Source organism: Onychostruthus taczanowskii, unplaced genomic scaffold, assembly GCF_017590055.1.
Source record: "Onychostruthus taczanowskii isolate IOZ18803 unplaced genomic scaffold, ASM1759005v1 scaffold174, whole genome shotgun sequence".
Lineage (NCBI taxonomy): Eukaryota > Metazoa > Chordata > Aves > Passeriformes > Passeridae > Onychostruthus > Onychostruthus taczanowskii.
In genome coordinates this window covers 136,842-208,930 of record NW_024498951.1, presented here as the reverse complement: position 1 = coordinate 208,930, position 72,089 = coordinate 136,842, and the positions used below count along the sequence as shown (strand labels likewise).

Here is a 72,089-nt window from a genome sequence, read left to right as displayed (position 1 = left end):
TGTTGTTTTCCAGTGCTTTAGGGTGGGAAAGACCAGGAATTCAATACACAGGGACATCATAGAGCTTCACAATGTTTTTACTGTTTCCCAATGATTCTTAAAACCCTTATGATCACTGAGCATTGAGTTTGTGTATTCGTGTAGCCATCCATAATATATTTTTAAAATCTTGTTCATGCATAGTGGAACTCTAAATTTAATTGGCCTTTGAGTCAGACTAAGTCACATGACACTGAGATGATAAAATCATGGATGGTGTTGAGATTTATGCTGGCTGCATTTACATAAACTGCCTTCCAGAATAAAAATGCAGATACTGTTGCATTTTTGTGGGTGTTTTTTTTTTTAAGATTATTGACTCTGTTGATAACTGTAGATTCCATTGCGGTGACAGAATATTTCTTGACAGAATATAATAGTTTATCTTGTAGTACTGTAAATACTGGATGCAGAGATATTTGAGATATTCTCAGCTTTGTTGAGAACCTTACTTGGGAACAAAAAGTTCCATAGTGGTTTTCTGTTAGATGATGACTTTGAAAAGGGAGAACAGCTAAAATGAGGAGCTGAACAGTTGCACTGAACAGCATGTGTGCTGAAAGGGACTCACGACGTTAGCTTTTCAGAACATGAGCAGTTGCTTAGCGTGTATTTTGTTGAATTAGTTGAGCATCTACTGGTCTACCAAAAAAAATGTTTTGGAGCTTACAGTAAGGTTGTTCTGCTCTCAGCAGAACACAAAGCATCTTGGGCAGTAAGTAGTAGGCTCTTGGGCTGCAGGTGCTCCAACACTGTGTTGGTCAGGGGCTGCTTCTGCACTGCAATCCAGTCTTTTGTAAGAAAAATAAGCTGGCAAACGATTGAAGAATAAACACTTAGACAGACCCCCCACTAGAGGCTCAGTTAAGTGTTTCTTCACCCTTATCAGAAACTTCTCTTTGTCTTACCAGGTGTATAAACGAGAACAAGAGGAGGAGTTAAAGAAGAAGATGGCCATGGATCCCCGATGGAAGAGATATCGGCGGTGGATGAAAAATGAAGGACCTGGAAGACTGACTTTCATTGATGATTGAAGGTTGCTGAACAAAATGTGTGCTGTTGCTGAAAGTGATTTGCAAAACTTCTCATTACATCATTCAGAGTTTTGTCTGCTGTGGCTTAGCAGTGATCTAAAACTCAGGAACTGTTACATCAGGCAGAAGCATAATACAGGTTTACCATTTTTATAAATCAGACCTATTAAAACAGGCTCAGCCTAATGTATATATGCCATTTACTTGGGGATATCAGTGTGGAATTCATTATTCCAAATAATGTATTTTGGCTAGACACTTAATATTCATCATCAATGAAACCATAACTCTAGTCTTTCTGAAAATGTTTTTAGTTCAAACCTTGACAAGTCCCACTTTTCCTCTTTAAGCTGAAGGGTTTCTGCAAGTGGAAACTGAAAATGCTTATAAAGGATTCTGAAGCAAAGGCCATTTTCTGTTTTCCTCTCTTTCCCCCTACTTTTCAATCTAATTTCTAAGATGCCAAATTGATTGTTTTTCATGTAAACAATATGGGGATTATACAAGACTACTGCTATTCCTGCTTCATTTGGAAATGGATTTTATTCTTTGTGGGAATAAATGATGCATGATTGATCATCATTGTGATGCAAACAAGCCTTAATAATTTGTTCTAAAGAGTAATTAATGAAACAGTATGCTTGGATATTTTTCATCTTGTACATTGGATTATACCTGCTTGTTCAGAACAAGTACACCAGTTTAATAGTGATGATTAGTTTATTAAATATGACATTTCTTTCATCAAAGTATTGATTAAAGGGAAAAATGACCCTTTTGTTAAAAAGGGCAGTTTTGATGCCTTATGTAAATAAAAGTTTATATATGCAGACTTAATTAGTTTTAAATTCTAAATCTTAAGTATTCATTACATTTATCTCTTCTGATCAGACCTCTGAGTACTTAGAATAAATAATGCATAACAGCAGTCTGTGCTTTGCTCTGTAACAACCCAGGGCAGAGTTTCTGTGATTTGCTGGTAAAAGGATTTCTGCTACCTTATTCCTCTTCAGTAATTTTACTGGGGAAGGAAAGATGGGAGCATGGTCTCTCTCCTGTCATCACGCTTGTAAAAGTGAGTTCCTTAGAAGGAAACTGCTGAAAACAGTGCCTTGTTAGCTGCCTTCTGTGGAGATTGGTTCTGGGAGCACAGGTTTTGAACTTGCTACTCCTGACCTTTTGCACATTTTTGAAGTGTTTTTTCAGTTTTCTATTTAAAATAACATATTCAAAAACTCGTGAAATAACATATTCAAAAACATGTATTGTAGTTTTATGCCCAGCTGGAGATGAAATACCTCGTAGCCGCTTGTTCAACTCCCCTCTCTTTTCCCCCCACACTGGTAGAAGGGGGACGAGAGTCAAAGTAAAACTTGTATGTTGAGATAAGAACAGTTTAATAACTGAAAATGCAGTAAAATACAATAATAATGGGAAATAATAAAACAAACAAGTGATGCATGATGCAATTGCTCACCAGCCAGACAGATGCCACACTCCCCTTCCTGTACCCAGATCCGCAGGCCTTCTAGGTAACCCCACAATTTAATACCGGCATGATGTTCTCTGCTGTGGAATATCCGTTTGGTTAGTTTAGGTTATTTGTCCCAGCTATGCTCCCTCCCAGTTTGTTCTGAGTTTTTTTTTTTTTTTGTATCTTCTCACTGGCAGACGAGGAGGGAAAAAGTCCTTGAGTTTGGATAAACACAACTTAGCAAAAACCAAAATATCGCTGTGTTATCAACACCATCCTCATTCTGAATCCAAAACATAGCACTGTAACAGCTACTGAGAAGAAATTACCCTAGCTGTAATCAGAACAATACCCACTGCTTATTCCATATCATCTGTGTTATGTCAAATTGCATACTCTCTAATATCCCATCGCCTTCCCTATTTATCTGTTTGATAGATAGACAAACATCATTCTCTTAGACAATAGAACAGTCTGTTAAATGTTCATAAAACATCCACACAATTAAAAAAGTTTGTTGAATTTATTTAATCCATTACTTTGGCCTTTATCCTTGGTAAGTCTTTCAAGCAGAAAAGATGGTATGAGGTCTTGCATGCTGCACATTTGAGTCAGTTCTGATCCCGGTACTGCTGCACTTGGTTTTATCAAAGTTCATTTTTGTGATTGCAATGATCAGAGGGATGTCAGGCTCAGATCCCCAGAACAGTTGTGATTAGGATTGATGCCGTGAGGTGACACACATGCAGCTATTATTACCACTTCTACACACAGAAGTGGTAATAGAGTGTTGCATAGTGATGAACATACAATTTAACTCATTGGCTATTTTCACCTAAAATCATATCGCCTTGAGGCACACACAGGACTTCCCCATCCTCCAACATTACCCACTAAGTGCACCTGGGTCCTTGAGCAAAAGCAATCCCACAGATGGGTTTGCCTTTGCCTGGGGCAGGAATAACCCAGATCGTTTTCCCCAGCATCTTTTTAGTATGCACTACAGGAAATTTATCCCCTTCTACACCACAACAATCTTTGGTCAGGGCCAGCCTGACTGGCAAGTCCTCTGGTATCTAACCAGGTGGCCTTTGCTAAATGTTTATCCCAACATTTGAATGTCCCACTACCCATTGCTCTCAGTGTAGTCTTTAACAGTCCATTACATAATTCATTCTTTCCAGAGTCTGGTGCATGGAAGGGAATGATACATCCACTCAATGCCCTGTTCTTTGGCCCAAATGTTTATGAGAATGTTTAGAAAGGAAGTTCCACTCTCTGATTCAGATCTTTCTGGGATGCCATTTTGCCACAGGACTTGCATTTCCAGGCATAGGATGGTGTTCCAGGCAGCGGCATGAGGCACAGGGCACATGCAGTGCCTGCTTCCACCACTGTAAGCACATGACACTTAGCCATCATTTAGGTATGACACTTAGATTTATCATTTAGGTATGATATTGTCAATCTGCCAGGCCTCCCTATACTTACACTTCAGGCATCATCTTCCATACCAAAGAGGCTTTACCCGCCTGGCCTGCCTTACGGCAGCTCATGTTTCACATTCATGGATAACCTGTGCCCTTGGTCAAGTCCACCTCTCAATCCCAAACCCATCTCTATGTTGCATCTCTTCCTTGGTGTCCCAAGGTGTCATGGGCCCACCAAGCTAGAAATAATTTACCCTTGAGTTGCCAGTCCAGGTCCACCTGAGTACACACCTTACAACCAGGATCTCCATCCCGGCAGCAATATCTTGCCACAATGCAGCAGCTCAGATGGGTTTACCCCTACACAGCCAATTATTTTGCTTCCATTACTGCAACTGCCCCACAGAGCAATTGCCACTACCTGTGAATCAGTATAAAGCATCGGCCATTTCTCTCATTCAGCAATGTCTAAGGCCAGCTGGATGGCTTTCAACTCTGCAAACTGACTTGATTCACCTTCTCCTTCAGCAGTTTCTGCAACTTGTGGGGGACTCCATACAGCCACTTTCCAGTGCTTTCCCAAAAGGACAGCAAGGACTGAAATAAAATAGGCACATTGCTCTTTCCTTTTTGGTAATGTATTACATAGTGGAGACTCTCCAGCACATATTACCTTTCCTTCTGGTGACATTCCCAAATCTTTGCCTTCTGGTCAGTCCGTGATCACTTCTAAGATTCCTGGATGATGAGGTTTCCTATCCAAGCTCATTGTGCAACTATTGCAATCCACTTACTTCATATAGCACTGGTTGCATGATGTGTAGAGGAGATCCCCCCTTTGAATATCCAGCCCATTGTATAACCAGAGTACCAGGAGGAGCTGTGCTTCAGTACCAATCACTTCCAAAGTGGCTTGGGCACCATAAGCTGCCCGGTATCTCCTTTTTAGTTGGAGTCTAATAGGCCTCAGATCCTCTGTATGCCCAATTACAAAAACCTAGGATTCAACCTTGAGCCTCACCTGGTGCTTTCTGTCAGAGGCTCCAGGAAGAAACATTCTCTTCAGCTTCAGTATAAGGCACATTTTTTACATCTTGCCCTATTCAGTCTGGCCTGAGGGATATAGCATGAATTATCTCCTGACTGATTTATTCAAAGGCTTGTTGCTGCCCAGGGCCCCATTCAAAATCATTCTTCTTCTGTGTCCCATGCTAGAGAGAGCTTACAATCAGATTAATTTGAAATGTTCATTCTCCAAAATCCCACAGTGCCTAAGAGCTGGTGTTTATTTCCACGTAGTTGGTGGGCACATCACTGTTATCCTATTAATAATGTCCATTGGGATCTGGTGACGTCCATCTTGCCATTTCATTCCTAAAATTTACATGTCCTATGCAGGTCCCTTTAGCTTACCCTGTTTTATGGAAAAAATGGACTTTAGAAGGATTTGGATTTTCTTTCTCAAAAACCTCTCCTGCAGTATTCCTCCAAACAAAGATATCATCAATGTATTCCAGGTGTGCTGCTTCACCCTGCTCCAGTGAAGTCTAGATCAGTCCACGGCAGATGGTGGGGCTGTGTTTCCATCCCTGGCACAGTCAGGTCCAGGTCTGCTGGCCATCCCTCCAAGTCAAAACAAACTGTGGCCTGCTCTCTGCTGCCAGAGGGACTGAGAAAAACACGTCAGCAATGTCAGTGGTGGCACCACTTGGCTGCCTTTGACTCATGTTCATGTTGAAGCTCCAGAATGTTGGGTGTGTCAGCACTCTGAGGTGGCATTCACTCCGGCCATGAAAATCTGCTCTTAGTCTCCATCCCCATTACACTTTCACACTTGCCATATGGGCTGTTAAGGGGTGAGAGGCCCTGCTGATCACTCCTTATCTCTCCAGCCAGCAATCCACCTCATGGGTAGGAGTTACAGAGTCTCTGTTGGAGCGTCATTACCTCCCATGCACCACTGTGGTGGTGGCTGGCACCTGCTGTTCTTCAGCCTTCATCAGCCCCACAACAGGGGAGTCCTCTGAGAGACCAGGCAAGGTAGAGAGAAGCCTAATTTCCTCTGCCTCTGGAGAAGTTACACCAATACCCTCTTGGATCTCTGAAATATCATCTACTGGTGCAGTCTATGCCAAGGATGCGTGGAGTCTCTGCTCTGGGCACACTAGGGTGCTTTTGCCTCTAATTCCCAGTTGGACTAATCTTAGCCTCCAGCAGAGTTAGCTATCACTCCAGAAATACAAATGGATTCTGTCCCTGTATAGCTTGATGGCATTAGGATAAAATGTGCACCAGTGTCTACCAAAGCCTTTAATCCTGTGTGGCTGCTGTGCCAGGCCATTGAATCCACACAGTCCAGTGAACCCAGTCATCCCTCTCCTCCACCTGGCTAGAGGCAGGGCCTCTCTAATACTGATGTGAAGTTTCCCCACTAACATCTTGTAGAAATGGACTAGAACTTCTCTCCACAGGGTGAGTAGTATGACCAGACATTCATTCTGCCTGGAAAAGTGTCTGCCGGAGACTAGAGCAGAAACCTCCCTGGGAAAAAAATGCACTGTGCTTGTTTTTCCCTTCAATTCCTGCACGTCTGCATCTAGGATCAAGGTGGATTGTTCATCCCACTTCCTCATATCCTCTGCATGGTCAGCTGGTAAAACCACAGGGTACCCTGTGATGTGTATCTTTTACATCCTCTATCTTGAGCAAGAGGACACCTGCTGTCAGTTGTAGAAATAGGAGTCCCTATAGGTGAGAAGCAGGACATATTCCCTCTGAAATCCTGAAAATCCTCATTCAGTTTATCTACCCGTTTATCTGATAGCTTTTCCACAGCTGCAGTGATGGGGGAAGGAATACTGTCTTTGTATTCCTGGATGTGAAAAATCACCCCAACTGTTGGTTGTACATCATCTTTCCAAACTATTGTTGACAGGGGATTGGTGTGTGCTGTTGGTGCACTCTGTAGAAATTTCCACCATGAATTGTGGATATAAGACATCATCATTTGTCCCGGTCAAAATACATCACTTCTCATATGGCTAATTTCCTCAGGTACTTAATACCTTTCTCTCTTGCAGCCCACTTGCTTAAGTTACATGGAATATCTTTATAGGAATACCTTGCCCTCACACTTGATAAGAGTCTGTCCACAGACAAAGGACTTGTGTCTTTTTTCCCACTGCTTTGTCAATGCCCGGTTTCATGGCAAGTGGTCCCAGCTCCCTGCTTTTCTTACTCTCTTAAAGCTGCACTGTTGGCTCTGTTGTCCCAGCACTGGAGCAGCCAGGTGATTATACAGTCACCTGGACAATGACTGAATATTCCCATATCTCCCGCAGCTCACTCAGGGAAAGGGATCAAATTGTGGCTGTCTCTTCTGTCTCCTCTTCCATTTCCTGTGACAGCCTTGATGATGGCTCTGTAATTCACCCTTGTGACAGTGCTGCTTCTTTGTCCTCTTTATTCTTCCTGTCCTCCTTGACTGTTTTTGCTAAAGGCTTTTTACAGGCTGACTTTCATGTACAATTTTTCTGCTTCTGTACAGCAGCAACTGACATTGGCACCTGTAGGTTCTGTTTCAGTAGTTTCAGTGGCAGTTCCTGTTGCTGGGGTTGGAGCAGCTGCAGTGTCTCACCGTGGCTGGACCAGCTGCATGGTCTGTTTTCATTTCATTATCAGATTCAGAGATCTTCTTTTCCCCCTGAGACTACTGAGCAGTGTTGACCATGGCTCAATAAGCCTGGGCCAAGGCACAACATGTTGCAGTGATTTGGGTCCTCTTTGGGCTGCCAGGGTGACAGCACACTTTTAAAAAGTAGTTTACTAGTTTCTGGATTCTGTACTTGCTGAATGGTAAGATGCAAACATCTTGAAGGTGCCCACTGCCCTACATACTTGCTCATAAAACCCCACACACCCTGCCACTCCAAACTATTCAGCTGTTCAGGTAACAGCTAGGGCAGAGTCAATTTCTTCTCAGTAGCTGTTATGGTGCTGTGTTTTGGATTGAGAATGAGAATGGTGTTGATAACACAGCAATGTTTTGCTTTTTGCTAAACAGTGCTTATCCAAAGCCAAGGACTTTTTTCCTTCTTGTTCTTGTTCTTGTTCTTGTTCTTGTTCTTGTTCTTGTTCTTCTTCTTCTTCTTCTTCTTCTTCTTCTTCTTCTCCTTCTTCCTCTTCCTCTTCCTCTTCCTCTTTCTCTTCCTCTTCCTCCTCCTCTTCTTCTTCTTCTTCTTGTATTTTACTGTATTTTCAATTATTAAACTGTTGTTATCACAATGTATTAATTTTACTCTGATACTTCTCTCCATTGCACTGGGTTGGAGGTGGAGAGAAGAGGTGGAGTTGAGCAAGCAGTTGCTTTGCGCTTAATTTCCATCTGGCCTTAAATCACAACAGTTCATTTGGCACCTGATCATGGACCCAAAAGGCTGATATAAGGGCAGGTCTGAAAAGTGTGTTAAAAGAAAATTGTTATAAACATTCATTGTAGTAGTTTAACAGTTGCTAGCTACAATATGAACTCATTCGGTCTCATATTTGTGACATTTTGTCTGTATTGTACCAGTGATACTTCAGTACTTGTTCTCTGTGGTGTATTTTGTAGGGTGGGACTATGATACAACTGTGCTGCTGGCCAGTACACCAATAAGGTGTATGTATTCAGCATTGCAGGCGCCTCTGTGCTTTGGGAGTTCTTTACTGTGAACAATTAATAATCTTTGTATTTTTCTCCTCAGAGGAACAACCTATGGGAGGAACACCTTCCTATTTTTTCCTCCCTCATTTTTTCCTTCCTTGCCCTCCAGGCTGATTACAGTAGTCAAGAATTTTTAAGATTTTGAATATCCTTTGTCTACCTTTGAAACCCAACTGGTCTTTTTACTGGGAGTCAGTGTGTTGTTGCAAATGGTTCAAGTCTTCTTTAAAGTCAGATAAGTAATTGAGAACCTTATCCAGAGATCTGCCCAAAAGCTGGACAGTTTGGAGAGGCGGGAAGGAGAGCTGAATTAAAATTTTTATGTTGAAATAAGAACAATCTGATAATTGAAAATAAAGTAAAATAATATAACAATTATAACAAAAAGGGCAAAAAGCAAGTGATGCACAATGCAATTGCTCACCACCTGCTAGCTGATGCCAGACTCCCCTTCTCAAACCCAGGTTGATGACTCCTCCCCAGTTTAGGTACAGGGCATAACATTCTATGGTGTGGAATATCTCTTTGGTCATTTACGGTTACCTGTCCCTGCTATGCTCTCTCCCAGTCTGGGAGAGCATGAGGAAAGGAGGGAATAAAAAGTTTTTGACTTTGGAAAAACAGGACTTAGCAAAAACCAAAACATCAGTATGTTATCAACACCATTCTCATGCAAAACACAACAACCTAACAGCTACTGAGAAGAAATTAACTCTATCCCACCTGAAGCCAGAACAGCATGATAGAAATATTATGCTGAATCTCTGTACACAGTAGTAAAATTGAAGAGGAACTGCTAGATTGTTCCTTAATCTCTGTTGAATGTAGAGTAGCAATGAACTTAATTAATTTTGCATCTAATTATCAATTAAAATCTAAAAATTGTTAAAGAAAGTATGCAGAAAAAGCTGAGCTTGCTTTCATGAAGTAATCTTAGGGACAATGCAAAGATGTGTATGAAGTGAGAGACCACAGCTTTGGTGTATTGCTGCTTCATCCTCCAAAACACAATCAGTCTCCTGCAAGAGTAGAAGAGGGAAGAATAAGTTGCTGTGATAGAAACAGAGAATGAAGCTAAGCACAAATATAGTGGCGCTGATTATTAGAAAAGATAGTTACATCTGGAAATGTATAAGGCAATTGTATTCAAGAGAATCTAAACGTGGTGTGCAGTTTCACAGGTTAATAGCTCTGCTGCTCTTGACCTTCTGCCTCATTTTGCTTTGTCCTTTTCCAAGCAAAATATTTGGGTTATGCAAATATGAAGAGAAAACATGGATCTGTTTTCCCCTGACCAAGGGAAAACAGATCAAGATCAACTTGAATCAAGATTAATTTCTTGACCTGATAGTAGAGTGGAAATCAGTGCAATGGAGGTACAGTCCTGGCAGAGGTGTGTCTTTCAGTGGCAATGGTGTTTTGTCTCTGTAACACTTCTGGTGTAATGTCGAGTGCCTGGAGAAGTCAGATATATCATACAAACTGCTGGAAATGAGCTATTTTACTGAGTTTATTTCGGAGTTCCCTCTTCTCTAGATATGTCACCCCTTTGAAAATAATCAGATGCAGACATAAATTCACAGAATGCAGCAAAAATGTACTGGGCAGAAACACTGCAATCACATTCCTGTGACAAAGGATAGAAAAAACTCAGGTGTCTTTAGAAAGCTGTCAGCACTGTAGTGACACCTCATTAGCACAGGCCACTAGGCATTTCTAGACTATCATGGTATTCTAAATCATGTCTGTCTTCTGGGCATAAATTTTCAGAGACTGCTGGGAGTTACAATAGTAGGCCTAGCATAGCCAGTGTAGGTTGAATTGACTTGAGAGAGAAATGTCTGCATGAACAGGTATTGCTGGTACTGGGTAGTGGTGAGATCATTATGGGGAAACAGGTTGCAAAGTATTAGGATCTTGGAGAAGATTCAGTGTGTCTCTTCCATGACCATGCTGTGGCTCTGACTGAGGCACAAGCCTGTACATACCTGGTTGTCTCTACAGAATTATATAATCATTAACATTGGAAAAGACCATTAAGACCATTGTTCTGCTGGATCTGAGATGAACTTTGCTGGAAACTTTGTAGAGGACACCTCCCTAAATGACCAAGAATGACCCCTAGAGACCCCAGAAGAGGCTCATGCAGGCATGGTGACATGTCATAAGGCTGTGCAAACTAAATGACTATGCATGAGGTAGGTGGTAACTAGGTATTAGAAGGCGGGTTTATGTAAAATTTTGTGTATAAATTCTCTTGGTTTTTACTCCTTCGTGTGCTTGATTTGTAGGAAAACTTCCACCTGGCACCCTCTGTAGAATAAGCAATATTTCCTTTCTGGACCTAAATGTTTCTGTGTTCCTAAAATGTCAGAGTTCCAAAAATTTGGCAATACCAGCACCTCAGTGTTTTTCTTGTTGTGAGGGGCCCAGAACTGGGCACATGACATGAGGCATGGCCTCACCATTGCCAAGTACAGAGGGACAATCACTGCCCTGGTCCTGTTGGCCACACTATTGCTGATATGGACCAGGATGTCATTGTCCTTCTTGGCCACCTGGGCACATGCTGGGCCATGTTCAGCTGTTCTTGATCAGCACCCCCACATCCTTTTCTGCCAGGGAGCTTTCCAGCCACTCTGTTCCAGCCTGTAGCACTGCCTGGGGTGTTGTGACTCAAAGACATCACTCAGCACTTGGTCTTGTGGAACCTCAGGCAATTGGCCTCAGTCCATCAATCCATCAATCCAGGCTGTCATGATCCCTCTGAAGAGCCTTACTGCCCTGCAGGTCAACACGCCCATCCAGCTTGGTGTCATCTGTGAACTTGCTGGGTGTGGACTTCATCCTCTCACCCAGGTAGGTGATGAAGACATTAGACAGGGCTGGCCCAAATAGTGACCCCCGGGGAACACCACTAGTGACCAGCTGCCCGCTGGATTTAACTCCATTCACCACAACTTTCTGGCCCCAGCTATCCAGCCAGTTCTTACCCAGCAAAGAGTTCACTCATAAACACCATCAGCTGACAGTTTCTCCAGGAGAATGCTGTGGGAGATGGTGTCAAAGGCTTTGCTGAAGTCTAGGTAGGCAACATCCACAGCCCTTCCCTCGTTCTCTAGTGGTGTCTCCTTGCTATAGAAGGACATTTGGTCGGTCAGGCAGGACCTGTTTTCCACAACCCCATTCTGGCTGGGCCTGACCTCCTGGCTGTCCTGTCTTATGTTCAGAGCAACCATTTTAGGCTATAAGCTTAATTCCAACCACTTTCAAACAAGCCAGCAAACTAACAGCTGTCAAATCCCTGCCAAAAAGTGAGAGGACTTAGCTATGTAAGAGGTCACTGCAGAAATGGAGATGCAGCAACACTGGCAGCAGCTGCCAGGCGCTGGAACCTAACAGCTGCCTGTGGGCAGAAGACATGTTTAGAACTTCATCTTTGTCAGTGTTCAAGACCAAGTGTGATAGGGCTCTGAGCAACCTGATGTACTGGATGGCATCTTTGCCCAAAGTAGTGGGGTTAGAACTAGACCATATTTAAAGTCCCTTCCGATCTAAACTATTCTATGACCGTGAATTCCCTTTCTCCTCTGCTTCTTCCTGTTTCTTCCCTCACTTCTTTTCTGCCTTTCCCCTCTTTTTTCCTTTTTCTCTCCTTTTCCCCATTTTTCCTCTTTTTCCTCTTTACTTTTTTCCTCTTACTCCTCCTCCCTGGTCTTCCTCCCATTTCCCCCTCTTTTTTTTTTTTTTCTTTTCCCCTCCTTCCCCCCCTTCCCACTTTACTTTCTGTTTCCTTTTCTTCCCTTTTATTTTCTTCGGCCTTGCTGTAACCAGCAGGTTTCCGGTCCCCAAAGCACTCCAGCCGGCACCCACCGCCGCCGCAAGGCGCTGCAGGCGCCAGCGAGCAGCGGGCTCCGGCCGAGAGCCGGGGCGTTCCGCGGGGGCTGCGGGCGGAGCGGCCCCGGCCCCTCCCCGGGGCGGAGGGAGCCGAGCCGAGCCGAGCCGAGCCCGCCGGGATCGCGCTGCCTGCCCGCTGCATCCCCTCCGTCTTCCCCGCGGCTTCGCTATGTCGTCGGGCGGCAGCCTGAGCACCATGCAGCGGCTGGTGGAGCAGCTGAAGCTGGAGGCGGCCGTGGAGAGGATCAAGGTGAGCCGGGGCGCGGGGTGCCGCGACCCCCGCGGCGGGGCGGGAGAGAGGAGCCGCTCCTGCCTTTCCCTCCGCGCTGGTGCCGGCGCCGCCCGCCCTGGGAAGGAAGGGGGCGAGGGGTGCGTGTGCCCGGCGGGCTTCGAGCCCCGGCAGCACGGGAGCGATGGAGCGAGTGCCTGGTGGAAGGAGCCGTGATGAATAATACAGCAGCTCCTCGTTAGTTCTGCACCAGCAAACAGATAACCGGGAGTAGTTCCTCGCAGCGGAGCCAGCCCGACTCCCCCCTGCTTCGGAGCGCTGGCAGGATCTGCAGGGGGAGGCGGTGCGGGGTGGTACCCGCTGGCACACTTGGGCAAGGCAGGCGATTTGCTACGCATGCATGAATCTTCTCCTGCATACACATTTCCAGACAAAGGCAGCACGATGAGGCGGTCCTGTCGTCTGCCAGCTCCTCAGGTTTGGTGACCTGACCGAGACAGCTCTTGGTTTCCAGCAGGTATGGGGGGTTCACCACCACGCACAAAATCCAGCATAGTCTGTGAAGTGATGGAGGTCAAATTAATTTATATCCTGCACTTTTCTCGTCTGTCTGTTTGCATTCGCCATTTTTCTCTGGCTAGTCACAAAAGACTAGCTTCCTCAGTCTGACGACAGTGCCAACACGTTGAGCCGCAGGAACGTAGCTAATTGATTTAAAAATAATTCAAAATACTTGTTCCCACTACTCTTGACCTGGGCTGGTAAAAATTTGAAGTGCTTGTTGCGAGGTGAAACCACTCTGGCTTTTGGATGTCATTCTCATAAATTTGGTTTTGTTACTACATTTTAGTAGCAAAACAAATCAGCAGATGCTTTTTTCACTAAAAATTACTGTGCTTATCACCAGAGTAAGGTGTGGGAATATGTGAAAAACGTGTTTCAGAGTAGAAATGCAGACTCTTGTGGCAAGAGGAGTATTGTCAAACACTGAAACAGTTTCCTACCAGTTATTGTTGGTGCCTGGATCTCTGTTCCTGCTCATTTTGAGTCATAAACTCAAAATACTCATGTACTCCTCCCCACTATTTTTTTTGGGGGGTGGGGAGTGTCTATAAAGTACATAGTTTGTAGTTTGCAGGTGTTACTTTGTGGCAGTAACATATTCCGGAGCTGGACTTCTCAAGGCTGCATATTTTTTATGAGTTTGCTCTTGTAACCCAGGGAGGCATGTCCTTGATGGACCTCAGACTCATCTTTCTTGCAGCACTGTGCACAGCAGTCTCTTTCCAGGTCTGCTGTTCTAGGAGCCTATTCATGGCTTTGAAATGACACATGATTAAAAACGTGTCATGTAAATTGTATCATCTGGGTTTCTATATATACAGTACAAAAATAATGTGAAATATTTTCAGCTGATAAAAACCACTTGGTTCCGTTTTAGCAAGCACTGAAATGGGAGAAAACATTGTTTCAGCTACTTTGAATAGACAATGTGTTTCCAGACGGAAGCTGGTTATGAAAGGATTTTTAAAAATACATTCCACACTGCCAAGTTCCAATGGTGATTTTGTTTACCCTACTGGCCAAAAAAGCAGACAGGAACAATATTTTCAGAAAGAGGAAACTGAGTAGGAAGAAGCACCCATGCACATCTTGCATGTGGAGGCTGCTGAAGGGAGTGTGTTTATCATGTGATGAAATACTGCCGAAATTTTCTTTGTGAGCAGGAGAAGAGAAGAATGTTATGGGGCATAGGACTAAGAGTAGGCAGTTCTGGTTTTTATCTTTTGAGGATATACCAGGATATATGTAGCTCAGTCTGTGTTGAAGGGTTTGGCAGCAAAGTGCAAGGAGATGCTGTAGGCACTGCTAACTCTCAAAGGAAGAAGCTCCGCATGGCCTTGGCCTGACCAGTGTTGGCTAGTGGGATCTCTCCTGATAGCCTGTGGTGCACAGTCAGGCACCACAAGGGGCAGGTGCTGTGGCTGAGGCAAGGGTGCTGATGCTGCAGGAGGTCCAAGGGACTGGGCAGGGCAGAAGACCTCTGCAGCCTCCAGAAAGGGCTTCTCCTCAGGTTAGGAAAAAGTGACAAAGCCTGCTGACTTAGCAGGAATCCTTGCTGCAGACGCTTCTCCCTGTACTCTGCTCAAGAGAACCAGGGAGGCTGAAGAAAAAAAACTTCTCATAAAAACTCCCTGAAGTGCCATCAACTGCTGGCTAAATTCAGGCAGTTACTAGGATGAGCGTCCTTGAGGAGAGACTGGAGAAGAATTGTAATACAGTGAACAGGAGAGCAGCAAAATAGCAAAAAAGGTATGTGCTAGGCCAGACTTCCCGTGTGTTTCCAGATGCTGTTGGATGGGATGACCAAGAACCAAAATTCCACTGGTGCTCTGGGATGGTTCCTTTAGACAAGAGGCTGGGAAGTGTGGATGGTCCTTCTGGTTATTGTTTTGGCAACCCTGCAGAGTTGTGTAGGAAGAAAAGTCAGTATTTCAGGAGTCCTGTAACAAAGGTGGAGGCGAGGTCAGAGGGGAACTTACAGTTCCATCAATATATTTAGTATTTCCTTTTATAAAATATTTACCAGACAGCATGGGTTTTGACAGTTCCCTGCAGCTGTTCCTAATGTGTGTCTGGGAAACTGGAAATTCCTCTACATTTTCCTTCAAAAATATAGCACATGACTGACTTGCCAAACACAAGGAGAGCAGGGCAGTTCAGTGCTGAGCACATTTTGCCTTTGGGATCTTGGGCTTGTTCTGCAGCTCTGGACTCTCCTTCAATGTGGCCGGAGTGTGGATTTGAAGTTCTGACTTCACTGCTGGGGGAAGACAACGATTTGGACTTCAAAAGCTTTTCATCCTCATCTTTTTGCTTTCACTCCTTGTTATATACTCTGTGTTGTTCAGAACTTTGGAATGAAAATACTTTTAATAAATTATCAGAGGATATAAGAGTTCAAATATAAATCTCCAAACACCACAGAAGATTGTAAAATCGTCATGGCTCTGAGCATTTTAATGGGAAGAAATTGCATCACACTGGCACCTCAGTCCTCTACACTCTTCTGGCTTATCACTGGCATAGTATTTCATGTGTGCTTACTGAGAGCTTTGTAAATTGTGCTTCTGTGCTGATTTACCTGATGTTCTAGAATCTGAGAGGTGACTTGGCTGCACTCCAGCTGTTTGACAATAGCTCTTCAAGAGGGAATGCTTAATAGATGCTTGTGAATGAATTAGTTTCCTCTCTGGATTTTTTTTCCTTTTCAGGTCTCTCAGGCAGCTGCAGAACTCCAGCAGTACTGTATGCAAAATGCCTGCAAAGATGCCTTGCTTGTTGGGGTTCCTGCAGGGAGCAATCCCTTCCGTGAACCCCGATCCTGTGCTCTGCTCTGAAATCAGGTAATAAAGTCACAGATGCCATGACAACCACTCTAAGCTGAAAATGAAGCCCTTGGAGAGACAAAGACACATGGTGATACTTGCTTAAGTGTTGAGTTCTTGCTTGAGTGTTCATAGTTTCTCTAATGGCTCTGCAAATGGTTTTCTGCATTTTTTAGGTGGTGCAGTAGAAGCATGTCTCTTTTCTACAGCTCTTTCTAGAGGTGTTTTCTTTATGAGTTGTTTTTTTGTTGGGATAGTTGTGTTTCCTGTATTTGTGCAGCAATAAGGTAATTAACAGCATCCAAAGTAATTAAAATTGTTAAGACACACAGTTGTGTTTGACATAGCCGGACAGTAGACAGTCACATACCCAGCTTGGAGAAGTAAGACAAAACTGTGGCAATTTTGTATGTTCTGATGACTAGCTCACAGCTTAAGTAAGAATCATGTTAAAATACTTTTAGGTCTTTAGTGTTATATTGCAGTTCATTTCACTGTGTCTGTCCTTAGGCTTTTCCTGTTCTTACTGTTGGTACAGTAAGAACAGGAAAACCAGTGGAAGCAGAGAGGAGCTGGGGCAATCTGTAGTCATGTCCTTCGTAACCTTTTTCAGTACAGATCTAAAGGATGAACTACTCCCTGAACTCTGCATTGCCTGTTCCCCTGTCCCCCACCTACCTGCAGAGTAGGTGGGTGGGTGGCTGTCCAACCTTTGCAAACCTTTGGGATCCAGTTCCATGATTCCCAGTCTGGCCTCTCCCATTTGTCACAAAGGTTATCAGTAATTGCAGCAGGAGAAAGAAAGGCCATGCATGCTAGTAGTCTTGGGCAGAACCACACCATAACTTGGAAAATATACTTCTTTTGCTTAACACACAAATGTGGAAGTAGGATATTCAGAAGGGGTTACTCCTCCTTAAAATAAAAAATAAAAACATTTCCTGCTAAGAAGCTGAAAAATCTACAGAGAGAGGAAGAAACACTGAAGTCTGTTCTTTTGATGAGAGTGCTATTAACGAAAAAATGGATGTTTTCTCAAAGGGCAGAACTTAAGCTAGAACATAAAGTACTCATAAAATCTTCCCCTTGCTGCTGCTAACTGTCCTGGGCTTGCACCTGAGTTTTTGCCTCATCGATAGCATGGCTTTCATTGTTGCTACATAGGTTTAACAAAACAGGATTGAACCTAAAGAAAGGGAACAACTGAATGTGAGATGCTCTTCTGGAAAAATTCAGAGAGGGTGAAGCAAAAGCAGATTTTCTTAATTTGGGTGCTACCTCTAATTCTTCATGCAAATAAGATAAAATTCTTAATACCATTTCATATGTTCTTCTGTTATTTAAGCAGCCTTTCTACTTTTTGATTTTCTGGGGGTTCTGTGTATGTTCTGAGATGATCACATCATACAGATACATTACAAAGTATTTTCTCAGAAGAACTTGATGATTAATTTACCATACTTTTAAAAATGCATAACTCAGCCCAAGATGTCATTTGGTACTTTTTGCTGGCAGATCAAAATTTAGTTTATTATTCTTGTGTTACCTTAGGATCATAAGAAATTCAGAGCAAAGTAAAAAAGCCAGTTAAAAATTTTATGATATTGTGAGGATATCAACATTCAGCAAAGGAAAGTCATTATTTGGTTTTTCTCCGTGCAAAGGAGCTTTTCTGTTGTAATTTATAAGAGAAATTGCATCTATCAGCATAAGAAAATGGCATTTAATAAGCCTTTCTTTTTCTTCTTTTAGGGAAGGTCATTGGAGGATTGTCTGCAAGCATGACATGAATAACAACTACCTTTCCTTCACAAGAAAAGTCTCTGTCTTTTATGTGGCTAAAACAGAATCCTGGATATCTGTTTGTGTGTTCTTGTGAATCTGTATTCCACTATATTTTAGTAATGTTCTTGAAGTTTTTTAATGTAACTGTTTTTTCATAATCTTCACCACTTTTACTACACTATGCTAACTATACAAATATTACTTGAGAAGTTTACATTTTAGAAATGAAAAACATGTGAATTTTTAATCAAATTACTTACTCTGTTCTTGATAAACTGTAACATCGGAATAATAGCAAAAACTACTCATGGGGATTTTTTTTCCAAAATAAAACAACCTAAAAGTGAATAATTAATGTATAAAGGTAAATGCTGTTAGAGCTGAAGTAATGTCCACAGGGGACATTTTGCTTCCATCAGCAAGACCTGAAACCAACTTTAGTTTTTTTTCAAGGACATCTCAGTGCATAAATGACACATTTTAGTAACTGCTGAACACAATATGTAACAGAGGCCTGATTCCTAAAGCATGTTTCTTGCAATACTTTTTATCTGTAAGCCTTCTTCTACTTTGTATTTGTAACAGTACTGCTGCTGGTGGAATTTTCTTGACGTATTTGAAATGTTACCAAACAGACACTAAGAATCTGTGAACACCCAAAGATAATTGCATGCACTGTTGTCACGGTTTGCAATACACGGAATTTACTAAAATGTGGTTGGTCATTTACCCTCACTTTTTTGATAGAGCACTTTTACAAGAACAACTTTTTTAATAGGTTTTTAATTTTGTGTACTTCCTATTGTTTGTATTAATCTTTTAGAAGTTTGGAAATAAAATTCCTATCCCTCTTGGCTTTGAACTCATTGTGTAATTCTAACAAAGAACAGCTACTGTAAAGAAGATGATACGTGGATTTTGCAGTGGGAGTGAATGCCTCAAGCTCTTTGCTCTTTTGGGAAGAGATGGGTGGTGTTAGATTTTTAGCAACTGTATATTATTAGTAGAAAAATCCCATTCATATCTGTTGACCATAGTTGTAAATACTAACAATGTTATGAGGCTCGCTTATACATTTTGAAGCTGTAAGGAAGAACTCCATAATCTGAGTACTTAATGTTCATGAATGTTAACTGAAATGGAGCAACAGTGTCCTCCAGTCAGTTCGGTCTTTGTCAAATATTTTCGTATTGCTGTCCTGCAGAAAGACACCAATGTGAAAGCTGCAATAGTGCCAGTATGTGTTGTGTCTTTAAATACAGAAGAGAACATCCTTCCTTCAGAGCTTCTCTTCACTCTGACTTCCTTTCGCTGTAGGCTATTTAAGTATGGCAGTTTTTCTGTTCCGGACACAGGTACAAAAGTCTAGAGAAAACCAAGTTACTGTTGCACAGAGGCCAGCAGAGGCTTGGTTTGAAGCCAAATTGTCAAAGATACTGATGAGTCAAAAGCCTTTGGACAGCCAACACTTGGCTGCTGCCTACTTCCTTCTAGGCAAGCCCTTCATATTTCTTTTCCCTCTTGTGATAAAACCTCCCCTCATCTCCACATCTCCACATCTGTTTCCCTCCCCAGAGCCCCTGTTTTTTTAAGTAATTATGCTTTCAGGCTCAGCAGTGTTACTTTGAGCTTGGGTTTTGAAGTGTCTGCTGAGCTGGCACAAGGAGTGGCCAAATCACAGTGTGCAGCAGAAAGCCACCACTGCTAGACAGCCAGTCAACCACTGCTGTCTCTTGGCTGCCCTGCCCAACTCCATCTGGTCTCTTGCAGCTGGAGCAACTTCAGGTGGGCAGCTGTGTGCAGTCTCTCAGCTTCCTTTACCAAAGACCATCCAAGAGGGCTATCTGCTGTGCAGATACCATCTGATGGCAGCAGGTACTACAGGACACCCCGGGTAAAGAAGATTGAGTGAGTGTGCACATTCATATGCTCAGCCTCTCGCATGAGACACAAACCCCCTTTTCTCACTGTCCTCTCTCCTGGCTGATCAGCATGGCTCTTGTCCATCAACAGCTGCCTCCTGCCTGGTCTCTAAATGTTTACAAACTTGTTCCAGGAATGCAGTGTCCCTACCTGCTTATGTAAGACTGGAGATTAGATTTTTGTACTGTGCCTTTTTGTCTAAGAATTAGTTGTCTCCTAATTCACAGGTAATAATGAATTAGGTAATTTGGCAGGGTGGGTGTTGGGTAGAAGGAGGGGGAGTGCGGAAGGGCATCATTGTAGTTCACCAGTAATTTTATTCCACGTTAAACAGACAAAAGAAGGGGGAAGAATGCCATATTTTGTCAAATATGTCAATTTTGTCAAATGTAAAATTTGTCAATGTGTCCGTATTTTTGAGAGACTGAGATTTGTCATAAACAAAAACAGTAAAAACCAATAGTCATTGCAAGCCCTTTCCCTAATTTCCCACTACATTATCAGTAATTTAACTGTATACTGACATTTTTCCTACCTAATGGAAACTCAACACAGACAGCACTTGAATTTTTTCATTTAATGTACACAACATATCTTTTTTTTCGAAGTTATCTACAGATTATCTATGCTATGCTTTCACAACTCTTCACATGGAAGTTCTGGTGTCAGCCTTTGCCTGTGGAAGCGGAGAACATAAATACATAGCTTGGCACCGGCAGCTATAATTTTGTCAAACTGTGGTCATCTGTGACTGAGGCTTCGTAGAGCTCTTTGTAGAGCTTTTTTCTTTTTTTCAAAAAAACCCCCAGATTCCTGTTTTTTTGGGAGGTACTTCTGAACAACATAACCCATGATGCAAAAGAAGTAAAATGGTTAGGTCAGGTGACCACAAAAATGGGCCATGGATAGTAAGCAAATTGCAACTTTCATTTCAGTCTTTCTCTTATTCTAGGGAACAGTGGCTTGTTGTAATTTTACTAGAAATCTTTTTATATTGCCACTTGTGAAAGGTATTTTCTTAAAACCTGCAAACAATCAGTGTACAAATAATTCAGGAATATTACTGTGAACTAAAATTGCCATTAGTGCAGTTACAGCTTTTTAGAATTCAGTCAAAAAATTGCACTCTTGTTTTCTCTGAGAGACCAAATCTTTCTTCCCTAAGTGCTGGTTTCATTTACTCAGATAGTGAATACGTGCTTAATGAAGGCTTTATGTCAAGTAAGTATTTAAGTGCAAGCATAAACCTTAAACTTGGTGGGGTTTTTTTTACTACTTCCCCCCCACCCCCTATATTTCTGTTACTACATCAAACTTAAGACAATTAGAGAGTTTGAAACCTGAATAACCTCAGCTGAAGGCCACTGAACAGAGAGACATTCTGGAGCTGGCTGGCATGCCAGTGCAAACCATTTATGCGTTCCTGTGGCAAAATGGAGTTACTGTCTACCATTGCTTCCACACATACTTGCAGTTTTGTTGCCAAATCTTTTGACAGAAAGTGAAGGTTTGGGTACTATTCTACACCATTTTTTAATTACAACTGAGATAGATTTTTTTTTTAAATTCAATCTTTCACCCCTTTCTAGTTGTACCCTATATGTGGATCTGCCTCCCAGATAACTTTCATTCCCCTACTTGCCAATGCCCTGCAGAAGGCTGAAAAACACAGATGCCAACAAATGGCCTCCAGCAGGTTATGCAAAGGGTGAGGGTCACTGCTTAGTCCCCTGAATCAAATCCATGAGAATGCTAAATTTCAACACAGTCTTAACATGTTGTCCATAAAACAAAGAGCTTTTTCATAGACTGATTATGATTAAAAGGAGCTCAGGAACTTACTCTTCCTGAAGAAGCTGTCAGAAGAAGAGAAGTGGAACAGAGCCCAAGGGACAGCTACAAAAAGTCACAGCTGTAACTGCAAGAAATCTCTAAGACTGAGAAGCCTTGAGATGCCTTGATATTCTGGCAGATCTAGCCCATCTTTACATTGGAAAAGCAGCAGACTCAGGGAACAAACACAGCTGCCTCGAAAATCCAGAGTGAGCCTCAGCATCTGTTTCTTTTTCCTTTTTTTTTTTTAACATAAAGAGTGATAAAGTAGCTGTATATCACCCATGATAACAGAGAAGCCCTAATTATCCAGCTTCAAGAAACTAGTTTGTTTAGCAACATTTTAACAACATACAGAAGAACCCTGAGCTAGTAAGAATTTCCAAATCCTAATTACTTTCTAAAAACTAACAACAAGAATTAATTTATTTCTCTTTAAAGAGTTCAAGAATGAAAAAAGAAAAAAGTATGTAATATGCAAATCCTCATTCTGTTCAAAAGAATTTAAGACGTGTTTGTCCATCTCTTCTTCCAGGGACTCTTTCATATGTCAATCTCCTTTTTTTGAATGCCTGTACTTCTGAAAATCCTGAATCTGAAAAAGAAGTGGAAAAAAGAAAAACCATGATAAATACAGCATGTATGCAGACTTAACTGTGTGCTTCTCAGAAGCAGTAGCAGACTTTGGCTTTAACTGGTGTGCTCCCTAAAAAAAGTATCAGCTGTCATAAAATAAAATGTGTATAGATTAGTATTTGCTACTTCTTATTGCTACTGGCCTGTTTTATGCATATTGTCTGCAATAGGAATATGGGACCTCATACAAAAATAAATAAATCAACCTATACTTAACCACAATATTTCAAAAACATTTATTTCTATTTCATTAATACTACACTTAGAATTATTCTATAGTTGTTGAAATTTAGTTCTTTTTAACCAGGCATAGTCATGTTTCTAAGTTGTTTTAAAAAGCTACTTACATTCTTAAGATTCAAATGCTTTTACAATAATGTTATTTGAGAAGCTGCTTATTCAAAACAAGTTATTGTAAGGAAATTATATTTAACCTTTACAAAAAGTATGAATGCACTTTCAGGGCAAGCAAAGTTTTGAAGTACACATCATACCATCTCTTTGAAAATATAAGCTTTGGAATTATTTCAAGTGGAGAGTTTACTCCTGGAGATACTAGCTAAAAAATATTCCAAGAATAAGTAAGTTTATGAAACAAACTTAAAAGATTTTCAGAGTGCCATTTTTACTCTATTAGTGCCAAGAGCAAAATACAGCCATTAGTAGAATCTGAATTTCACTCAAGATTTGCTGAATCTAATTTTTGTCCTATGGAGAACATACAATCTTTTGTCTAAATCTATGTTTACAAAATAATATTCCCCATAACTTTTAAATTAATTCTGGCATGTTCATTATCTATATTTTAGGCACTGTCAGAAAGAAAAGAAGCTGATTCTTATACAATTGAAGAACTACGCTTTTCAATATTTACCAGGAAAAAATAATGGCAGTAACACAATTCTAGTTCATTTGGTTTGGCTTTTTTTTTTTTTAATACACCAAGACATCCTTATGCTCAAAACAAAACCTGTAAGGAATCTTTTATCACAGAAGAGATACATATGCAAGTAAGTTTTAGCAAAGGGAGCATGCAATTGTTGGGCTGAATTTAACAACTATTTTAAAAAAAGATAAAATACAGTTTTACTCCTTACAACTTTGCAGTTGAGTAACAAAAAGAATTTCAGCAAAATCTTCAGCTTACTTTGGACCTACCTGTTTTAATTTTTTCTTTTGTCCATAAGAATGAAGGTCTTTGTTTTCTCTTTCCTTTAGATGTTTCACCTATTTGGCTAAAATTCAGATTTGGAAGCTCATCCATATCATTAAAGAAATCAGAGAGAAAACCATCTTGAACAAATGAGTTACGTGGGCCAGTGGATGAAGGCCCCTCATTCCACAGGGGCTGGTCAGTCTGAATTTTTAGGCTTTTAAATGTTGTGTCTCTAAATTCATCTAGAAAACTCCTAGAGCTCTCCTGAGGTGCGCAGTCACTGAAAGCTGCGAAGAAATCCTCTTTTTCAGAGTCTTTGGAAGCATGATCAGAGCTATCATGCATTCTGAAAGGCTGTCTTTTAATATGGAGAGAATTTTTAACTTCTAGATGAGCAAAATCTTCACAGTCCTTTGATACAGCAGAGAAATCCAGCTTTCTCCTTGTAATTACGTCTGAGGAGCATGCGTTCTTTTGCATACAACTTGGAAGATCAGACTTTAAAAAACTCTTATGAAGATTCAGTGGAGGAATTAGGGCTTCAGAATTCATAAGAGATGTTCCTGGTAGAGAAAAATTTGAACCATTTTGTATGGAGAATGAAAGATTAGCTTATTTTTTACATTTTACAGAGAAACCAAGATGTCATTGAGCATTGTGATTAAAGTCTGTCTCATCAGAATAACTGACTTTACCATGACTAGAAGATAAAGATTGTAATACATTCAGATTTTTTATCTGTTTCAAAGGAGACATATTTTCCCAGTAATTCAAGGTATTACCTCTACTGTTTTGTGCCTTATCAAGCAGCTCTAAAATCTGACAATTTTGTTTTTTATCAAGATACGATGTGTTGAAGTTATTCTGGTTTTCTGTGTGTGATGCACCTGTCACTGTTTTTTCTAGAGGAGCAGCAGTATTTAGGCTGTATGAAGATACTATGTCACTGAAATGCTGAAATGATAAAGAAAGTATTTGTCAGGAATGTTGATGGTACATCGCTACTTGGTCTACATTGCTAAGTACATGAAGTTAAATCAGTTCTTAAGATTCTGAGATATATAAATTTTTGTTTACTGGAACAAAAAAAAAAAAACCAAAAAACAAAACAAAAAAAAAAAAAAAAAAGAAAAAAAAAAGAAAGAAAAAAAAAACCACCTTACCAAAGCGGGAGAGGCATGTACAGTACACAATGTACCTGTCTTACATCTATAAACAGATTAAGAAATAGTATCTGTCTTGAAACACAGGAGAAGCAATATCTTAATAATGCAATTTATTCTCCTTTATTACTCCAAGACTGTAGGAAGCAGTATCTGCAATGGATTGGCAGCTATCATGCATCACAGAGGAATTTAACTGAGTTTTTTCTGTCAATAAAGATGGCTTTAAACATTTACAGTTAAAACAATAGTATGCACAATTTCACATCCAGTGTCCAAATACCTGTTCACTTGCTCCTTCACCTTAATGGAATGCTTCACCTTAAATGAATGGCATCCTCAGCCATTTTCTTGAATGATTAAATACGTGTATTTTTCATTGAATTAGATGACTATATTCAGTCTATAATTTTCCCAAACTTGACCCAAAAGTAGGAACAGTACGAGCACACAATTCTTCATCTCTAGGGCTCTGTCAAACACTTAGTGCTATGAATGCTAAGTGGTGGGTGCATTACAGGGAGGGAGGGAAGCAGGCAGGAAGGAAGGAAGGAAGGAAGGAAAACATCTTTTACATTAGAAATACACAAAACCATACAATACTCAATATTGTGAAGCTCGAGGAGGAAGCTGATCTAATGAGTATTTTTCCAATTACGGAAAGGCTCTCATTATCTTCCCACAAACAAAATGGTGACTTGACAAAATCTGCTGAGAATCAGCAGACTTAACATTTGGGATATGAGTGATATGCTAAAACCTATAATTAATTTTTAAATGACACCAGCAAATGCACATGTAGCATCAGATTAAAAAAAAAATCAAAACAACCACATATTATAACAGAGCAAAAAAATTTATACAGTACATAAAACAATTTTCATCAACCTTTAAAATTTTTTTTGGAGCCTGTGGCAGAAGTTCCTGGAGTTGATCAAAGCTTGCAAGAAATAACCTGTTCAGTGAAGATCCCTTCTTTAGCATAAACTGAGCAACCAAAGGATTGATACATGGAAAAGTAAGCAGGCATTTCTCTGGCTGGAAATGGAAATTATTTTGTTAGACTGAGATCTGACAAATTTTTTATCCTTTTTTTCCTGTTCTACAAAGTCACATCTTATTGAATAAGTCCTAGAGTATATAATAGAAAGACAGCTTTCAAACAGTGCACTTTTATAGTCCAATAAGAACTAATTTTTTAAAGTATCATTTCTGAAAAAGAGTAAGTTCTGTGTAACCATTTAACAAAAAGCAAGACTAAAGATGTTTATTTTCTAAAGGTTAAAAACCAGTGAATAACTTAAACTTGATTTTAAAATGCATGACTAGATTTACTATTAATTCTCCATTTTAAAATTAATTACCTAGATGAACATAAACAGACAAAACTGCTTCTGTTTTACAAAAGCAGCATTTGCTAATGGCAATGAAACAGGTGGCAAAAGCAGGAGTTGTCAGGAGGAGGCTGAATGTCACAAACAGGGCAGTGAGTTGAGAGTGGCTTGTTATCAGTGTCAGCTTCCTGTTCCTTTCATAAAACACTGCCAAGATCAAATACCTTTAACAGACACAATACAACGATTCCTCTACATTTTTTACCAGTATCCTTAATCTCTAAACTGGAAAACCTATAATCCAATACCCCTCTCTTGAAAGGCCATGCCTATACCTGCTTTGTGATACCTCTGAATTTTGCAAAAGCCAAAAGCAATCTCAGCTTTACAAGAGTTCAAAGCTGTCACATAAAATGAACAAATCCATACATTTCATTTGAGAACCTTACTACACAAGTTAAAGGATATAATACATTTGATGGAGATTGATGGGCCTGTTCCAGCATTTACTGGAATATGGGTTAAACAAGTAACTGCATGAATTAAACAAGTTTTTACCATCTGTTACTGAAGCAAGTCAGCAAGCAATGCCATTGACCTAAGTAATGGATCAGCACTGCTGAATTTGGCTTCCTGCCCAAGTGAGCCACTCTATGTTTTTCTTTTACAATTTGGGTAGTTTTTTAAACCTAGTGTCTAGAACTGCAGAACTGCACAAATTGGGATGTAGATGTGGTGGATAAACCTCCCTACAGATTAATTGTGAAAGCATCTAATTGTGCTGACAAAGATGAAGGAAATACTATATATATATGTATGTGTGTATATATATATGTATGTATGTATATATATATGTATATACACACACACATATGTATATATATACACATATGTTTCTATGTATATACATGTATTTGCATATACACTAGAAATATGCTTGTATATATATCTGCATATATATATATATACATACAGATATATAATAATGCTTATTTTAGTAATATATTTTAAGAGAACTACAACAAAAAAGCCTACATCTTTATGAATCTTAGAAAGAGGAAGAAACTTTCAATTTATGGGAATAGAAGCAAACCTCAGATGGCAAGACAGAAAGCCAGGATTTGTCCAGCCACTCATGAGGACTGACATTAGATGCTATCAAGCCGTTATCAGCAATCTGACGGATTACCAGCGCTGCCTCTTCAATCCCTGGCGTAAGAACTACCTAAAAGTGATACATAATATTCTTGGTTAAAACTTACTCTAATGAATGTCTTAATTTGCTCCAAACACTGACATGTAAACTAAAGGTCACCCTGAACACAAGAGTCAGTACTGCTGAGTAATTAAACCTGATCCATCTGCTTTTCATGCAGAAAAACTCCAACCTTTGACCGGGCTGCAAATCACACTCCTTATTTATGCAGATACTATGTAGCTGAAATTAATTGATTTATCTATAGGTCTTTTATATGTGATCAAGTTTCTGGGCATAACATGAGTTCCTAATAAAACAGGCAAGCGTGAGATGCCTACTACAGTTTAAGAACATGTGTAACACTTTGAAGCTATAATTTCCATACAAGCTACACTGGTAAGTACATGAAATGAAAAAGGCCTTGTCCTCTCTTCATCCTCTTTTAACTTTCATTTAATCAGGTAAATTTTATACAAATTTTAATATGCAAATAATAATGACTTAATAAAGATCTGCACTAAACATTGGCTGCAAATAAGTGAGAAAAAGAGCCTAAAAAAGATACCACTTTGTTCAAAAATACAAGTTACCAACAATTTGGTAAGCTGAATGAAACCTCTGCCCCATTTTTTAATGCTGGTTATTCTGGACACTAAAACAGATTTTCTAGATTATAGATTTCCTGATTTTTAAAGAAAGAGGTTAACTTATCCTGTCATATTAAAAAGGCACACTATTTTTTTTTTCTGTCATATCAGCAACTAAATATTGATCTGAAACTTCAAATTAAGACATGAGCAAGAGTAATATATATTCTAATAATTTATTTAAGGTACAATCCCATTTTTTGACTCCTAGTTATGAAAAGACTTTAACTGCTATTTTATTCTGATTCAACTTGTATTGCAGTCAACATAGTCTTTTCACTGACTTTTGCAGCACTGAATTAAGATCTTCTCCTATTTTAGTAATTTTGACCTATTTTATGTTTTTGATGTAGAAGGCACACTTGATTGAGCTTTTTAGAAATATCATATAATGAAGATTAATGCAGAAAAAAGTTACCTTTACTTCAAAGTCTTCTGACTTCTGTGTAAGTTCAATTAGAGTGGCATAAATTAAGACAAGGTTAAGCAGAGTATTACCCTTGAGACTGTACCTGTAAAACAGTTTCATTGGATCATTAATATTTAATATACACATGTAATAATCTCAAACCATTTGTTCCATATCTTCATAAATATCTGTTTCATTTCCTTGAATTCAGAATACTGGTACAGTTTGAACATTAATATCTGTGGAAAAAAAAACTAGAATACATTAAGGGACTGACTGCTAAAGGATCAACTGTAAGGAAAGAAAACAGAGTCACTCTACAGAAAAAGCAAGTCTGATCTGAAGCAAAAGGTCTGGATCACTGGAGACACTGGAGGAAAAACAGAGAGGAAATTACCACTTGCTTATAAAAAAAATCTCAAAAGATGTAATAAATTAATGTTTATGAACTATGTCAACAGAAGGTGTTTTTCCATAGCAAAAGGAGAACCACTGATGCACTGGAAGAACAATTAAGAATGTTTCCCTGTTGCAAATAATATACAATGGTATTAACACAGTAATTCATAACCATGCATTTGTAGGGGTTAATTTACTTGAAACAGATTTAAGAATAATTCCAGTATTTCCTATCTTTGGAGTTGTGAAATTTCTGGACCTGTTGATTTGAAATATAGCTCATGTTCATATTGGCTGCCTCAAACTCTGTTATTTTATAACAACCATTTATTTATCATTTGTGTAAGACTGAAAATAGCCTTACAAATAAAAACCAACTTTTCAAAGCTTTTGCTGGTCTCCAGTGATCACTGTTACAATTTCACTGAGTTTTTCAGTAGGAGCCTGACAACATTGTAACTAACTGAAAAACCCAAAGCACACTAGAAATATGAGCTTACAATATTTGTATTGTTCTAAGAGAAATGTATTCTTACAGAGAAGTTCAAAGATAAATGAGTGTCAACTTGTTTTAATAAGTGTCTTTCTTTAGTGACAAGTTCATTTTAAAAATACCAGGATAGCAAAAGAATTTAGTAACTTACTCTAAACTCAGTCTTTCTCTGGAATAGAAAATAATCCAACAGCACATATATTGGAGTGATAATGCCACCAGCCTTGATATTACAGTGTCACAGGAGTCCTCATAATTTAGTTCTTCGACACTCTGCCATGGAATTTAAATAAAGAGTAAAAACTAAATAAATACATTACCATGGCTGCCCCAAGCTTTTAATGAGTATCAATACAATATGCAGAAACTGGCTCAAACATCAATACAGCCAAATAATGTAAGCATGAAGGACACATGTGTGAGTTGGGAAAACTACTTTGTAATCCCAACTTTTATTTTCTTTGACCTTCAAAAGACTGATTCAAAGCTTTATGCCTCTTCTTCCTTCCTCTAAAAAGAAACAGTGTCAATACCTTTTTAGGCTGTTCTCAAGATTTTTTGTGAACTTTAATAATGCAAAATATTGTTATAAACTTCTGAAGTACGTACTTGGCCTATACAAATCGCATACCTACACTAACTATATAAAGTACAATATCACTAATTGCAGAGCTTGTAAGAATGTCTATGCTGTACTTGTAACACTAATTGATTATTTTATTATGTACCTATCTTTTCGAAGCAGTTCTTCTACCTGTAATCTGCCTTGTTGCATACCAGAATATAAGTAGTATGCTATTGCTTAAACTATTATTTTTTTATTAAAAGTAGAACAAACTATTTTATAGATTAATTCAGATAACCATTTGAAATGGAAGGAATTAATATGCACACTAGTAAGAGAATAGAGCAACAAATACGTTTAATTGGTTGCTACAAAATTTCTTCATACAGCCCTCTTTTGAAGTATGCATCTTTTAACTACATTTCATATAATCAAATCACAGGTCAAATATGACTTCAGTGAAGAAACTGAGTACATTTTAAACTAGTCAAAATGGCACAGGTTTTAGGGTTAATGATTTGTGATGTGAAACAATGCATGAATTAAATATGATTATGGGGAAGAAAAGACATGTCAGAAGTCTGAAGATATGGCCTAGAAGTGACTGAACACATAACAGAACTTGAACACAGTAGCTTCATTTTGTACCTGCAGAAAGATAGCAGTGCACTCATCTATTGTCAGCACAACACATCGATCTGTACTTCCAAAGAGCCTTAAGGAGCAACTGCTGCTTCTTTCAACAAAGGTAATGCTGTACCTGAAAAAGTAAAATTATTTCATTAAAACTCAGACAAGTAAAATAATACTATTTTCTTACAGAAAATGGATAGCAGACCTCTTAATACAGTTTTTAAACTTATATAGTCTTGATCTTTCTCAAATCTTTCTCAGTTCACTTTAAGACACACTTGAAAAATACGTATCAATGTAGCAGTAATTAAATTATATTGCTAACTGCATTGAGTATGACCTTGACATCCAGGCTTTGAGTTTACAAAAAAATAGAGGTAATATAGAAATGAAGATAGATACTTAGAAACTTTTTCTAACTTTACATACTGCAATTCTTTTCCTCCTTTCATGATTGTGCAGCACAAAACAAAGCAAACTGCCTAATTGCCTTGGTATGATCCTAAAATTTCTGAGTGACTTAAAACTGCCAGCAGCAAAGGTTTTGTTTTACTAGGAAACACAAGAGACCTAAACCTCAATTTGTCAGTATGCCCTCTAGAAACTTGTATGGACAGTGTATTCAGACATTTAAAAAAAAGTAAACTCTTACCTTTTCTGAAATTGTACAGATCTTTGCTCACCTATTTAACTCCCTCATCAGTGCTAAAAGGAGCTAGTGGAAAAGTAACAAAACATTGCTCTCTATGGCCAGGCTGAACAGAGAACTTGAACAAGTCAGAGTTTAAAAGCATATCAGATTATGTGTTCAAATTTTAAATGTAAAAGACACATATTTTTTTCTCCTACAGAACTGTAATTAGACACAGACCAAAAATGGCTCCACAGCTGACTCAAGGATATAGCCAGGATTAAAACTGGCATGTCTGTCCCGCAACATGGTGAAATCATGTCTCTCTGTATCTCTGCCACTCTGTTTGAGAGATATTGCTGCTCTGGTCCCTATTTCTTAGTTTCATTGTTTCTTTGTTTCTTTCATTCTTTCTTTTATTTTTTTTTACTTTCCCCTCATGAGATATAAAGTAGCTTTACCAAGTATTTATTACTGTGAAAGCAAAATTCAAGACAATTATGTCAAAGAAATAATAAAGAAGGACAACGATTTACAACCCCTAGCAGTATTCATACAAGTTATAGAGTATTAAAAATTAAGTGAATAGTGGATCTGAATTTTATTAATAAATTAGCTTTTGTTTTAAACTTAGTCTCCCCTAAACACTGTGATGCACCAGAAAATAAGATGTTATTACTATTGTTCAGTTTGAGTATTTAGCATAGCTTCAGTGGATAAAAACAACAACAACAAAAAAAATCCTGAAGCAATTTTTACGAAGAATTAAATACAAAGTCTTCCAAGGACCAAGAAGCACTGTAGAAAAGAAAAGTTTCTGAACATCATGCTTTTCAGAGAAAAGCAGACAATTGAAAAAGGTGCTCTGATTTAAAAATACCAGCTACAATTTTAAAAAATTGGTCAATTCAATTCTGGTTGGCATGTGTCTGAATCTCTAGTACTAAGTTATCAACTTCAACAGAAAAAACTATATTCTTGTCTCTTAAAGACCTAATAGTGTAATTGCAGAAATGTATGTCATAGCCAATAGATGACTAACACATGATAGAGTGGAATAACACACATGTCCTGAAAATCTGAAAATAAATAGCCCACAGAAGTCCTTATTTTCACTCACTTGGATTCAAAAAGCTGAAGAATATCTGGCATATTAATAAGACCTTCAGTTGTCAGGAATACATATGGAATCTGTACTTCCAGAAGAAAGGAACCACCATGATTCCCTGAAACATTTTATATATGTAAGATAATAGTTTAATAAGCAAAAAACTATAGATATATAAAGTGGGCATTCAAAAATGTATCTTTTATTAATCTCCAATAAAATGCTTCCACTCCATACTTTTTTTCCCCCAAAATGAAACTCCCTTAAATATTTTTGAAATTATGCTTAAATTCAGATTTTTTTAGATCTGCAGCATTCCCTTAGAATGAGGAAGAGTGGATACAGCTTGCAGAAGTTGTAAACAACTTATAAACTTGGCAGAAAGTCTCCACAAACCCACATGTACTCCTACATTCTGGCCAAAACTAGGTTTACACTCAAATAAAAACACCTTTTTGCTGCATAGATAACCCAGCCCTGTTTGTTGAGCTTTAGCCCTCATAATGTTTTACTCATTCTCTTCCACAGGCATATGAATGTAGCATTTTATGGAACAGAAAATGTTTTCTTTTCATATGTTAGTCTAAATGTTTATTACAATTCTGGAGAACACTTACCCATTTGTATTATTTCAGGGAGGGTGGTTTTAAAAGTCATGTAAGTAACATTCAGATTTTTGCACAGATTTTTCCAGCCAGAATTTTCAGAATAATCGTATTCCATTACTAGTGAGAAGTGCGTCCAAGGGAAGTCAGCTCCAATTTGCTGGTTATGTACAATAATGCAGGAATACCTACTAAGACTTAAAAAACCCCAACAAAGTATGAATAAAAATAAGTGCAGGTAGAAATACCCTCAGAACAAAATAAACTCACTTTTACTTTGGCAAATTCTAACTGCTTAAAGTCTATTTACCCTTCCTGGCTAAGGTTCCAACTCCTTTAAAAGTTAATTTAAAAATAAAAAGCTGTACTCTTCTTCCTACAATTATCTGCCTAAAATATAATATATTTCAGAAATGTCATAATTTGTCATTTCTTCTGTTATGCCCTTTCACCATTTTTTTCTATAACAAGCAAAAATCATGTTTCTCTACATATTTCTCGTTTTCTAAACAGGTGAAACAACATATAAAGAATATGCAATTGTTTGTTCCCTAAAGTTCCTCTAGTCCTCAGTAAGCATTTTTCTAGGGTGGACAAAATTCTCAACTCTAAAAATGAAGCTGTAGGTGAAAACTACAGCTATCAAACCAATGTTATAATGAAAACTTTACTCCAGACTGGAAAGACCCATGGAAAGGAAGTAAAGTAACTGAAGTTTCACTGAGCTTAGTCTCAACTAAAGAATTTGTTCTCATAAATCAAGAATTTAACTTACTTGCTTATGATCTCTTTACAACTTAAAGGGCTTCCTTTTTTCTCAGAATTCAAATCCACAGTTTTCAAACCTGCTTAAAAAAATTAAACAGTTGATGAAATAAATAAGCCTCTATGACTATGAATCTACACATTTGCTACAACAGTAAGTAGCAAATGTGGAACAACACAGGTTATTAACATTTTAAGTATTACATATTTTATCTTGCTGAAGTCCCATACAATTTCTGTATTATACTGTTGGATGTAATTATTTAGAAACTTCCTTCTCAGAACCCAAGGAAAAAGTAGTGCAAACAAGTTTAATGTCTCACAAACTCACAACCCTATTACCTTAAAATGAAAAATTAAAGGGTAATACTGTTTCGTAATACAAGAGGAAGCACATTTGCCCCTTTATAAGTTAAATTTCTTTACACTTTTTATACATTTGAAATTTTAACTGGAAGATGTATCTATGAAGGAATGTTGGTTCTACACAAGTGCCTCTTTTCAAAAGCATAGTTAGATTGACCTGTGTTTGCAAACAAGTCTTAAGATCTTAAAACAAATAAAGCTCTTTTCATTAAATATTATTATTAGTAAAAGCACTGTGAACATGCCTCCTCCCTTTCAAAACATTCTGAAAGACAGGCTTTCTTCTTTTAAGAGCACAGGAAATCGAACTTTATTTTTAAAGGCAAAAGAACACGACAAGACACAACACTTGATAAAGTTCAAGCAAATAGGATTTATGAAAATGGGTTTTAAAAAAGCAATATAAAAGGAGTCAGTGACTTGTTATAAACATAACTATAGGCTCAAATTATAACTTGAGCCCATAATTTACATATTCAAGTTTTAATTTACATGCTCAAATTATAATTTGAGCCTATAATTTACAGGTTCTTGAAACATGTTTGCTTTACCAGTTGAATTTGCAGCGTTGAACAATCTTGTACTTTTGAAATCACTCACAGGTAAAATGTTGAAGTGATGAAAATACTGCTTGTATCAGTGGGGAGGTGGGATATTGGAAACAGTATATCCCTGCCCTGAGCTTTATAGATTGATACAGCTTATGCTGACATATTTAACAGATTAGCAAACAAGATCAGCAACATATAGCTAAATGAAAATTTGATCTGTACCTGAATACTCATTCAAGGCTTTATGCTGAGGAGTTTAGTTAAGACTTTTAAAATCTAAATGCTCTGAATAGGCTTGCAAGGAAGAAAGCTTGTGACTAATTATCAGCTAAAACCAATGAGACAATCTGATCAAGATAACAGATACAAATACAATTAGGCAATGGGCTGTCCACAGCTCCTTCATGCTCTGTTAAAAAAAATCTTTGACTCAGCAGATAAATTATCACTCTCTTGAAATAGAAAACATTAGACCAGGACTCTTAAATAGGAGAAAACAAAATTAAAAGACAAAAAGCTGATGGAAGAGTTATCAAATATTAAACATTGAAAAAAATATGTAGGGTCCTGATGAGAAGGGAGAAACACCTGCACCAAGCATTTACACAGGAATGCAGCAATCTACAGAATAACAGCCACTTTTTATTTCAAAAATACACACAAAAGAGTAATTTACCTTCTATCCTAGACAATGGGTGAATGAAGGCAGCTTTTTCTCTTTCAGAGTCCATCCTTGTAATGATTAGTATCTGTATGAAGTCAAATAAAAGAAACTCAAGTAATGTTAATTTTTTTTTTCTTTCAGCCTGCATAGTTCTTTCATTTTCCTCTGCATAGAAAACACAAGATTGAATAAACAGATGGCAAAACCAGAAACACTGGAGTTTTCCACAATGACAGTCAAAGAATATTTCAAGTTGGAAGGGACCCATAAGGATAGAGTCCAACTCCCTACTTCTCACAGGACTGCCGAAAACTAAACCATATGACTATATCCAAGAGATTCTTGAACTTAGATAGGCTTAGTGCTTTAACCATTTATGCAGAAGTCTGTTCCAGGGAAGACCACACTCCAAGTGAGGAATCTTCTGCCTAATGTGCCCGAACTCCCTCTGCTTCATTCCACTTCATTCCAGTTGCTTGTGTCCTATTACTGTCACCAGAGAGAGGAGATATGCACCTTCCTCCCTGCTGTTTTGCCTGAGGAAGGTGTAGGCTGTGATGGGGTCACCCCTCAGCCACCTCAGGATATGCACCTTCCCCACAAGGAACAACAAAAGTCACCTCAGCTGCCCCTTCTCTTGCCCTTGGGGTCTTCTACCATCTTGGTCCCTTTCCTCTGGACAGACAAAACAGAGAAGTTTGATATCCTCCTTATATAGTGGTATCCAGAACTGCCCCCAGCACTCGAGGTGAGGCTGCCACAGTGCAGAGCAGAGCAGAGCAGGACAATCCCCTCCATTTCTGGGCTAGCGATGCTGTGCCTGATGCACCCCAGAACATGTTTGGCCCTCCTAGCTGCCAGGGCACTGCTGACTCCACGTGCCATTGACCCAGACTCCTAGTCTCTTCCCACTGGGCTCCAGTCTCTCTCCCAATTTGTATGTATAACCATGATTGCCCCATCCCAGCTGGACAATTTGGCACTTAGTCTCCATATATTTCATAGCTGGTGAGTACTTAGCTTTCTAGTTCAACTTTTCTGTAAGGCCTTTCTACCCTCATGATAGTCCATTTAGTACATCTCCTGCTAATTTTTTATCATCAGTAAAATCACTTAATGTACTTTCAATTCCTGTGCCCAGACAACTTATAAAAACATTTAAGAACACTGTCTCTAAAACTGAGTCCTGGGGAATGTCATTGGCCACCAGCCTGATGTAATTCCATTCACTGTAATTATTTGAGCTCAACCCTGAGCTCAACCCAATCTGCCAACTGCTCACTCAACCCAGTATTGTGGGCTTGTCTAGCTCTGTGATGAACAGTTCATCTAGGGTACTGTGAGAGGCATTCGCTGAAGTTAAAAACTACACTCATTGGCTTCCCTTGGTCAACTAGACGGGTCATCTTTTCCTAAGTGGGAAAAGAAAGGAAATGAAGTTGGTTAAGTAGCACTTTTCTCTTGTGAACCTGTGCTGGCCGTGGCGAATGACTGCATTATTTCTCAAGTATTTTTCAGTAACTCCCAGAATAAACTTTTCTATAATTTTAACAGGTACTGAAATGAGACAGACACGTCTGTAATTACCAGAGGCTTCCTTCTTTCCCTTCTTGAAAATTGAAACAACATTTAACATCTTCCAATCAGCTGGGATCTCTCCAGACTCCCAAGACAGTTGAAAAATAAAGGAAAGAATTCCCACAATGACACTTTTGAGCTCCTTCAGCAACCTGGGATGAGCCTCACTGGGCTCTACACATATGTGCACATCCAGATGGTGCAGCAAGTCTCAAACAAGTTCAGGATTGGCTAGGAGGTCAACATTATCCTCAGTCACAGTCTTCTAACACTGGGCTCTGGGGATTGAAGACAGAGGCAAAAGAAGGCACTGAAATGTCTCTGCTTTGTCTATGTCCCAATTTGTGAGGTGACCAACCTTGTTGAACAACAGACCGATGTTGTCTCTGGTTCTTATTTTGCTCTTGACTTACTTTAAAAGCCCTTTTTGTCATTCTTCACAGTGCTGGCCAGCTTGAACTTCAATTGAGCTTTGGCCACATAAATTTTCTCCCTACAGGAGTAGACAGCCTCTTTAAAGTCCCTTCACATCACCTGCTCATAAGTGATGTCCCAAGTCCATACACATTCCTTTTCCATCTAAATTCTAAAACATCCCTGCTCAGGCAGGCCAGGCTTCCGCCTTGCTTGCTTGGCTTTCGACTTGACTTGCTCCTGAACTCAAAAAGAATGCTAGTAAAAGACACTAGTAATAATGGGGTAATCTAAAGATACTATATCAAATTATTACTATTCTACTACAGATCTGTCACATTAGGAAAATTATCTTTATGGCAACACAACTTAATCTGAAGATATCTAGAATTCAGCCTGCAAGGTACTTATGTAACAGAAGTAGATACTGGATATACTGCTGAATTGTTTAGAAAGATCTTCCAATCTGTAGACGGAGTCATAAAACTGGTTCTGTCAGAGATCTGAGACTCATTGAATATTGCTTAACACAAAATGTTGAAAAGAATTAGAATCTACCAAATTGACACAGTCTTAAAAAGAATTCCCATCAGAGAAGGTGTTCACCTTGTATATCATTTTAACTGATACAAACTAAACACATGCTACACTAAGTATATAAAGAAGAATATGTACCTAAATACATCACCATACTTTCTGACAGGATGCTCTCTGAACTTTTATGCCATTGTACAGATACTTTTCATGTCGTACACAAGATTTAAGATTTTAAAGAAGGCACATAGCATTGTCTGATTCTTAAGATTTACAGACATAAGATAATCATAGGTGTAAATATTAAAAGCATGTTAGATCTTGTCAGAAAAGAACTTCTGGTCAGATAGAGAGAGGCAGATTTCAATTTCCTTAAGTAGGTGCACAGAAGAGCCACTCAACAATCCACTGGCAACTTATAAGCAGATTTGGACAACTGCATTTAAAAATGTAGACCTGCTTTTTTGCACACAATTCAACAGCAGACTTATTATATGTTCACGTGAGCTAGATTAAATTTTTAGTAATTTTCTATCTAATCATAAGTACAAAAGATAATGAACAAATAGCATTTTTTTTTTTTTTCTAAACAAGCAGTAACTTCTTCCTTACAAAGGAAATGTCCCATTAGAATCCTGCACCAATAACAACTTTGGCTAATAAAAGGATAATGAAACTATCCTATTTCACATCATATTAAGTGATATTGATGTGATATGACAGAACAGTAAACAGTTCATGGAATACAATTTTTACTTCTCATTAAACTGGAATACTCCTACCTAGTCTGGCTCATTAAAAGCTGTCTCTGAATGTTAGGAAACAGGAAACAATTAGTAATTGTGAATAAAATCATATATAGCATTATACTGCATGCATATCTCTGCATGACTAAGTCAAGCAAACAAGTTGAAACTCAGGAGTTATAGCTAAAAATTTTTAAAAACCATGGCTAATGGAATTCAGAAGAGAAGTCAAATTGCCACTGAGCTGACATCAAAATGACATCAAGTTCTCATACGCCTCCTACTACAACATAATCCTAGCATCACAAAGGAAAATGTGCTGCTCTTAAGAAGACAAAAAGGATGCAAAATCATTTTAGTGTGTCTGTTGAAGGACAGACAACAAGACAATCAGCACTGTTTTATTTTTGTTGCTTCATTTTAATTTTAAATTCAAAAAGGGTGTATACTAAGTTGTTATATTTTTCTTCTCAGCAAAATTTAATCAAAAGATATTCACAGTTCCCAGTGCAACTCTTAAACACAAGAAGAATAAATCCTCAGGAAGTGAAGTATGGAAATAAGGTAAAATAAACTTAAAGATCTTTTTTTGGCTGTGTTTAGGATCATAAATTCTATTCCAAACAGCTGGAACACTTTAAACACTATGCATTTCATTCTGCTTCCTAATGTGATCAGTTTTCTGTAAAGAAATAATAAATATTCTGCAAAGGAAGGTGGTGTTTGGCACTTTGTCATATCACCCAAAATATTCACACATCCAGAAAAGAGAATCTTTGGGTAATTTGAATATTCTCCAAAACTCTCTCTTCCATGCCAAAGCTATCACTCACAGATACTTGCTTCTTGTATCTGGAGGTTGGCCAGATACTGGTTAAGTAGAGGTTATCTGTGGATAACACCATCCACACGCTCCTTGGCGTTTGTGCGCTCCAAGTCATGCCATATAAGCACACAACCATGACTTGCACTGTGATTCTCTCTGTGCCAGATGACTGAGGCTTTCAAACAAAAGGCTACATTATAATTTTTAGTAACTGATGTAACTGATACAATAAACTTATCAGGAAAACAAAACCACCTGCAACAAGACAAAGCCCTGGCAAAGCTAAAACTCCTTTGCATGCTATTTCATGCATGCAAAAAAGGGAGATTTGATGAAACAAAAACTTGTACTGCTGTGACAGAGTTCTTAAAATTTATTTGGCCTAATTTAATAGATACTATGAGGTAATTATTAGACTTTTTTCATAAATGAATCCTTGTTCAAACACAGTCTTGCAATTACTCATGTAATCTAAAACAGTTTTGTTTGTTAAAAGAAATTGGTTACTCTTTTAACCTTAACACTGTGTTTCTCTCCACAACTTTTCATCCAATTTAACATTTCACACTGAAGTGATGTTACTTTGGGATTTGTTTCATGCTTTTTCTGGCTGCTGTACTGTACAATCTTCAGCTGCCTCCAGATATTATTCAAACAGGATTCTAAAATGTTTTTATAGAAATCCTTTGCCTTGGACAAATAACCTGTTAATAAAGCAACAAAAGAAGTAAATGAAGTGCCAAAGATAATTGTCAAGCATTGTGTTCAATCTGCACATCAATTTAAAATCTATGTCGAGGTATCTAGCACAAAAACAGATGAAATGTTAATGTGTCCCCAGTATGGAAGGAAAATATTACCACTAATCAGGTACATAAATGGTGTTTATAAAACTGCTGTACTTTATGTAGTATCTGCTATAGAACTCCAGACAGAATTATATGCTAGTAGCAGATGCTAGTAGCAACACTCTTATACCTAATTAATCTGTATTGTTTATACTAAGTAACAACAGTATTTCTATCACTGTTTTCTAAATCTTGTTTGTCCTGTGTGTTTACCACTCTCCATATTATCACAACTACTCTCAATTCTGAATGGTGCCTTCTATGTATAAATGGTGAACAATGCTGGGATTATCTGAAAATGCATAAAGAAAAAATACATCCAATATAACTACATGATGAATCACACAGCACAACACAACAGTGAAGACTACAAGGCCTAATTAGTATCTCACTCGATTTTCTAATTTTTTCAGAACTTTTTTACTTGTACAATTTCCTGTGTGAGCTGTTGCTCAGGTTTGGAAACACAGGTGCTTTTGTAATTCTAAAATTACATCTAGGAGTGCTTCTGATACCAATAATGAGTAGAGGAAGAACTGCTCATTTTTCTCCATCCCATCCTTCTATATTGTTTATAGATAGAAGACAGAAAATAATTGTACTTAGGATTCTACTTATATATTCATTCTGTATTCTTCTCCATATTATTTTATTGCTGGAAATATTTAAGGAAATACAAAGTATTTTCCCCTACAATTCAGTTTATGGCAGATGTTTTACATTTTATACCAATTTTAAGGAAACACCATCCATCAAGGGATAGTTCAGACTGAAGGTAGATGCTCTGAAGCAACTTTATCTCCTATAAAGACAGAAGGAGTCTGACTTTCCTAGGGTACTCATAAACACTGACTTCAACGTCTTGTAGAACTATCTTGATAGAGGTATTTGAAAATTCCAAACATACAACTACAGGAATTTCACAAGCGCAACATTATAATTTCAGGCATTAAACTGGGTTACAATGGTTTGCCATATTCCAGATTTGAATAAGACCAGAAAAGTGCAAAAAAAAAAAAAAAAAAGCTTCTACATAAGTCCGGTGTTGCAAGTTCAAACCTCTTTCCTCATGACGCATTGGGTAATATCTAAGATTTTGCTTAAAATGTTCTCAGATTTAAGTAGCTCACTTCCATGGAGCCTAACAATATGTTTATGTGGAAAGTGTTCCACACTCACAAAAGATAGATGGTAAATAGAAAAGGACTTGACTTTTGCATGTTCCTCAGTTTCCACATAGAGATTCCAATGAAAATTTGTCATTCTGAGACACAAGACATATTATATATGTGAAAGTTCTCAACAAATGGAATAACAAACAGCAGTCCATTAGTCATGAACTGAGCATATATATACCCTGATGGCAAACAGTCACAGCTACAAACATGAGGGATTGTCTGCAGAACACCAAAAAGTTTTGGGTATCTGGGTATCATTATTCAATACTGAAAACAAACCTAGAGCTGTATCCAAGCCACATGTTAGCAGCAGATCTCGAACTGTCACCAGCAGGTGTACCAGAGCAGCATGTCTGAATAGCATGATCTCCTTCTCATCTATTTTACCTTTACAAATAGAAAACAGAGGTGTGGTCTACATAAGATGTCACAACTCACATTTTATAAATATATATATATATATATATATATGTAGTCAGCTTAAAAGATCCGGGTATGTAAGCATTTTCATTAAACACACTCGAACATAAATAAGCTTCAAAGTTTAACCTTCAGATCTGGTGGTCTTGCCAAATAGGTTATGGTACAGTATAATATTTCCTAAGTCATCTGACCCAGGACAAGTGCCACACAGGCCAATGTTTTTGAAAGGTGCGTACAGATAGATGGTGTTTGCTGGAGGAGGAAGTAACAGCTCTCCTAGGCCTATCATTAAAAACACGTTGCTTTAATGATTTTAGTGTGGCAATTCTCTGCACCTAATTAACATCTCATGATGAGAATCTTCACCCTCAAGAAGGTAAATTTGAATGATATTTGCTTCCTAACCCCACACATATCAAACAAATTTATGGGCTTCCTATTCTGCATTGTGTCAATTTTGGACAAGTCCATATTATAGGACTTGATTGAACAGGAAGGAATTTCTAGTCTGAAGATAGAAGGTATTTTTGAAAACTGTACACAGATAATGGTGCAGTTCATCATCATAAACCAGAAAATTTTGAAAACACAACTGCAGAGTAAGTACTTAACAATACAAAGTAAGTAAGTAAGTAAGTAACACTTACTTCAAGATGCTTAAAAAGGCTGAGGAAGATAATTAAAGAATAAATTACTAGAGCTGAAGGTGCATTCTAGGAGAAAAATGTAGCTAGTTCTGTGTACTGGGATTAACATAACTTTTAATTCAAAAAGACAAGCAACACACTTGGGAAAGAAAAAAGGACACAGCATATAGAAGGATATAGCTGGAAACTGCATGAAAGGCAAAGATCTTGCAACTATTTTGCATCAAAAGATAGAAAGTTAATGTCCAGCTCTGTTAGTGAAGGACCATATCCAACTCCTTACACCAATCACCATAAAAACTCAGTGAGGAATACAGGTCATTCAGAAACAAAGGAACACAGTAAGAAACCATTTTATGATGAAACACTGGAGCACTTGGTGATATTTGATGCATAAAAGACCAGCAGGGGAATAGTAATCTGTTAATAGATCACTACCATCACAGTAAGTGATTGTTTTCTATGTTCACTCAGGGATTAAGGAGCAGATACATCAGCACAGTCTGGAGGAAAGTGGAATAAGACTGGATATTGTGAAACTATTTAAAACCAGGAAGGAAATAAAAGAAGTATGTTACCAGGGAGATTTTTGTATCTTGTACAGAGACAGAGAAATATTCATTAGGAATGAATTGGATATTTTCTCTCTTGTTTCTGTGGATGTTCCAGCAAGAAAGTTCTTAATTTAGCTGGGGAAAATGCAATTTCTATAGCATGTAAACTGCATTTGAGAGGATGTAAGTTTCCTTAAATTAATCTTGAATTGAAATGCAGACTCTTACATATTTTTTTCCTTGATTCAGAGAAGCAGTAGTAATTCTCTGTACACTTTTCTCATGAATGTTTTCCTTTCTGTGATTCACTGACACAGATATAGACACCATGTTTATCCCTTGTGTTTGTGCAGATGGTGTTTGCTTTTTTGTAAACTCCTTCACACTAAGAGAACACTGCTGCTGATAATTTTAATATGGTACTTCTATAAATCAGCCATTTGGCCAATTCTGTACGGCCAACTAAATTTTCTTTTTGTTTGGCTCCTCATTTGCGGTTTCATGGTTGTTAATGTTTTCTTTGAAAAGAATACATTCAAAACAGAAAGTAATGAAATTGAGACAGCAAGAGTTTATTGCATAATTTGTGACATAATATAGAAACTTGGCAGGTAGTTGACAGCCTACAGCAACTCAAAAAATAACAAAAAATGCCAAGTAACTTCCTAAATGTTCCTCAAACCAGTCTCTATTTTGTTATGAAATTTTCCTGACTCTCTTTACAGTCAAAAACCTTTGTAAGAGTCACTAATTTTGATGACTTTCCTTCTAATTTTTCTGTTTTTATAGGGTTTTCACATGCCACATAGGAGAGAAAAGAAGTCAGAAGGAAACCAAAGTATTATGGATTTTTTTTTCTCCTCATTTCTAACAGGAGCATAGTATTTGATGATACAGGTGTAACAAAAAAAATGAACATTGTTTGCTATAGAAACAACACCTCTGAAGCATATGTAAAATATTTTAAACTGAAATCCAATTAGAATACTTCTGTATTGCAATATTGAGGTTAATAAATGTAATGTTGAAAGAGAAGACATTTTTCAAATAAAAGAGGAAATCGGTTGTTGTAACTCTGTAAGATAAACTGTTAAAAAGATTTACCATTAATTTATAAAACATCTTGAACCTTATCTCACCAATTAAGTCTGTATTAGTTTTAAAGAAGAACAGATGTTTTACAGACATACCTTGTTTAAAATTATCACATATCACTTTCTCTTGCTGTTTTAAGAAAAACCTTGTGTGATCAAATTTAACACTGTCAAAGCTCCAAGTAACAGAAGCAAGTATATCCAGGTGTGTCAAATCTTTTAGTACAGGAATAGCTGCTTCTTCCAAGAGGCAGTATGCCTGGCATTGGCTTTCTGGATAACACAATGAACAAAACATAATAATGAAGTTTGGTTTTACATACCACTACTGGACATGAATATTCAAAAGACCTAGCAAAATATTAACTTTATCTTGTTCCTGCAAGCTGCAACATTAATGGAAACAAGTTAACTTGCCACAGAGTCACCTGAATGGTAGCAATCAGCTGATCCTCACAGCAGGTAACCACATTCTTCCATCCATTTGATAACATGATCAAACTCCATGAGGAGAAGCTAGAATTTTCTACTCCTGTGACACACTAAGATTGTTCTACTATTCAGTTGTTCTACAGCAGCCTGTTTCTACATCATAGTCGTTTTCAAAATGATAATTTTTGTTTTGACTGCAGAAATGCTTTAATTTCTCTCCCCCCATTGCAATAAAGGAATTTTGCTTCAAAATTTATTAGGAAAAAATAATTTAAAAATAAGCCTAAAGCTATGATTCCCATCTCCTGAATAGGCAAAAAGATTACTCTTTCACTGGCTCTGTGAAAGAAAATACTCTTAAGCACACGGCTCAAATGAATGCATTTCCAAGGAATACCAAACTAATCTATGCTAGGCCTACAGATTCCTAGGGCTGGGTATTTTTAATTTGAGGCTATATAAGCTTGGATAAATATTTTCTAGGTTTTCCTATATCATTTCTACTGCATGAGAAAAATGTTGTCAGTTATGTTCTTTGATACAATGCCTCATACAACAGCCAGAGTTCAAGGGGTAAGGCCCAGTCATGTCTGAGATAAATACATCCATTGCTGATTCCTACTGTTAAAGACCTTTCCTATCAAAATGACTACTGATCTCTTCCATCCCCATTTCTCATTTACTTAAACAAAAGTGTGCAAAGTAATAAATGGAAAGTACTAAACAGCATTAAGGGATTTCATGCCTGCTAATTTTGATCAGACATAATTCTAAGTTCAAAGCTAGACATAACTCTAAGTCCAAGTTACTCTTCTTACCTTGCATGCAATTGGCTTTAGTCTTAAGATGGAGCTCCACAGCCTGCTCTCACTCTGTGCCAAAATAAATATCCATCTACTTGCAATACTTTCAGCCACAAAGAGAAGAGACTAAGTCTAATAATTTCTGTATTTATTTGAGCTGTACTATTTTATATAAAATTCTATTGCAAAACTATGTAGAATCATAGAATAAGTAAGACCATTAAGCTTAACTGCTAACCCAGCACCACCATGTCCTCAGGTGCCACATACTCAGGTTTTTTTAACACTGCCAGGGATGGTGAGTCCACCACTACCTTGGAAAGCCAGTTCCAATGCCTGACCACCTTTCCAATGAATAAGTTTAGACTGGATATTGGGATATTTTCCCAATATCCAATCTAAACTTCATCTGGTGCAGCTTGATGCCATTTCCTCTGGTCCTGTCATTTTACCTGGGAGAAGGTAAAGTAGTTCCAAAAACAGTATACCTGATGGTTGAATATTGACAGTGATACTGTCTTTATTCTCTTGGTTTTTTTCCTCTGTTTTTAGAGTCTCACAAAAAGAATCATCCTCTTTGAGAACACTCATATGCTGCTCTTCAGGCTGTATCACTAAATAATGAAATCACAAGTGAGTATTTAGCTAATATCACAAAACCAGCTCAATGAATAAGAAAACTGCTCTATAAATGACTCTACATGGAAAAATACTTTCAAATGAAGTTGTTTCTGTGAAACATACATTTTCTCTCAATGAAATCTTTGTTGTCTTCCTGGGCTTATACAGTACAAAAATCCACAAGACCCAAAAATAGGTTAGGGCCTGTCAGCCTTCATAGCCCAAGAAGTCAGGCATTATCAGATTGCTCTTCCTAAGGGTAGAAATACAGAGCTGGGAAAGTTAAGGAGCTGGTACTATTGGTCTATAATGTAGTTCCATAGGAAATCTCTTATGCCTTTATATGGAGAAAAAACATGCATGACAGAAAAGATGCTGCTGACCATAAGGAGCTCAAGCTATGGAAAATATAGTGAGTGTGATGTATTTTGTGATGAGTTTAGATAGTTTAAACCATGCAGATAGTTGCAAATGGAAAACAAATAAGATAAAAAAGATTGCATATTGAAAATAATTTTTCTCCTGTCATCTAGCTATCTTTTGCAACTTGTTAATATTTCTAAGTAGCCTTCCCTTCTTCCTGATATATACTATGCATGAGCTTCAACTTCTGGCCACAATTATTTCTGATTATTTTTCTGTGAGAGGAGTTCTTACTGAATAAGAATATTCTTATAAATATTATTGATTTTTCTACTTAAGAAGGCCACTTTCCTCAGCAAACAAACTAATAATAGAGATACAGAAGGCAAAGAAAAACTGAACTTTTATTCTAGTTAACTTAGATAACTTGCCTTATTTTGAAAACATATCTGGGTTCAAAACTGAATCACTGAGTTGTTTCTACTATTTCCCTCCTGTGTATTTTCTAAACATTACAGACCTTGATATCTTTAAGAAAATAAGTCAAACAATGAAGAGGCCTTACAAGCACTGCTGGCCTTTCTAATTTTCAGTTAGAGTTAGAATAACCCTTGATAAAAAATTTTTCTTTATTGCAAAAGGATGCAATGTTTTACATAATTTCTACTTTGATGTGGCTTATCACAGTCCCCTGTATTTTAATGGATTCTCTATATGTCAGGCGTAACTGACCTGCAACACTGTGGTCTACCGGGACACCTATCCCAATTTGCACTGAATTTTCTCAAACCCTCCCAAGCCTACTCGTGAGTGTGACAGCTTGTCTTTCAACACACTTGGGATTCCTCCTTAGGATGTGCAGTTCCGCTCAGGGTCCACTAGATGCCAGCATAAAACTTCAGGTACCTCGGTCTCTTACTTCCAAAATTTGGATTATTTCTTTCTGACGCCATGAAAAGTTTTATGCATCTCCGACAGTGTCAGAAACACATAAATTTTACAAAAAAAAAAAAAAAAATTACTCCCAAAAGATTACATAAGCTTGCAATTAAACAAACATTCCAACTCTACAGGAATTATTGCTGAGGCTTTTATGTAACAACTGTTTGATTTTGGTTTTTTTTTTTTTTAATGCCTGGATATTTAACCAAAACACAGATAAAAGCTATTGTAAAAATTCTCCCATACAAGTCCAAAAAGTTTCTAAAAAAATTTTTTTACATATACCTCCAAATTCACTTTTCAGAATATAATTATGCCACTGTTACATGCCACTTTACGTCACAGATACTTCTTTTTCAAAACAAAGAAGAAAGAAAGTTCTACTTTTTTTTAACTCTCTGCTATTTTGCACCCCTTCAATGCTGAACACAAAACCTGATATTCTTTCCCAAGTACTGCCATCAACAAGAACAGGCCTACCAACAATTTTCTGTTTTCCCTATTATCTGTTCTGGTGCATTGTTTGGTGATTTGATGGGTTTTGCACCAACATTACTGGCTCAAATGAAAAATTCCTGTTCATTTCCTAGGCTACAGAAGTAATTACTGATATTTGCCCTTTGATAACTACAATGCATTTGAGGATTACTACTTTTCCTAAGTGGCCAGGAGATCCAATTTAGAACATATGGATGGAAGAGATCTCCTGAAGTACCATTTACAGTTACTTTGTCAGAATAGGAATAAACTCAGATATTTATTTTATGAAATATCACTTCCAAAACAAAAAAAATCCTGTTTCAAAAAAAAAAAAAAAAAAAAAAAAAAAAAAAAAAAAAAAAAAAAGCACCCCCTCCCCCCCACCCCGGCTCCAGCTCATCCCAAGTAAGCCAACCAACAAAAATCCTCTAATGTATCTAAAGGAAAACAACAAAAGGTAAGATACTTAGCAAAAAAATTCAGTTACATTTAAGACCATAAAAAAGTTGCCAATTTCAAATAATTGATTAGGATGAACTAGCATCTGCTGTAACTGGTGAAATAGAGAAGAATTAAATCTGGAAAAAATGGCAGAATAAACTGGTTCTCATACCTTTTTCAGGTCTATCTACATAATGTTTTTCCTCTCTTTGGATGACTGTATATTTAGATCTCATCATAATAAAGTTGTTCAGATCAGAATCATCGTTGGCCCATTTAGAAACGAGTGCAAGTGATGCAGACTTTCCACTGCAGGATGATTTGTCTAGTTTAGAAGACACATCTTTACAGCTGTCTGATTCAGATGGTTTGAGGGTTTTCTTTTCTTGGTTTAAGAAGAAAATTGCCTCTTCTGTCTTAATCTTGCTTATGCTTCCTCCAGTAAGCTCTGCCACAGATGTACTTGTACTGTGAATTTTGGCAGGTGACAGACCACTCAGGGCAAAGTTCTGCCTTTGAATCTGCAGTGACAAGTCAGGATTAACTACTTTCTCTGACTGATGTCTTCCAGCAGAAAGCAGCTCTTGGTTTGTCACAGAATTCTTCTCCTCAAGCCATCCTAAAAAATACAATTTAATTTATGTGCTGCAACACAGATTTTTTTTTCTTTTCTTTCTCTTCATTGGAATTAAGGACTGTGGATGATTCACAGAGAAGGCATTTTTACAAACTTCTTCTCTGTACCTTTTGAGACCACTAGGATCCCTTTTTAGAAAACTTATACTGACTAGTCCTAAGTAAAAATGCACAATATTACGATACAGAAGGCCATGGTATTGTTTGAAGTTTTCACCATCTACATGGGATTTACTGATGTTAGATTTCTAGAAAGTGAGATGCAATACATTTCATTAGGAAGATAAACTGACAGTTTTTGTTTTCTAGAGGGAAAACATAAGAATGCAAACAGTTTGCTCCGAAGATACGCTTCACTAGAACTACAACTTTTTTGCATTGTGGCTGCATATCCATCTGAAACACAGTAGCTAAACAATTAAAGAATGTAAAAAGCAGTTAACTAGAAATGTTCTTGCATGAGCAGCGTCTATGTGTTTCACAATATATCATGTTACTGTCAATCCTTGGAGTTCTACAACCACAACTGGTGCCTTGCAGTCTGGCCATAGTTACACAATAGAATCTGAATAACTTTTTGCTTTTTTTGTTGAGGTTTGATTACAAGTATGCAAAAACGTCCATGAGAAATTCTGAAGTCATGAGCTGTTCAAATTTGGAATAGTCTGCATAAAAACCCCATTACAGCATCACAAAATAAGGAATTTTCACTGTAACATACTCCTCCACATTGACCTTATGCAGGTAGGGCTATGTAAATATCTGCTTTATTAAAATATTCCAAAGCAAAACTACTACTTAAGAAGTTCTTCTGTATGAAACTATTTTATTACAAAATGACTGGTGGAGGCTATTCTTCATCTGTACGGTAATAGAAAAAAAAGACTTTGTAAAGTTCAACACTTTTCTTCTTCCAATTTCTTCTAAGTTAGTGAAAGTACACCTTAATTGCAGTAGTGCCCTTCCTTCATTTTAATGTAAAACATTTTGTTCTTAAGAAAAAAATAATTTCCTTTGTTCTTGGAGATCTGTAACTCCCTGTGTGATTCTCTGTTTAAGTACCTATCTTTGCCCTTCTTATCACTTTTTTAAAAACAGAAGATACTTACTTTCTAATTGATATGATGTAAATTGTGTGAATGTTTCTACTTCTGTAGGAAGCAGACTGTTTGCATTACTTCCATCCATATTGAATTGTTCCAAAATTTCTACAACTGCTGGATGTAAACCCCTATGAAGCAACCAGCCCTCCTCTAGTGAGCCAAGCATTGGTGCTTCAACCTCAAGTGGCATCATTTTCTGCAGTTCTCTCAGTGAATGATGCTGATGTGCAAGGCTAACAGCTGGACGCTCTACAAAACAACCAGAAATTAACATATAATATCAATCATCTAGAAAGATGAAAACAGAATGTCCTTTTGGAAATGAAAGCTCCCAAGTACATCTGGCCTATTGCACATATCTATTAGTCACACTTCCATTTGTAACTCTGTGTCCATCATCAAGAGATTTAAGAGCAAAGCGGTTAACATTATCAGAGGAAGTGTGCTTTTCTGAGTTCTGTGAGTAAGAGGGGTGAGGGTTTAAATATTTTTTCCAAATCTAATAATGTGTAGCTGCATTACTAAAATTACAAATTATCTTGTTAATTACCTGTGGGTTATTGTCATGGTTACAAAGACTTACCATAATCCTCACCTGAAAAAAAATTAACTGAAACAGTAATGAGCATACCATACATTATTTTCAACTATAAATCAATGTACAAATGAACTGGACAACAAAACAAGTCAATATACATAACTTAATCCTGAGACTTGTAAAATGAAGGCAAATAAAGTGAAATGAAAGAATAGTAGTAATATATGTTCTGGCACATTCATGAATAGCCAGCAGCCTGTTTTGGTTTTGTGTATTCTGCTTGTCTTCTACTCTTGGGAAGTTACAATATTATTTTCCATTAACAGTACTATTATATTGATTGCTACATATTTTGAAACATTATTTAAAGGAAAATAGCACACAGGAATGAGTTAAACAGATTACCAGATTTCAGCTATTAGTTATTTTACGTAATAGTAGTGAGCACTGTCATAAAAAAAATAAAACTCTTGCTTAATTCAAATTACCTCCATAGAAGGATACATGGCGTACCAACTTCTGTGTTGCCTATACTTTAACTTCTTATATATAGTAAAATAATCACATAATACAAACTTCACAGGGTTACAGTAACTGGATAAACTTCAATGGCTGAAATATGTGCTCTGTAATATAACATTATCTTTTCTGCTATATTTCTGCATGCACATGGAACTTGTAAACGTCAGTTAGAAACTGATCATCAATTAGAAATCCTTACCGACAAGCAAAAGAGAGCTCATATTATCCCGATACTTCTCTGATTGCCATATCAAAGATTCTAAGAATTCCCTAGAGGGCTCTGCAATCAAAATACTATGAAGAACATAAAAAAAATGCGCAGGTATGAAGTTTAGCAGCATTATCTGTTGAATTTTGATTTATATAAAACTATCTTTTAAAGATATACTTTGTCTTTAAATTTTAAGTTCATTCATTCTTTCACTCGTTCATGTATTTTTTTTTCCTATCCATATGACAAAGACAGGAAAGAGTAAGAGGAGGAGCCATTAAGGCTGGGTCATGAAGTAAAGCAGCACTGAATGAAAATTCTGTCTAGACCATGGCTCCCGTCCCAAAGGGATATTGAAATTCTTCCTGCATATGTTAGAAAGATGGCAAGGCAAGAAATGCTAGTTTCAAATAAGATGAGAAGGAAAAGATGGAGCAGTCCTAATCCTATATTCACATGAAAAGGCCTGAAATCTATTGTTGGAGGGTATCCCCAAAAGAGACAATATCTTCTTACTATATTTCTTCTGGACATTTTGCAGGTGATCCTTGTGCAACATATGTGCTTGCCACAGGTATAAATACAAGCATATGTCCATACACATACTTGCTAAATACTTTAAATATTTACTGTTGCCTACTGCAAAAACAAGACTGGATTTTCAGGCTATAAAATCCCCACAGAGAAAGAGGCAACTTCCTTTCCTTTTTCAGGCTCTTCTAGAAAACCAAACATATGGACTATGCATTCCATCACTCTTTCACACAAAATACAATATATATGCAGCTCAAAGAATGTAAGTACCAATTCATAAATATAGTGAAGTTATTTTTTTCATTAATTTTGAGGATTTATGACAGAATTGGTCACTACCAAGGTTTCATTACCTGTTACCAGAGAGTGAAATAGGTTCTTCTTGAAGTCCTCTGCACAGAAAATTAACCCATGATCTTTGCTGTCTGCATGGAGGAGTTAAAGGCACTTCCATTTCATCTTTCAAATATGGAATATATTCAGCTGGAAATTGCATAAAGCCCCAGCCAAAACAAAAATAAAAATCAAAATCACAAAGCTACTTGTGAATGAAATACACATGCTTATGAATCTTACATAAGTGAAGTCCTGGACTAAAATAGAAAATATTTTCATGGGACAGTTCAATAAGCTATATGCCCCAAATACTTCACATCTAATTTCCAGACAGTTTGAGGAAACAATAGAACAATAGTAGATCACATTCCTTTGATGTAGTTCATTCTGGGTACATACACTTCATAGATAAGGTTATTTTTATAATTAAATCACCAAGTACCACAGCTGAGATTTTGATATATATGCCTGTCACCCTTCTTAGATAATTCCTCCATAAATTAAGTTAATTAACTGGAAGAGAGACTATAGGCAATATTGTGGTTGCTGTAAGAACAGCCTCAGGAACTTAAAAAACAGTCAGGATTTTAATGAAAGAAAATACTCTTTCAAGCAGAATTAGTTCTCATTGAAATTTCTAGGGATGCTCACTGAAATTAATTACAACACCATGTTTGGTTTTTTTTTTTTTAAAGTAGTATGCAAACAAACCTGGTATGTTAAAAGTCCTCTATGAATAACTTTAAACATTCTTTTTTTCTTCCTCCCACTCATATTAATTGTGGACATATTAATGATTATTGGGTTTTATTCAAGTCTTATTACAAATTTGCAACTTCATTGATTTTGGTGGTTCACATGATTGCCCTGGTATTAATCTCTCTGGCATTCTACTAACCAAAAAGTAGAAGTCACAAAAACCACAGTTTTTCCATGTTCTGTGAAAACTAAGGCAAAAAATTGTGAATATATCAGTGCCTCCACAAGGAAAAACACTTATAATGAATTCCCTATTCATTCCACCAGGCAGCAAGTAGAAGCAATCATCAAATCCACATTGCCTGGACAATTGGCACAAAGCAGCCTCTGAATCAGTCACCTGTCCAGCTATTCACAGCTTCTCCTTGAAGGACCTAACAAGCTGATTGTTAAGCAGGAAGGGTAAGGAACAGTGATAGAAAGCCAGAGGACACAAACATATCAGAAACACAGGAAAAAAAAAGTAAGAAATTGAAGTGGGTATAAAATAAAGCAACATATTTCCAGTCAGTATAACCTCTTTCCCACTTAGAACAAAAAAGTTTCATGAACTCATGCTGTGAACTTCAGTTTTTGTGAGAAGCAAAGTTTTAGGACTTTACTTTGAACAGGACAGAAGCTGGTCTCAGGACAGCAAAAATACCTGATGTATTTAAAGAGAACTATTCTTTCTCTTTGAGCAATACTATTAATATTTGTTCTTGTCTAGTTATTTATGCCTTTGAGACTGGAAAGCTTTATCAGCTACATTAGTTAAACTCTGCCTACACTCAGAGTAACGTTCCCCTTCTCAGAACATTGCTGCCTCAGAGAACTATCTTGTCTCTCAATGCCTTTTTTAAACAAATTCAGTGACTAGAGAAAGACTGCTTCACTGAATTCAAGCAAACATATTTCACTTCTGGTAACTCATAAAGATCAAAATTAATTAGAAGGAGAAGACTATCAGGTATCTCAGCTGAAACCTGACACCCAATACAGAAACTTCTGCCATCAAACAGCGTTCTGGCAGTGCTTGCACATGTTTGTAGGTCTCTATCCTACAGACCTGAGTCTATCCTGAAAAAAAAAAAAAAAGAAAAGAAAAGATGGAAACTGATTGTGGCCCAATCAACACCAGAGCTAAGAGAGCAATTGGTAATAAAGATTAACACAGCCACCTTCTTTAAAAGACAATTCAAGACGGCTTGACTTCTTATCTACTGCAGAAGAATGGACAATACCCTAGAGAAGATCACAGTCAATTTATTAGTACTACATACAGGGGAAGAGTGCAGATCTAATGCACTTAAGCTCCTCCTGCTTTTAAGCTTTAGAACTAAAGAGCAGTCAGAGCGCTGATTAGACACAGATTACAGTTTATCATGCTAGACAATAATCTCCAGATGTAAAATAAGTTTAATTTTATCTTGGTGGAACTTGGTGTGTTTGCATTGAGCTTTTATATCAGACACTTTGAAATTATATGATTGTTCCAAACAGAATCACACTAAATATAATATCTAAAGCATGGTACTATTAGTACTATTAGCCTGCAGGGGACAACTATCAGCTAAATTTAAAACTTGTTCAAACTAAGTCAATAAGAAAGGCCTTGGTCTGGAGAAAGCTCAACATTTCTTGAGTATTTTAGTAACTTCTGTATGGAAAACTATCAAGTGAACAAGCACTGATGGATAATATTGCTACTGTCCAATACAACAATGGACAGATCTTTTCATAGACAGTATATACATTAGGATGAGACATATATATATCATCATGTATTGACACTCTGCTCAGATTACATTTATTGGTAAATGTTACTCTTTCTGCAGGCCATTCTACATTAAATGAAAGATGAAAAATGTCATCAGCACAGCCATTTTTCTGCCTCACTTAGTCAGCCAGAATTTAGCTGTGAATATAGTAGGGCTGGCAAAGACTGTACATTATTTTGAAAATTTACACCTGGAACTCGAAAAAAGGTTTACTAAGGTTGGACGACTAGGTTGAGCAGTGAGACACCAAAGCTGCTCAGCACTGGTTGATGGTGACTTGGGTTTTCAACCTAATAAAGTTGAACACACAGGGTGTATTTCCTGATGCCAGTGCAGGAGAAGAAAGGATGCAATGCACATTAGCAAATACTTAATAGTTGGAGTTCATTTCTGTAGAAAACAGCTCTGGCTTAACTTCCCAATCACACGTAATTACTGAACCATTTGCAAAACAGGATGTCTACACAGGAGTTTTCAATCACTAGAAATTACAAACACAGTGCTGCTACCTGAATTGTTCTCCACCACCCTCTTTTGAAAGCATTTATATCAGACTTTAACAAACTTAGATGAGTTGCTAGACTTAAAAATATTTAAAAATCAAATAAAGTGCAAAAGTTATAGACATTGCTTACTGGCAAAAGCAACATGAAGGAATTGTAAAGTTACTTGCGTTTAGACTATAAAGGTCTAGAAAGGAGTATGGCACTTCTACCTCCTTATGGTGCAGGTAAAAAAAAAATAGGTTACACAAAGTGAATCTTACCTATGTGGTACATGTTCTCCCACAAACAGAATATTACAGAAAATACTTGAAGAATTTATCTTAAATATCACCCCTTGTTTTATATAGATCTTCCTACCTGATGCACAGAATTCCAACATACTTGTGCTAATACTGGAGCAAACCTCTTGTGGAATGGTACAATACTTGGAAATTTCTATTTTGTTTGTAATTTTTGCTTTGAGATCTGAAAACAGATTTTAAAAGGTGCCATAAATGAACAATTTATTAATTTTTCATGTCAGACCTTTCAGTCTTTTTATTGAACCCCCATGATATATTGTTATGAAAAATTAGTCACACTTAGTAAACCCAGATGCTTTAGCTGATTAGATCAGTGCTCAGTTTTGTCCCTTAAGTGACAAAAAATTCCCCTATAATATTGTATGGTTACTATCTGAATTATCCCAAGATCTTATTACTAGAATGATTTCCAGAACAACTAAGTAGCCTAAATACAGTTTACTAGGAGTATGTGTATGTAGATTCTTTTGCTACCAAAAATGGACTAAAACAAAACCACCCACAATAGGTTGAATTTTATAAGGAATCCTCAAATCTCTGCAATCTCAGCTTGAAACATGACACATAATAAATATATCAGAGGAATGCACATGAAACTGTTTTAGTCAAATATCCACTTTTAAAAGTTTTGTTTCTGTCTTCAGTAAGAGACTGGTTTACTTCAAACTGCTGCCCTATGAGGCACAGAATTCAGCACACATCCTCCATCTTCAGAAGCATTACGCTTCCTTCTTTGAGCTGCTTCCTGTCCACCAAAAAAGTGGAAAATCATTTATTTTGACTTTAAAAAAAACCAACAAAAAACCAACCCTCAGGCAATGCCTTTTTCTTTTAACTAAACAAAATATTGTCATACAAATCAATCCATTAGCCAATAACTGTCATCAAAGTTATATTTATCAGTAGTCTAAAAGCATTCAGTAATTTTTCTAAAATTCCTTTAAAGAAACTCTTACTGTCATTTAGAATAATGGTGTTATCCATGGAAATATTTAACCATCCCCCCCCTCCCCCCCGAAATCTGCTCTTGTGTTTGCAATTAATGCAAATTAATGCAATAAAACCATTTTTTTTTATGGTATGACTGTTCTGCATATAATCCTCTTAGGGATGTCTCTTAAAGTAAACTTAAAAATATATTAGAGAGCACAAGACCAAATTATTATAGCTATGTTGATTTTATATCACAAATCACAGCTCATATTACATTTGTGTTCAAGATTACAACACAGCCCTGGACTAAGTCAAATGGCAAGTCGTTTACTACCCTTCAAGGGGACCTTTCTAATACCAGAAATTTGGGTGTAACACAGGTCCTGTCTCATCCACAGAAATTCTCATTTGATAAACTGTGAAGCAATTTTTAAGTGAACTCAATATAAAAGAACTTGATTGTGTTAAATATGTTCAAATGAAAGGAAAATCAGGTCAAGCACTAAAGAAAACCAACCCTCACCTTCTCCGATCACTTGTTTGCAAAGGTCTTCATCACCTACAGTGACTGGAGCTAAATTTAACACCTCCTTTAGCTGCAAGTATGATGGAATCTTAACACAATCAGATCTGCCATTGTTAGGTTTGCCGAATTCTAAATCAACAGGCAACAGGAAATACTGAAAAAATATTAATCACAACAGAATGGCCAGTAAATTTCCTTTTATATGACTGTACAGTCAAAGCTTCTTAAAATCTTCAAATAACTTAATTCTGAACTTATTTAAGAGCTCTTAGGAAAGAAATCATTTGACATTTACGCAGCACACACGAAGCTTTGCTCAATACAGGGCAAAATACAATGTTACACAACTTCAGATGGAGTCAGTGGAGTGGAAAAAGTGTGTCTTAACTTACTGTTCCCAACCAAGTACAATCCACATTTATTTTAATGGAAGTTTGTATTTTAGAATTTTGAAAAATGGAGGAAAAAGTAGATTTGACTTCCTTAAAAAAAACAAGTTTAAAAAAAAAAAACCAAATCCCAGAACATGTCTTGTAGACTTTTGTTTCCCAAGCTCGTGTCATGGCTTCCTGCTCCAATTAATTTTTATTCTTAGAGTAAGAAGTATCTACATAAAATTGCAAACACATCGGGTACCAGGACAAACAGCTTGTCAGAGCAGAGACTCCTAAAAACAGCATCCAAGAATTAAAAAACCACAAGTAATAGCAGTATTTTCTAATCTTGAAAACATGAAAGCTCGAAATATTTGGCAAATATGAAAGGAACTCAGTAACATGACTTACAGATGAAGAAACACACATGCATAACATAGAATAACCACTAATGTAATATATAGTATGAAACAACAGGATGATACCTCTTCGTCTTTCAGAGATACAGTACAGAAACTCTCTTCAATTCCCTGCAATTCATTTTGACTCTCTTCCATCTTCACTCCATTTTGGAAAGTCAAACATTCTCTTTAAAAGATCATAAAAGAAAGTAAGTGACTTCTTTGTATTACCTAATGTCCAAGACTGAAACTCTTGGCAGTAGTTTTCATAGCCATATACAGGGCAAAAGATTTTCTAAATCCATGCCTTTTTTAAGAAGGCAATTCCAAGAGATGCTGTACTGATCTGCGTAATCAACCAAAAAAAATTTTCAAGAAATAATATATTATATGCAGAGTAGAAATGCTTAATACTGGGACCTGCCTTAACCAATTACAGAATAAACCCTTCATATTATAATTCTTCAGCCTCCCAGCACAGAAGTCCCCTCATGCAAAAGTGCTTTCTGCAAAAGCTGTGGATCTAATTTCTTCCAATAATGTATAATTTTTTTACTAGACAGAAAATCTCTGTAATCTATTTGCCTTATTTCTCTTTTGCCACCTTTTGTTCCTATTTTCAGGAAAGATTCAGCATGAAAGAAGGCAGAGTGTGCTTATTACTCGTTAAAGTGAAAACTAAAAGGATGTTCCTGGTTTAACTGAAAGACTTTAAAACACTTGGAAGTAAAACTCAGGAATGAAGTTACTACTTGCATTGTAAAGCAAAGACACATGCAGCACAGGGATGAAGATTTGTCAGGTAGAAAGTAAATGCTTCATCAGGTGTTTGTGCCAGTTACAGGCACTAAATCTGCCGTAACTTTTTAGGGGAGTAACTTTTTCATCAGTCCCTGACACCCCTATTTTCTGGAGGAATATTTTAGACTGCAGAGTACAAACTGTTCTGTGTCCAGCCTTGGGATGCTCATGACTTTTAAGTTGAAGTCTGTCTAATTGAATCCCTTTCTCTAAATGCAATTCCTGTGTGCTGCACAGGAGATCTGGACTCCCACCTTGGACAGGTCCATGGTTTTGCTAGTCAACCACAGGTCAGGAGGCCAGAGCTATTTCTGCAAAGTTTCACACTAGCATTTTTTTCTCCCATTACTGGTATTTCTGAAAGTCATTATAGAATTTGGATCAAGTTCCCTTCACTGGTTATTTATAGTATTCACACAGTCTTACATCCAAGATTCATTGCAAGACTGGGGCTCATCTTTGAAAAAATAGGCAAACAACCCCATTCCTCCTTGATCTACTATAAGGGTATAGTTGGTTCAGTTAAAATCTGTTTTACCTGCCTGACAATCATGCAACCCTTCCAAGTGCAAAGGAAGCAATACAAGTAGTCCAGACATGACATAAATCAGCACAAGATTTAGCCAGACTTTATGCATGTATATACACAATCAGTACATTAACAAAATACTAATCCCATTTTTGATACAACATACCTGTTTAAATGTTTGTTCAATATCATGACACAGGTATAATGACATAGGTATCATTCAATTAACCTAGCAATACAAAACTGAGCAAAACCATCAGAATAATTTATCTTTGGACTTGAAGAAATACAATTCAACAGGGCAAGTGCATGGATTTACTGCCAGGACATCTGAGAGGAGAGAAAAAAGGGACATGGAAGGATATGCAAAATCCCAGCCCTATCAAATTTAGTGATACTTTCATGATAGGGAATCAGTCGGTTTGAGGAAGGACTAAGTCCTTTAAAGATGCACATTTATTTCTGTATTCCAAAACTGATATCCTGATTGCTTTTCACACCTATAGAATGTAAAAATGACAATTTAATTAATCCAGTTTTCTTATTGCATATAAATTTCATCCTCCTCATTTTTTCCTAAGATGAAAAGCTGAAGTCTTTACCTGTTGCAAACATAAACTAGTTACAAAGGTAAAATGCAACAAACGTAAAAATGTTAATAGTTGTACACAGACTAGGTCTTATGTTTAATATTATACAGAAATTTGTAGGTACCTGAAAATATTCTCTGCTGTTAAAAACTGTCCTTCAGAATCCAAAAGGGGATCTTTCACTAAAAAAAACTGTAGTCTGCTCTGAAGTACAGATAAAGTTGGCAATTTTTTACAAAAATGTTCAAGATTATCAATAAAAACAAACTCCTCTTCCAAACATAAATCTGACAAAATAGAAGAAAAAACATTATAAAACAAGACAAAAATTCTAGGAATTATCAGCATAAAGAGAATTGTTGAGCAACTGTCGAAATACTATACATGTCAGCAAAACAATAACTGCTTTTACTTTACACTTAAATCCTAAAACATTTAAAGTGCAACGAAGTCTAGACTTCTATGGTTCACATGATAACCTCTAGTTTTCTTTAGCTTTTTCTTTTTTCTTACATAATTCCTCTTAAAAACAAAAGGTACTCTTTTGTTTCCTTGTTTGTACTTTCAAGTATGATAAAGGAACTTCTGAAGGAGGTTCTGGCCAAGAAAGGTTCTTAGCTCAGTGCAATTTTAAATGTAGAATTATGGACTTTTTCCATACGTGTCTAAACCTAATTGCAGATTCCCTAATGATGAAGAAAAAGAAATTACAAAAAAGGTTGCAAATTACTGTGATTTCAAGAAAGATGACATTGTATCAACACAGGCTGGGGAATGAACAAATCAAGAGAAGCCCTGTGAGCTGGACTGGGGGTGCTGGTGGATGAGGCTGGACATGACGTGGCCATGGGCACTCACAGCCCAGAAGCCCAAACATGTTCTGGACTGCATCCAAAGCAGCGTGGGCAGCAGGGGAGGGAGGGGATTCTGCCCCTCTGCTTTGCTCTGGTGAGAGCCCACCTGGAGCCCTGCATCCAGCTTTGGGGTCCTCAGTAGAAAAAGAAACATGGACCTCTTGGAGCAGGTCCAGAGGAGGAATCACAAAAGCAATCAGAGGAAAGGAACACCTCTCCTGTGAGAAAAGTCTGAGACAACTGACAGATGTTCAGCCTGCAGAGGAGACGGCTCCAGGAAAACCTTACTGTGGCTTCTCCGTACTTAAAGAAGGCTTATAAGAAAGATAGGGATAGACCTTTTAGGTCTTAAGTTTTAAATTTAAAGAGGGATAATTTAAATTAGATATAAGGAAGCAGTTTCTTACAACAAGTTGGGTGGTTGACGCCCCATCCCCAGAAGTGAGGAAGTTCCCTCCCCAGAGGTGAGGCATTCAAAGTGAGGTTGGAGGAGAATCTGACCAACCTGAGCTGATTACAGGGGAGCTGAACTCCTGTAAAAGGTGCTTTCCAACCCAAGCCATCACATTTCTTGAGTTTAAACTACTGCTCTCTTGAGACAGAAGTGGTGCAATAACCAAATTTGACATAATCCCTTACATTTGCGGTATGAAATACATATGTATCTACACAGACATTTTACACATATATAATACATATAGAAGGGCAAAGGAAGTTTTTTGTTCTTCTTCCTTATTTTTTTCCAATATGGAAGTCTCCTTACTCCCACACCTCCCTTTCACTTCTTGGATGATTCCCTGTCTGTAATAACTCTCTGTTCTCTCATAGTGCCTGGAAATTATGGATACTGATTATGTTCCCACGAAACTATTTTATAATGCTAATTCAAACAGAACTCCATAAAGAAATCTATCTTAAACTTCTTTTGGCTTGCATCTCTCTTTAGCTATTAAAACAAGCCCTGCTTCTCCAGGGAATAAATCTGTCTTCAGTGGTTATACCTTACGCAAATGCAAAGTTTTTGATCACCCAAATGATTTCATCGATGTCTCTGGAACATGTGCAAAAATTACAAAAGTTAACAAGATTACTCAACCAAAACTTAGAAAACAGCAAATTGAACATTTTACCTTGCTGTGATTCTTTAAATTCAGCAGCATAGTAAATCTTGAAATATTTGTCTTGGGTGGAGTCTTCCTTAAAACCATTCTTCATAAGTAAAAAAGATTCTTCTGTGTCAATCTGAGAGCAAGGATTTGAACTTGGAATAACTTCTATTAAATCATTACTAGTCTGAAACTCTACAGAGGAGATAGGTTTCCTAAAAAACAGAAAAAAAATACCTGATGCTTAAGCTGTACCAAAATCAATGTTGCAACTTCCCTGACTCCACAGTGAATCAACAGCACTTAGATGCTCTAAGAGCTTTGATGATCACCATATTCACTGAAGAAGAATATGTTGATCAGAAGAAATTAGAGTTCTCTCTATTCACTGGATCCATGGTCAAACTACATGTTCAAATTTTCCACAAGAAAAAAGTCCTTTAAGTTCACGCCCAGCACAAAATTTCACAAAAATAAAAAAGCATCAAACCTATTGATGTCATAAGGTTCATGACAAAAATTATGGCTAAATGTACACTTCTGTTTCAAAAACCATGAAGAAATTGCAAGTAAGAGCAATAGGAAAAAGACAGGATAAGTGAAGAAACAAAACTACTTCTATTTCCTGTAACTTTTCATACAAACTTCAGTACTATTGTTATTTATTAAGAAAACTTCCCTACTGATTGCCAAGTAAGTAGGAAAATCATTTGACTACCAAAAGGAAGAAAACCCCCATGATTTTCCCAAGCTAAGCATGTATCTGGACAAAACAGTTACAATAGTTTATTAAAATATGTGTTAATGCTATGCTACCCACATAAATTGACTGCAACAATATAGTAACTCTGATGAGTGCTGACATTTCTGAAGCACCCAAATCAGCTCATCAACAGTCATTGTACTTACTACTCTCATTTCAGAAAACTGACTTCTCAATTTTGCATCCTATTGATTAATTCATATTTTTAATAATACTTAGCATTACATCATCTTGATATTTGCTAGTCATCTAAAGGTAAGGCTCATAAAAGCAATCAGTGTATAAGTACACCTCTGAAATTCAGTACAGAACTCCATGTGTAAACAGCAATAGAGGGGAATCTCTGCTACCCATCTTAAAAAAATTAACTATTTTACAACATTTTGACTGTAGTTCAGAAATTAATTTTGAAGCTATAAGTATATTTCACAAGTATAGTTCACAAGAATAACCATGTGGTACTGATAATAACTAATATCCGAAGTATCACATGGCATAAGCCTCTGAAAATCCATGAAGCCTCTGCAAATCCATGAACCTTAAAACACTGCCCATGTTGGAACTTCACTGAAATCACTGGGTTTCACTACAGTTTTATAGATAGAACAAACCCTAACTGAGCCCCTTGAGACTATACAGACCACCTCTTCCAACGTTAAAGTCCTAATAAGAGTCTTCTAGAAGATGGCAAATATTTTAATGCAGACTATTCTAAGTATGGAAAAATATTTTCAAGTCACATAGCTATGCTTGTATATTACATAAAATAATTGTCTTAGAGAGGAGAGGGGAAGCTTATTTTCATGTTCATGCAGTTTTCAGAGACTTTATTCAATGTCATAAATAGATTACACAACCATTGAAAAAATAGATAAAGACCAGTGAACTCCATAAAAACACAATACAACTTTTAGTGAAAAAACCCATCTCTAAGCTATCTGATAGAGTATACAGCTCCAGCACACTTGCTACTGTCAGGAAACATCTTCATATTCTGTTTTCATCATTAAGGTACAATTTGCAAAATACCTGAGTGATATCAAAGAAATCAGATCTTTTTAACTTAAAGTTACTGACTTTTCCAAGAAATCCTCCACAGGTGAACTTTTCTTCCATTGATCCAATACTGAAATAGCCATCATGTTCTGTGTTGAACCAACTAAGATGAAAAGGAGAGAAAAAAGTCATGCAGAAAGTACTAAAATTAATTTTTATATATTGATTAAATCATTGCAGAGGTAAATTAGACTTTACACATGATGTAAAGTTTAGAAGAAACAACACCTTTCGTTTCCATTAGCAAAGGCAATACAAATGCACAAGAAAGATGCAAACACTTTTATGCATATATTTATCATTGTCATTTGAAGACCTCATTTTTTGCCACAGCTCATAACCTCAGCATCATCTTCCAAACCTCTCCCAACTAATCAGAATTGGTATTTTACTTATCTCTGATCATTCCTTTTCTTCCATAAACATTTCTCTGGAAAGAAATCTATCCAGAGATCTCTACAAATTAATCAAATATCATCTCATTTATGGTGCCACTCAAATAAATATCCATTACCCATTTGCTTTAATTTGGGCCATGAAGATGTTCTACCTTCAAAAGCTGTAAGAAAGGACATAATGCTATGCCTGGAAATATTTTTTTACTATATTTATCATACTATGGATAAACACAAGCTTTTCCTTTAATCTACAGTAAACTAAACTTAAGATTACATACTTCTAGTCCATGGCTTCCTATACTTATCATCAGCAAAGAGTCCATTGAAATGATACTTTTCATCTTGATGTAAACAGGGAGGAAAGCAAAGTGATAATTTCCAGATGGAAAACTTCTGCCTTGCCATGCTCTGAATAAAAAAAGGCATGTGATAAAATCATGAGAGAGACAGTTCCATTCTTTTTGTGCAGCCTTTTCAAACATTCCCACTGCTTTCAAGGGTTTTCTTCTTCTTAAGAGAAGATACTAACATTTACCTGATTTGCTATTTAACTTTTAATCTACATATCTGAGTACGTGGAATTGAACATATGCTTAGGTACACTTTAATTACAAGTGCTTATCTTAACACTTGGAATGGTCTCCTGAATGGACACATGGATAAGCCGACCAGAAACAATTTAGTATCATTCCTACTGCTGCTGTTTCAAGTGCTTTTAATATTCTAATGCCTCTTTTCTTTCATGTGTCATTATGAGCTAATGAAAGCCGTTTTAAAGTCTTTCATTTTCCCAAAAGCCAGGGACAGTAATCAGTTGAATTCTGGAATGAAATGGTCTATGTGGCAAGTTTAGTAACTTTTCACTGAATACCAAGTTCAATACACTATCTTACAGTTCTTTTGTCACAGAAACCCACGAAGGAGCACAGAACCAAAGAATAACCAGTGAGTTCAGGAAGCAAAGAAAAATTATACTTACACATTTGTGTTTAACAAGTTTATAGAAAGAAGAAGAAAGTTGTTGTTCTTTAAAAGTCTGTAGAGTAAATGGCATATTGGAAAAGAGAACTAGCTATAGTCATGTGGAAGAACATAATGAATGAGACCAGAAACTTTTCTCTAGCTGTAAACCCATTGCTTCACTTCAGCTGTGTTGCTTCAGTTCCCAGAACTGCCCACCCATTCCAACATATGCTGTCAAGTCAAATATAGCTTGTACTGTTAGAAAACTCAGGTGACAAACTAGAAATATTTGAAATATTTCACTGACTTGGACTGCAACCAGAATAACCATGCTATTGGTGTACTTTTCAAACCTTCCTGTAAAAAAAGAGAAAACTTAGGGGCAAAAAAACCCCAAAACCACAAACCAAAATAAACCAACAAACAACACAGACAAACAAACAAATAAACACATGGGAAGCAATGAAAATAAATACTGTCACTTCATCAGTACAAATTCTTTTTCCATTTCCATTTAGTCCTTTGTGGGATAGTTACAATTCTGTAAATGCTAGTTAATTTTAATTTAAAAAAACCCAAAAGCTCCTGCCATGGTAGCAACTTTTCCTTAAAAGGTTCTTGTGAAAAAACAGATCTGATCCAATGGAGTCCCTCTTGCCTCAGTCAAAGCCTGTCATTTCCTCACTGATTTCTTTCACAAATTCTGAATAAAGAAGACAGAATCAGGTAACTATGGGCAGCTGGACCTATGTCTTCGATACGCTACGTAATTTGTATTGAACTTACTGCTGAAAAAACTGCATTTATCATAAAATAAAGGGCAGCTAGTCAATTTCCTAATAGAGATAACAGGAAATGCTATGGATAACCCTTCTCTTCATTAAAAGAAGCTGTCAGAATTGGCACATAAAAGTTGTCAAAGGACTTATAGGTTAAAGTAGCTACTGCTACTGTAGAAGTAGAAGCTACTGAACAAATAAGTAAAACCAGTAATAAAACAGAGATCAGTAAGAAATTTGAAACACCACTATGTAGTTTCATGGAGGCTAATTTTAGCTTAATAGCTAAAATTGTTTTCTGTCACTGATATTTGTGAAGTGGAAGAAATACATCCTAGACCTATCATCACAGGTAATAGCCTTAAACCAAGAAAATTGTGCATTTTACAAAATACTTTAAATGAAACAGTTCTAAGTGTAAAGTTTAAGCTGAATTAGTTCACTTTAAAAAGACACCCTTTCTTGCCATTCTCAAATATATAAAAGTGTTTTTCAACGTCATTATTAAAAGCTACAGCATTCAATCAGTGCACGTTTACCCCTGTTTATCAAGAAAATATAAAGGTCTCTGCACACTTTTCTTCTGAAAGATATTATCCCAGTTCCACTCAGTTTGCCTGTACTGTCAGTTTATAACACTAGAAAACCTTGCACTACCAAGATAACTTTGCAATCACACCTACAACACTCAGGAGCATGAAATATGTAACTCTTGTGTCTAGGGTGAGTGAAAAGACCCTTTCTTCAAAGATACTTATAAAGGGAAGCTGGAAAAACTATACCTGGAATTGATATAAGTGCATAACAAATATATTAGGAGCAGAATTCTGCATCCAGGTGAGTGAGCTACATGTAGGAATCGGTTTGATATAAGGTCATTGCAATCCAGCATTTCCTAAAAGCTGGAAGCTTTAGCCAAGCGCAATTGACAGAGGAGAAATCAACGCAACTTTTTCTAGAGGGGAGCAGCTAGGCACAAGAGTGGAACCAGAAGCTGCAGATTGAGCACAGCATCTCCCTTGCACAGTCAGGTCTCTATACCTTTAAGTGTATGATCCCATCCATTGACCCCTCCTGGTAGCACCACAGAGCAAGATTTACACTGCTCCAGAGCAGCCATTCAGCAGGTCACTCAGCATTTCCTTCTAAAAGTTCTCAGTTGTCCTGATGTCAGCACCATCCTCCTCAAAACCCGGGCAAGAAAAGCCATGTAATTCTCTTTTGCATATAGCCCATGACATGCTTTGCTAACACACCTATTTTTTATTCGTAGATAACTGGTGATCAAGCTGAATGGAACTACATTGGGAAGATATCCACACAAACACTGCACGACAGACTGCATACTGTCGGAATTAAAATAGAAAAAGAGGTTCTGGTTGCTACAATCTAAGAAAACAGCAGGAACTACACAGAACAGATGCTGTACTCTAAGGAAAGGGATGTGGGCAATGTTTCATTACACGGATCGCAGTTCAACTCAAGTACTACAGCCGGACCACTTCCCAGGCTGCAATTCTCCAGCTACATGCTAGGAGCGCTTCTGTGTGTCCTTCTACCCTCCCTGAGCTCCTGACGGCGTCATGTCTTGCTACATTCTTCTGCTCACACACTACAAGTGCCTCTTCTGGCAAAGCACCACTCTGCTCCGCTTATATTTGGTCTGTGGCCTTTCTTTGAAAATATAAGTAAAAACCAGTTATGACAGGGTACTCTGGGGATAAGAGGTTGTAAAACAGTCATTGTGTGGAGAAAAAAAAAAAAATCTCCCTTCCATGAATTTAATCGAAGACATTGCAAAAACTTCCCTACAATCCTTAAGGAATACAGTACTGTGAACCACTATTCTAATACACAACAAAGTAGCTAGAAAGCTGGATTAGTTCTCCAGAAAGTAATTAATTTAATTTATTAGAAGGCATAGAGTATTTTCCAAAGAAAGCTCTAAGCAGGAAACTTGTATGTGCATGGTAAGTAAATCATAGTAGTAAATGCAACAGACACTAAAAATAACTGATGTTTTACTGTCTGTGCAAAATTGTACCTAAATTTATTTTATTAAAAAAGCCTGTAATCACTTTGCTATGTTATCTCACAAAGTGCAGCACAAAAACCTCTCTGAAAGAGAATTCTAAAAAAAGCAGTTCTTATCTTTTTTAATGTGCACTCAGTTTTTTAGCATCATCTTTTCTCAATTTCACCAAATCTGCTATATTTAGTTCAGAGTTTTAAGTGAAACAATAAAACCATACCTCATATAAATAGTCTGTTGAGTGATACTTCAAAGCTGCAAACATTTTGTTTTGTGATGTTTTCAACACTTCAATTGTCTGGAAGACATACAGAATATGGATCAGTTAAAACCTTTTTATATCACCTCAAAATGTTGAAAGACGAGGTTGAATTTCAGGTTCAATATGAATAGCTTCATAATTTCTAGCACATGCACTATGGACTGAATTTCCTGTAGCAGAAGGCTATACAAAGCATTCAGTATTCTTCCACACACCATAAACATTTGATTTTTATCTGAAAGAACTGGGTTTGTTTTTTTGTTGTTTTTTTTTTTTTTGCTTTTTAGCTATGCTTCTTGGTGTTTAATTCTCAGAAAACCTCTAGAACCATTAAGTGAACGCAGGCAATACAAATTATCTCCCTTAAGTAATAACTCTTAAATTAACTGATTCAGTGCTTTTTTCATGGATTATAAATTAGTTTTTAAAGGCACTAATTCAACTGTCTAGACTACTAACGCCTCACTGTCTCATGTATTTGTGAGACGACTTTCCTCCTGTTTTCAGTTTTACAAGAAAAAAGGAGATACTGTATAGGCTAGCTGACACCAGGTCTCTGAGCCAGTTGATGCTTCTGAGGGGAACCAGGAGAGAGGCAAAAACTATACAAAGCTAAAGACACAGTGTGAATGCAAAATAGGACATATTGTAGCTAGGATCTGCACAAGGTAAGACAGTACTTTTTCTTAACTGAAAATAGGTAGAAGATTCAAAGAGAAAGTCAGATAATTATATCAAAAAGTGTATGATGAAATTGAATTTCAATAACAATGAACTGTAGGGCCATAAAGGAAACTTGTGACAGAAAGCAATCTTCATGTATGTACCAGTAAGTATCATGACATGAGGCTAAAACTGCCTACCTAACAAATTTGGAAATACCAATTACAGGTATAGATGTAATAGAATTTGAACCAGTTCTGTGGTGGAGGAAAAAGTAAGTAGGGGGTAGTTGGTCACTTGAAAGGAGTCTGGGCAGAGAACAGTAGTGGAGGAGAAGTAAAAAGGTAGGTTCAGGCAAAGGAACAAAACAGGCCATAAGGTACACAAAATCATATAGAGAACGAAGTAGAAGGGAACCTTCTAAGGTTAGGAGTGTAGATAGTTTTAAGCAGTGGGTCAAAATCACAAGATGCTAGAGAAAACCCTTTGGACAGCCTGCGGAACCCTCCATCAGATCTACATCCAACAGATTTGGTGTAAAGCAAGCAGGGATAGGTTTGTAAGGAGGAACGGATCCACCACACCTTAAGTGCTGGAGGGCAGCGGACAGAAGCATTACCTTAGCATTACCGATGTGTAACACTGACTAAAACTTCCCTATACCAATATAACCATGCGATAATTCAAGTATTAGCTATAGAATTGCAAGTACTACTCCCAGTGGCAAAATTTGAATTAATACACCTAGAAGTAGTGAACTGCTCAGTGGTCACTCCAGGTACCACTAGTTCCTTAAGGGTGTGTCAATCAGTAAGCAAAAAACCCACTGCATCCGGGTACGTTCCAACTTTCCAATTTAAAACTGAAAAAGTGGGACGTAGAAATACCAGTCTGTGAGCCCACAAGGAAGTCTTCAAACTTTTTAAACGAACACAAGTATAACCCTGATTCATTCTCCAAGGACTCGAGGGAACACCACGTTCGGCAAACGAAATATGAGGTACTTCTGCCAGCATAAAACATTTTTAAATCTACGAACAGGGGGGTACCAGTAAGTATCATGACATGAGGCCAACCACGGTCACCCACCTCAGCCCCTCACGGCGCCACGACCGCCCTCCCCTCAGCGCCGCGACACCTTCGCCCCGCCCACTCGGGACGTCGAATCCAGCCCTATGATTGGCTGTCTCCCCTAGCGTTCACTTCTGATTGGCTATCTCGCTGAGTTTGTCCCCTCTGACTGGTTGCCGCTGCTCCCGCTTCCCCCCCCTTCCCTCACGAGCGAAGCGTACCTAATCCCTGCATGAACTAAGGGGAATTCTCAGGAGTTAGCCGATAGGAAAGCTTATAAGATTTTCAAAGCTGAAAGTATTTTTAAACCAGGAAATGCTTAAGTAAAAGCAATTAAGTCACTTCTTCTGTTCCCCGTAGCAGCTTGCATGGGAGAAGAAGTTAAAAGGACGGGACCGGGTTAGTTTTTAAAGGGATCATATCTGAATGCTGACCTGCTCCCTGTTACCTGGGGAAGAGAAATAGAACGAGGCCACGACTTAATACCCAGAAATACTTACTCTTCTATGTTGAAAACCTGTGAAACGTCAGTGACAGTCAGCTTAGGGGGAAAAAAAAAAAGGCTTTTTTTTTTCTTTCCTTTTTTTTCTTTTAATGGGTGCTTAAATTGCTCTCACAAACCACAGGCTGCTGCCTGTTGAACAAGTTGTGTTTCTCAGAAGGCAGTTTAATGTCAGATTTCTGCACTGTCCAGACTCTGACCAGTCCCTGGAATGACAAGGATTTCAGGAGTAGCTGTGCAGAGGCCCCATCTCCCCTCCTCACACCTGCCTCACACCATCCGACTTCACACGCATTCTGGCCCGTAACTAGGCCAGACACTTCTGCTTGCTGAAATGACACCTTACTGTTGCTGGTGGCACAAAGCCATTTTATTGTCTGTCTGTGCCTTCTCCTCCTTTTACCATGGATGTGGATACCCACAGAGAACACATCTGAGGTGCAAAACCCCTTGGCAGTGCTGCAGCAGGTGCCTTCAGCCAGTTGGTACAATAGTTTGGGGAGTCTGGAAATACTTGTCTCCTCCAAGAACTCATTGCAGGTTCTGTTCCAGATGAGGGTTGGTTTCTCTGTGGAAAACAAAATTTATGCTTTTCATTCTGGTTCCAGGAATTCCATCAGTATTTGTAGATTCCAGTAAGTGAAAAAGTTAAATAAAAAACATATGACAGATGCTTTCTCTAGTGCTGTTGGGGGTAATTAGGGTTTTAAAGTATTTTTTTTAACTCTGAGGATGGGTTTAGCTCAGTCACAGGCACATTGCCAGTGTTTTCTAGACAGCTGTTCATATGAAAAATGCAAATGCTGGTAATGTATAGTTTTCTTGGTATTTTTATATTTATAATACATTTTTATTTTGCTGTATAAGAATTAGGGGATGAATTGTTAGGCCAAGTAGGCACAATACATAATGCACTAACTTCCAATTGAAATACTTCAGAAGTGATCCTCTCCAACTGGGATACAGAGGAATACATGTTTTACTCATGTTAAAACAATCCCACTCCATCCCCAGGAGAAAGAGAAGCTATTGGCAAATGTTCCGGCCCCTGGCAGAGAGGCCCCAGGCTGAAGAGGAAAGGTGAGGGGATGTTTGCCTGGTGCAGAAGCTCTTTGTGCTGCCTCAGCTGCTACAGTGCCACTGCATGGCCTGCAGCCTTCCTGGTGCTCACACTCCACCCTGCATGCTTCCCCCTGCACACTCCCCTTCCTGGGATAAGCACTGCGAGACGATGGCTGGTGAGGCAGTGGACAGGGACTCTTGCTGCCCTGTGCCAGGGCATGTTGGTGCATCTCCTTATTTCCTTTCAGGGTCAGGATTAGTATTCATGACTTCAGGAGGGGTGTGAAGCCCCAGCTATGCTCATGGCCTCCAGCCATGCTACATGAACTTGGATATGGAGCAGCCCTGCCCAAAAGGCTGATGCAGCCTGGGGATGTGCTCTACCTGTGGCAGCCTGTAGGGACACAGGGATGCTCTCAGGGAGGGGAGGCATTGGAGAGACCACCTCCTCCTCATCCTGTGTGAGCAATCCATCCACAGCCCCTCCTCTACCTGCCCAACTCCACCTCTGACTTGGGTTCTTTTCCTCAGGAGCAGCCCCTACTGCAGACACAAACTTGCTGATCTCTATTCTTGGGGGACAGACTCAAGGAGACCATGAGTGTCTGAGGGACAATGTGTGTCCTACCACTGGAGCAGGGCAAGGAGACTCAGTTGGATGAGAAATGGATGCTTCCAAGATGAGGCAGGAGCTGCACCTGCTGTCTAAGGCTCTAATTCCCCTTCAGTTATCTAGAAACCATCTCAGAGCATCTGAGTAAGCATCTGCCACTAAGTAATGACATAAACTTCAAGTGAAAACAAAGAACAAGTAGATTTTTTTAAAACTTATGAATTAAGGTAATGATAAAAGCAATAAAACCTTATACTGACTTTCATTTCAGATAAAAAAGTAACTGGAAAATATAATTAGTAAGTCTGAAAATGGTGATGAGAGAAAAATAAAAACTTGATGACACAGGGCACATAGCTAATTTCTGGCTAGAGTGCTTGAAAAATGAAGAATGGTTGCCATATTTTGTGTCAAAAAACGTACCTCCATGTATTGCAAATCCAGCAGAGGTTGTGGAAGAGGTTTTGTGAAAGGCTGCTGTGGACATAAGTGAGCTCCACTAGGGGCTGTCATTGTTACACATCTAAGTGAACAGTTTTGTCTTGCAAGAGCAAAGTGTAGGCAGAAAAATCCCACAGGGACTGAAAAAGAAGGGCTTCAGATCTCCAGGTATATCCTT

The 72,089-nt window shown here is 37.7% G+C and overlaps 3 protein-coding genes across 3 annotated transcripts in view; 2 read left to right on the top strand and 1 right to left on the bottom strand.

The window, feature by feature from the left end:
* The window catches only part of DNAJC25 (DnaJ heat shock protein family (Hsp40) member C25), a 7,575-nt gene extending 5,920 nt beyond the window's left edge, over nt 1-1,655 (top strand). Inside the window, exon 4 of the mRNA XM_041400190.1 lies at nt 951-1,655. Within this exon, the coding sequence (XP_041256124.1) occupies nt 951-1,073 (123 nt within the window). The 3' untranslated portion in view covers nt 1,074-1,655. The remainder of the gene's footprint in view (nt 1-950) is intronic.
* An 11,024-nt stretch (nt 1,656-12,679) lies between these two features.
* Nucleotides 12,680-18,844, top strand: GNG10 (G protein subunit gamma 10). The gene is made up of 3 exons (XM_041400191.1): nt 12,680-12,829; nt 16,084-16,215; nt 17,950-18,844. Exons 1-2 carry the CDS (start codon nt 12,749-12,751, stop codon nt 16,207-16,209), a joined length of 207 nt encoding a protein of 68 aa, XP_041256125.1. The 5' UTR covers nt 12,680-12,748; the 3' UTR covers nt 16,210-16,215; nt 17,950-18,844.
* Nucleotides 18,845-22,232: 3,388 nt separating this feature from the next.
* On the bottom strand, nt 22,233-68,523 carry SHOC1 (shortage in chiasmata 1). The gene is made up of 29 exons (XM_041400196.1): nt 68,474-68,523; nt 67,518-67,566; nt 63,802-63,931; nt 63,147-63,228; nt 61,331-61,521; nt 59,471-59,633; nt 57,511-57,613; nt 56,649-56,805; nt 55,248-55,355; nt 51,883-52,012; nt 50,984-51,078; nt 49,731-49,973; nt 48,158-48,604; nt 45,627-45,752; nt 44,000-44,176; nt 41,465-41,572; nt 39,676-39,863; nt 35,074-35,146; nt 33,491-33,560; nt 32,728-32,912; nt 32,123-32,228; nt 30,387-30,498; nt 29,325-29,446; nt 28,291-28,384; nt 27,121-27,252; nt 25,582-25,731; nt 24,341-24,484; nt 23,533-24,100; nt 22,233-22,333 (listed from the first exon to the last, which is right to left on the bottom strand). Exons 2-29 carry the CDS (start codon nt 67,560-67,562, stop codon nt 22,233-22,235), a joined length of 4,350 nt encoding a protein of 1,449 aa, XP_041256130.1. The 5' UTR covers nt 67,563-67,566; nt 68,474-68,523.
* Between the last annotated feature and the right edge of the window lie 3,566 nt (nt 68,524-72,089).

Bases quoted from the DNA above. Each gene is read 5' to 3' on its own strand.
- GNG10 (XM_041400191.1), top strand. From the start codon at position 12,749: ATGTCGTCGGGCGGCAGCCTGAGCACCATGCAGCGGCTGGTGGAGCAG. The intron at 12,830-16,083 runs GTGAGCCGGGGC...TTTCCTTTTCAG, and splicing joins CGGCCGTGGAGAGGATCAAG to GTCTCTCAGGCAGCTGCAGA.
- SHOC1 (XM_041400196.1), bottom strand. From the start codon at position 67,562: ATGTTTGCAGCTTTGAAGTATCACTCAACAGACTATTTATATGAG. The intron at 44,177-45,626 runs GTATACTGTTTT...TGTGTTATCCAG, and splicing joins TGTCAATATTCAACCATCAG to AAAGCCAATGCCAGGCATAC. The intron at 25,732-27,120 runs GTTTGCTTCTAT...TTCCATTTCCAG, and splicing joins TTTCTGTCTTGCCATCTGAG to CCAGAGAAATGCCTGCTTAC.